This window comes from Oncorhynchus keta, chromosome 27, assembly GCF_023373465.1.
Source record: "Oncorhynchus keta strain PuntledgeMale-10-30-2019 chromosome 27, Oket_V2, whole genome shotgun sequence".
Classification (NCBI taxonomy): Eukaryota; Metazoa; Chordata; class Actinopteri; order Salmoniformes; family Salmonidae; genus Oncorhynchus; species Oncorhynchus keta.
The window spans coordinates 42,430,382-42,500,248 of NC_068447.1; the positions used below are offsets into that span (position 1 = coordinate 42,430,382).

At 41.9% G+C, this 69,867-nt stretch overlaps 3 protein-coding genes across 3 annotated transcripts; 2 read left to right on the forward strand and 1 right to left on the reverse strand.

The window, feature by feature from the left end:
• The first annotated feature begins 23,525 nt into the window (after nt 1-23,525).
• On the forward strand, nt 23,526-42,450 carry slc26a10 (solute carrier family 26 member 10). The gene is made up of 18 exons (XM_035739251.2): nt 23,526-24,154; nt 24,984-25,094; nt 31,202-31,359; nt 31,639-31,803; nt 32,163-32,315; nt 32,439-32,521; nt 32,665-32,812; nt 33,069-33,182; nt 33,352-33,429; nt 33,577-33,672; nt 33,811-33,917; nt 35,171-35,240; nt 36,160-36,339; nt 36,438-36,492; nt 38,012-38,100; nt 38,232-38,286; nt 38,645-38,751; nt 38,910-42,450. The coding sequence occupies exons 1-18, from the start codon at nt 23,791-23,793 to the stop codon at nt 38,946-38,948; spliced, it is 2,172 nt and encodes a 723-aa protein (XP_035595144.1). The 5' UTR covers nt 23,526-23,790; the 3' UTR covers nt 38,949-42,450.
• Nucleotides 42,451-48,316: 5,866 nt separating this feature from the next.
• LOC118360117 (glycoprotein-N-acetylgalactosamine 3-beta-galactosyltransferase 1-B-like) lies at nt 48,317-55,487 on the forward strand. The gene is made up of 6 exons (XM_035739252.2): nt 48,317-48,611; nt 50,486-50,647; nt 50,914-51,049; nt 51,893-52,054; nt 52,319-52,821; nt 53,939-55,487. The coding sequence occupies exons 2-6, from the start codon at nt 50,564-50,566 to the stop codon at nt 54,272-54,274; spliced, it is 1,221 nt and encodes a 406-aa protein (XP_035595145.1). The 5' UTR covers nt 48,317-48,611; nt 50,486-50,563; the 3' UTR covers nt 54,275-55,487.
• LOC118360118 (tachykinin-3) lies at nt 54,348-58,804 on the reverse strand. Its single transcript, XM_035739253.2, has 7 exons — nt 58,572-58,804; nt 57,855-58,001; nt 57,475-57,574; nt 56,944-56,976; nt 56,748-56,801; nt 56,050-56,128; nt 54,348-55,588 (listed from the first exon to the last, which is right to left on the reverse strand). The coding sequence occupies exons 2-7, from the start codon at nt 57,966-57,968 to the stop codon at nt 55,570-55,572; spliced, it is 399 nt and encodes a 132-aa protein (XP_035595146.1). The 5' UTR covers nt 57,969-58,001; nt 58,572-58,804; the 3' UTR covers nt 54,348-55,569.
• Between the last annotated feature and the right edge of the window lie 11,063 nt (nt 58,805-69,867).

Consider the following 69,867-nt stretch of genomic DNA (forward strand, 5'->3'; position numbering starts at 1 on the left):
GAATGTCAATAACAATAAACAATACAAAAACAATAAACAATACAAAACGATGTGAGGCTTAACAGGGCTATGAAGCCTCTAACAAAGTCAACTACCCACACTGAAAGGAGGGAAAAAGGGCTACCTAAGTATGATTCCCAATCAGAGACAACGTTAGACAGCTGTCCCTGATTGAGAACCATACCCGGCCAAAACGTAGAAATACAGAAACATAGAAAACAAAACATAGAATGCCCACCCCACATCACACCCTGACCTAACCAAATAGAGAAATAAAACGGCTCTCTAGGGTCAGGGCGTGACAACACAGCTGTGACGATAACTGAAGAGAATTCTCTTGGGAGATAATATTGCCAGCATTTTATTTGATTGCGTTCCTGTATATTGTTATGATTACACCATGAGTGGTTAATCATGAATCATACACCCCCGCCCTTTTTCTTCCCAGAGAGGTGTTTATCTCTTTCGGCGCGATGAATTAAGAAGCCTGGTGGCTGAACCGACTCCGACAACGTATCCCGAGAGAGCCATGTTTCCGTGAAACTGAGAATTTTACAATCTCTGATGTCTCTCTGGAAGGCAACCCTTGCTCTAATTTAGTCTACTTGAGAGCCTGGACATTGGCGAGTAGTATACTTGGAAGCTGCGGGGAGTGTGCACACCTACGGAACCTGACCAGGAGGCTGCTCCGTCTGTCTCTTCTGCGGTGACATTGTTTTGGGTCGGCTTTTGGAATAGATCCACTGTCCTAAGTGGTGGTCCGAACAAAGGATCCGCATCGGGAAAGTCTTATTCCTGGTCGTAGTGTTGGTAAGTTAACATCGCTCTTATATCCAATATTTCTTCCTGACACTTAAGATTTTCTGGGCTAACAATATAATAAATAATACATTAAAAATCAATACTGCATAGGTTCCTAAGGACTTGAAGCGAGGCGACCATCTCTGTTGGCACCATCTTGGAGGTAATTTGAAAAACTTGCATGCTCATTAATGTGCTGGTTGTCATACCGCTGCTGCCATTTCAATGGCATTTGAGAACGTGTTTGAAACTTGGAAACATTAACACACTAGCTATTTCCAATCGAACAACTGACTCGAGAAATAAGCTCATCAACTGCGCCTGCAGCAGACGTGATACCCTCTGTCACGGCATTGAAACGCCTGCTCAACAAAACTGCAGACACAGGCAGCGAACAATCGATTCGGTGGCATTCTCTCTTTACTGTGTCGCCACCATGCCACGTACAAGGACCGCTACATGCAGACAAGAAACAGGGTTTACGTGAAATGTTACAAACACAGCTGGACAAGATGGAAACGGACACAGTGACAGTGCGCACCGAGGAAGAGAAGTCACGGACAGACAGAGCTGAAACTTCACTGCTTGACATGTATGATGAAATCCTGGTTGAGAATGAAATGACTGAACAAATGAAAAATGAAACAGCACAGCAAGTAAGTGAAAGAAATAGGTTTTGATTTTGTTTTACTGGTAATGGGGACATACGTAAATGCCAACAAAATAAACATTTTAGTCAGTGTGGTGTGAGTGTGTTTGTGTGTGTAACCTTTATTTAAATAGGCAAGTCAGTTATGAACAAATTCTTATTTACAGTGACGGCCTACCCTGGCCAAACCTGGGCAACGCTGGGCCAATTGTGCGGCACCCTATAGAACTCGCAATCACGCATGTGAATACAGCCTTGATTCTAAACCAGGGACCGTAGTGACGCCTCTCGCCTCAGTGCCTTAGACTTCTGCGTCCATGTGTGTGTGTTAACTATTTAACTGTGCTAGAATGCTTAAAAGGCTGCTAAAATGTATAATATCGGTTATCGGGTTTTTGGCAAGGAAAATATTGGATATCGTTATCGGCAAAAAATGGCATATCGGTGCATCACTAGTGACTAATAAGGTGTGTTACAGAAAACATACCGTCAAAAGTCAAAAGAGCCACAGTTACAGCAAAAGCCACAGTGTCAGAATCATCAAACTCTGATACTTACGCTCCTGTTCAAAAGTTTGGTGCCACTTAGAAATGTCCTTGTTTTTTAAAGAAAAGCATTTTTTTCTGTCCATTAAAATAACATCAAATTGATCAGATATACAGTGTAGACATAGTACCCGCAAAACACCAGTCTAAACGTCAACAGTGAAAAGGCGACTCTGGGATGCTGGCCTTCTAGGCAGACTTCCTCTGTCTAGTATCTGTGTTATTTTGCCCATCTTAATATTTTATTTTTACTGGCCAGTCTGAGATATGTCTTTTTCTTTGCAACTCTGCCTAGAAGGCCAGCATCCCGGAGTCACCTATTCAATGTTGACATTGAAACTGGTGTTTTTTGCTTGTACTATTTAATGAAGCTGCCAGTTGAGGACTTGTGAGGCGTCTGTTCTCAAACTAGACACTAATGTACTTGTCCTCTTGCTCAGTTGTGCACCGGGGCCTCCCACTCCTCTTCAGTTTGAGCTGTTCTGTGAAGGGAGTAGTACACAGGGTTGTACGAGATCTTCAGCTTCTTGGCAATTTCTCGCCTTCATTTCTCAGAACAAGAATAGACTGACGAGTTTCAGAAGAAAGTTCTTCATTTCTGACCATTTTGAGCCTGTAATCGAACCCACAAATCCAGGGATTTTGTGTTAAATGCTCTACAACAAAGCTTTCTTAGTGTCCAACAAGCTTCATCAACCTTGTTCCATTAACCTTGTTCTGAACACCTCCAAAACAAAAGGTCATGTGGTTTGGTAAGAAGAATTCCCCTCTCCCCACAGGTGTGATTACTACCTCTGAGGGTTTAGAGTTTGAGGGAGTCACCTCATACAAGTACTTGGGAGTATGACTAGACGGTACACTGTCCTTCTCTCAGCACATATCAAAGCTGCAAGTTAAAGTTAAATCTAGACTTGGTTTCCTCTATCGTAATCACTCCTTTTTCACCCCAGCTGCCAAACTAACCCTGATTCAGATGACCATCCTACCCATGCTAGATTATGGAGACAATTTATAGATCAGCATTTAAGGGTGCTCTCGAGCGGCTTGATATTCTTTACCATTCGGCCATCAGATTTGCCACCAATGCTCCTTATAGGACACATCACTGCACTCTATACTTCTCTGTAAACTGGTCTCTGTATACCTGTCGCAAGACCCACTGGTTGATGCTTATTTATAAAATCCTTTTAGGCCTCACCCCCCCATCTGAGATATCTACTGCAGCACTCATCCTCCACATACAACACCTGTTCTGCCAGTCACATTCTGTTAAAGGTCCCCGAAAGCACACACATCCCTGGGTCGCTCGTCTTTTCAGTTCGCTGCAGCTAACGACCTGGAACGAACTGCAACAAAAACTGGACAGTTTTATCTCAATCTCTTCATTCCAAGACTCAAATCATGGACACTCTTACTGACAGTTGTGGCTGCTTTGGGTGATGCATTGTTGTCTCTACCTTCTTGCCCTTTGTGCTGTTGTCTGTGCCCAATAATGTTTGTACCACGTTTTGCGCTGCTACCATGTTGTGTTGCTACCATGTTTTTGTTATGTTGTGTTGCTACCATGCTGTGTTGTCATGTGTTGCTGCCTGGCTATGTTGTCGTCTTAGGTCTCACTTCATGTAGTGTTGTGTTGTCTCTCTTGTCGTGATGTGTGTTTTGTCCTATATTTATATTTCATGTTTTTAATTTTTTATCCCAGGCCCCGGCCTTTTGATAAACCATCATTGTAAATAATCATTTGTTCTTAACTGAGTTGCCTAGTTAAATAAAAGTTCAATTAAATTAAAAGTAGTGTCACGACTTCCGCCGAGGGTGGCTCCCCTCCTGTTCGGGCGGCGCTCGGCGCTCGTCGTCACCGGCCTACTAGCCGCCAACGATCCCTTTTCCCTTGTCTGTTGGTTTAGTCTTATTAGTTGCACCTGTTTCTTTTGTGTGTCTTGCTGGTCTATGTCAGCCTGTTAGGCCCGCTGGGGTTTGTGCGGGATTATTTTGTGTTCACTGTCGGATGTATTTTCTCTCCGGATCGTTTTGCCCTGTGAGCTTGGGCGGGTCAGTGTTTCTGTGCCCTGTGTTTGGCGTGACCGTTTTTGTGCCGGATAAAATAAATGGTCTATTATTGAACCCTCTGCGCCTGACTCCTGAACCCTGAACCCTCCACACCTAGTAACCCGTGACAAGTAGCCTGATTTTTCATCCATTATCCTCCTCCTACAAGGACTAGGCCCATTTTATGCAGTTTTTTTTTGTAGTTGCCCTGGAAGCAAGTAGTACTACCCAGTACCCACACAGTCAGAGAATAGATGAAGGTTTCCTACACAGTACTTCTATGTTAATTCATCTCCCCATTACAACATTCAAAATTGATGATAACGAATTTACTGAGGAAAAATAAATTGTTTATTCATTGCTGTGTAAACTAGACTAAAAATACTAATTCCCCACAATACCGGTCTATTGTCATATTCTACCACAGAATATGAATAATAGAAAAAGCAAGGGGTGAAACAAAAGGAAGGAACAATGGGACTGATCAATCAAGAAGCGGCACCAACACACACACACAAGAGGTAAAAAAATAAAAAATGAGTTCAAACACTTGCCAATGTGATTTCACAGGCATCAAGTTAATGTGGGTATTGTATTGTGCTGAAGCTTGGACCCCTGCCAGTTTATCTTACAGTGTTGTAAGAGTGACAGTGGATGACGTGAGCATGTGTTACATTGGCAATGGTGTCTGATCTTAGCTAATATACTCTTATGGGATTGACTGTTGTCTCATATTCATATTAGGCTGTCCCCAAACTGCACCTGAGCTACAGTATCCTTGCTACGACGAGTCCACAGAAATTCAGATGACGCCACAACAAATAAGATGAAATGGAGGAATACTCAAAAAGGACTCAAGACACATAAACAGGACTGCCTCTGACTTGGTTGTCTGCTTAGCCAGGGGACTCTGACGCCAGATAAAGTGAGTGCCAGCAGTGGCATGTGTCCAACCTAAACCAGTGATGCAAAAGCAAGAAGCCGAAACACAATGGCAGAGAGTCTCCGTCAACACCTGCAGCAGCGCGCTTCCCTCCCAGAGCCGTAGATGTATTTGTAAAGTTACGCCTTATACACTTCTGATGCCACTAGCTGTTAGCCCTCTCAGTCTCCGTCTACAGCTCAGCCCCTGTAATGTCGAGGGAAGTGTCACCCTGTCACCACCATACCAGGGATCAACCCGCTGTGTGTATTATGAACCTCTCTCAGTTTTGAGGAGGCAGGGGAGAAATGACAAGAGAGACTCTTTCATCTAATCCGTGTGGCGTAATTTGCACCTCAGTAAATTTAATTGATGACTACTGATCAAATACGCTCCTTTGAAAAAATAAAAAAGAAGATTTTTTTTGGGGGGGGGGGGTAAAAAGAATTCTTAATGCTACTGATGAGGTGGTGTTGATGGATCAGTTTGGGGGAGTTTTGATCTTTAAAGTCATGGAAAGAGGACAATAACAGAACCAATCTACTAAAACAAAAATCTACTATTATTTTCTTTTGTCTTTATTTTATGGGAAATTACCCAAAACCTTGAGCCAAGAATGTCAACTCCAATGAGAGTGTTATTAGACAATGTCCATTATGATAAAACCGATTATAACGGAGAAACAAATCAAACATAAAAATATTAAAATGTTCCTATATCACAATAATCAGTGTAGACAACAACTTTTGTTAGGCAATTTAAAACTGTATTATGTTCTGAAAATAAGTTATGCAACGAGGTAGAAAACAACCTACACATGGCAAATTATTCAATAGACGAACTTCTATAGATACTGTATAGACTCCGTGTTCATATTATTTCCCCATTGTGATTCTTAATAAAAGTTTCTTATAGCTCCAGTAGCTTAGTACAGTAAGCTACCCACATATTCTGTGTTGTATGATGTACTCTGTCCTCCTGAGGTCTAACCTGAGCCTCAGTGTCACTCAGAGAAAGTGCTAGTGACAGTCTCTCTTCTCACTGTCAACGTTACGCTGCTCTGTGTATCCAACTAACTAACTAACCAACCTCCGTTCCCTGGTTCTCTCATTCCCACAGCTGAACCGAACAGAAGGCATGTGCTTTGCAAAACAAACCAACAAAATAAACTGAAAAGACGAACAGATCAGATGAAAGACTAAACAACATGGCCTGGTAACAAACATGCCCCCTGGCCATGACACTTCCTCCTTCCTCCTCCTAAGTAGGTTACCCCAATTTACCTCTCCTCTCTGATCTCGGTTCTCACTTAAACAGGTTAGGAGGAACTTTGTAAAGTCCACCAACTTGGTAGGTCAAGATTGATAATATTGTAGGACATTTTCTTCGATAAAAATGAAGACCAGGGATACAATTAATACCCTCACTCAAGCGTGCTGCCGAACAAACACTTCAATCTATTGATGTTGCCTAACTAATTGTAAAGCAGGGACTCCAAAAGCAGATGTTGCATTTCAAAGCAGTTCTGAGCAAGGAGACAGGTTATGATTTATGCTAAAACATGTGGCTTCAAAGCACCGAATGAGGCTTCTAAACAAATTGAACAAGTCAAGCACTATTCACCCAGGACCGCGTGAGAGCCTGGCGCATGCAGATCAGAGGCGCGCGGCTGCCGCTTGTAATATCGCTCACCGGAGGAGCGGTCCCGCTGGGGGTAGCGGCAGCGCAGAGAGGCTAGCGCTGAGCAGCGGTAGGCAGCAGAGACGGGAATAGTGTTGAAACGTCGAACACAGCTGCAACACCTGTGCAGCAGAAAATATAAAACCCTTCTCGATTCGTCAGCTTGATAGGAGGGGTAGTGGAGGAGGAGAGGAAGAGAAGGGGTGGGCAGCACCTTGAGACTTGACACCCTTTCTGCGGCTGGCACCATTATTTGGGAGGAGATCGAAGAGGCAGTAAAGAGATACACAAGGCATGTGTCAACAATCAACATACTGATGCAATTCTAGTAAGCATATTACTGTATTAAATAAAGCTGGGTTACTTGGTGGAAGGAGGAGGAGGGGGTCTTAGTTAAATGTGTTTATCTCTGTTGTCTTCCAGATGAGTCACCTAAAGGTGTAAAATGTGTGTTATAATCATTACAGACCATCTGATCCCAAACTGGACTGTCGCAGCAGTTCGCTACTCACCTCTTATGGATCTCTGACAGAATATGACCAAACGGACACTTCTCTTTCCAGGGCTCACTTGAAAACGAGATTCCTATCTCAGTGGAATTTTCAATATTGATTAGAAAGGGCGAAACAGGCAAGAAAATAAATGATAATGCGATGGATCAATATACTACAGATGTGTAAGTCAATTCTGTATTGAAATCTAATAAGAACAAAGCTAACTCTGAGTAAAAATAAATCGTTTTTCTACAGAAGTGTGGAAGGAGCTTGTTTCATACCAGCTTCTACACTACAGAAGTATTTTCCCCATCTTGATTTGACTCCCCTACATATCAAAAGACAGGCTGTATATTCTTATTAAGGACTTCACTCTTAAGTCTGTTTTCTTTCATTTGATGCAAGCTAAATTGGGACAGAGAGAAATGAATAGCTCCATTTCTAATTAACTTCATAACATCTGCACTTGTTCTGCCTTTGAGAGAGGCAGTGCACTTTCCTTTTAACCTATTCCAACACATTTGCATACCAAGGTAAATCTTGATGCTGGCACTCTTACAGAAAGGAAAGAAGAGCGAGAGGAAACATTTTCAAAAAATGGAAATGAACCCTCACTTGTGCGTGTAGATCAAAGGAGCAGAATTATTCAACTTTTTGCCATTGCTTGATCTTTAAAAAAGAAGAAGGAAAAAGTAGGGGATGAATCTGGATCGATGCATCTGGATCGATGAATCTGGATCGATGCATCTGGATCGATGAATCTGGATCGATGCATCTGGATGGACAAATCTGTTTAAGTTCGATGGGTTCTCTGGTTGTTTCACGAGGGTCCCATTTTATTATTCTGGGGTATTTACAAAACTGATCCATGATCTATCCAGCCTAGTACCAGTCTGTTTACCTAATATTCCACTCCTTGTACTCCGTGTCATATGCCAAAGAGGTCATGGTTAGCACAACAAAGATTAGTAAAGAGTGGAATGATAGCTAAACAGACCGATACCCAGGCTATTGTTAGTTCTATGTTTGAATGTATGACTACTTGATTGTACAGGACTCATTAAAAGCATTCCAACAGGAATAGCTACGATGAATTCATTCTTGTTCAGCCCTTTCCATCTCAATTTACACTGAGTATACCAAACATTAAGAACACCTTCCTAATATTGAGTTATATTCGTCGATGCATGGACACTACAAGGTGTCGAATGCGTTCCAAAGGGATGCTGGCCCATGTCTCCAATGCTTCCCACAGTTGTGTCAAGTTGGCTGGATGTCCTTTGGGTGGTGGACCATTCAGACCACACACACAGGAAACTATTGAGTGTGAAAAACTCAGTAGCGTTGCAGTTCTTGACACAAACTGGTGCGCCTGGCACCTACACTACCAGTCAAAAGTTTTAGAACACCTACTCATTTTTCTTTATTTTTTACTATTTTCTACATTGCAGAATAATAATGAAGACATCAAAACTATGAAATAACAAATGTGGAATCATGTAGTAACCAATTCTTTTAAAATATTTTATGTTTGTGATTCTTCAAATAGTCACCCTTTGCCTTGATGACAGCTTTGCACATTCTTTGCATTCTCTTAACCAGCTTCACCTAGAATGCTCTTCCAACAGTCTTGAAGGAGTTCCCACATATGCTGAGCAAGTGTTCGCTGCTTTTCCATATACTACCCACCACTGAGACCAGTATGCGCTCGTTGGCTGGTCCTCGCAACATATTCGTCGCCAAAACCACTGGCTCCAGGTCATCTATAAGTCTTTGCTAGGTAAAGCTCCGCATTTGTCTCAACTCACTGGTCACCATAGCAACACCCACCCGTAGCACATGCTCCAGCAGGTATATTTCACTGGTCATCCCCAAAGCCAACACGTCCTTTGGCTGCCTTTCCTTCCAGTTCTCTGCTGCCAATGACTGGAACGAATTGCAAAAAAATAAATAAATATATAAAAATCACTGAAGTTGGAGACATATCTCCATCACTAACTTTAAGCATCAGCTGTCAGAGCAGCTTACTGATCGCTGCAGCTGTACACAGCCCATCTGTAAATAGCCCATCTTACCAACTACCTACCTCATCCCATATTTGTTTTTGATTTTCTGCTCTTTTGCACTCTAGTATTTCTACTTGCACATCCTCATCTGCACATTTATCACCCCAGTGTTAATTGCTAAATTGTAATTACTTCGCAACTATGGCCTATATACAGTGGGGCAAAAAAGTATTTAGTCAGCCACCAATTGTGCAAGTTCTCCCACTTAAAATGATGAGAGGCCTGTAATTTACATCATAGGTACACTTCAACTATGACAGACAAAATTATTATTTTTTTTAAAGAAAAAAATCAAGAAAATCACATTGTATGATTTTTTAATGAATTTATTTGCAAATTATGGTGGAAAATAAACTTTTGTTATTGAACAAATACTTATCGCAATACTTTGTTATATACCCTTTGTTGGCAATGACAGAGGTCAAACTTTTTCTGTAAGTCTTCACAAGGTTTTCATAATAATAATAATAATATATGCCATTTAGCAGACGCTTTTATCCAAAGCGACTTACAGTCATGTGTGCATACATTCTACGTATGGGTGGTCCCGGGGATCGACCCCACTACCCTGGCGTTACAAGCGCCATGCTCTACCAACTGAGCTACAGAAGGACCCACACACTGTTGCTGGTATTTTGGCCCATTCCTCCATGCAGATCTCCTCTAGAGCAGTGATGTTTTGGGGCTGTTGCTGGGCAACACAGACTTTCAACTCCCTCCAAAGATTTTCTATGGGGTTGAGATCTGGAGACTGGCTAGGTCACTCCAGGACCTTGAAATGCTTCTTACGAAGCCACTCCTTCGTTGCCCGGGTGGTGTGTTTAGGATCATTGTCATGCTGAAAGACCCAGCCACGTTTCATCTTAAATACCCTTGCTGATGGAAGGAGGTTTTCACTCAAAATCTCACGATACATGGCCCCATTCATTCTTTCCTTCACACGGATCAGTCGTCCTGGTCCCTTTGCAGAAAAACAGCCCCAAAGCATGAGGTTTCCACCCCCATGCTTCACAGTAGGTATGGTGTTCTTTGGATGCAACTCAGCATTCTTTGTCCTCCAAACACGACGAGTTGAGTTTTAACCAAAAAGTTATGTTTTTTTGTTTCATCTGACATTCTCCCAATCTTCTTCTGGATCATCCAAATGCTCTCTAGCAAACTTCAGACGGGCATGGACATGTACTGGCTTAAGCAGGGGGACACGTCTGGCACTGCAGGATTTGAGTCCCTGGCGGCGTGGTGTGTTACTGATGGTAGGCTTTGTTACTTTGGTCCCAGCTCTCTGCAGGTCATTCACTAGGTCCCCCCGCGTGGTTCTGGGATTTTTGCTCACCGTTATTGTGATAATTTTCACCCCACGGGTTGAGATCTTGAGTGGAGCCCCAGATCGAGGGAGATTATCAGTGGTCTTGTATGTCTTCCATTTCCTAATAATTGCTCCCACAGTTGATTTCTTCAAAACAAGCTGCTTACCTATTGCATATTCAGTCTTCCCAGCCTGGTGCAGGTCTACAATTTTGTTTCTGGTGTCCTTTGACAGCTCTTTGGTCTTGGCCATAGTCTAGTTTGGAGTGTGACTGTTTGAGGTTGTGGACAGGCGTCTTTTATACTGATAACAAGTTCAAACAGGTGCCATTAATACAGGTAACAAGTGGAGGACAGAGGAGCCCCATAAAGAAGTTACAGGTCTGTGAGAGCCAGAAATCTTGCTTGTTTGTAGGTGACCAAATACTTGTTTTCCACCATGATTTGCAAATAAATTCATTACAAATCCTACAATGTGATTTTCTGGATTTTTTTTTCTCATTTTGTCTGTCATAGTTGAAGTGTACCTATGATGAAAATGACAGGCCTCTCTCATCTTTTTAAGTGGGAGAACTTGCACAATTGGTGGCTGAATAAATACTTTTTTGCCCCACTGTATTGCCTTACCTCCTTACTTCATTTGTACACACTGTATACAGATGTTTCTATTGTGTTATGGACTGTACGTTTGTTTATCCCATGTGTAACTCTTTGTTGTTGTTTTTGTCTTACTGCTTTGCTTTTTCTTGGCCAGGTCGAAGTTGTAAATGATAACTTGTTCTCATCTGGCCTACCTGGTTAAATCAAAACATTTTTTAAAAGTTGTGTTTTTCATTGCAGCAATTCGACCATGAAAGCCAGTTGATGTTGAGATGTGTCTGTTACTTGAACTCTGTGAAGCGTTTATTTGGGCTGCAATTTCTGAGGCTGGTAACTCTGATGAACTCTGGGCCTTCCATTCCTGTGTTAGTCCTCACGAGAGCCAGTTTCATCATAGCGCTTGATGGTTTTTGCGAATGCACTTGAAGAAACATTCAAAGTTCTTGAAATGTTCTGAATTGACTGACCTTCATGTCTTAAAGTAATGATGGGGACTGTCGTTTCTCCTTGCTTATTTGAGCTGTTCTTGCCATAATATGGACTTGGTCTTTTACCAAATAGGTCTATCTTCTGTATAGTTTTGATGTCTTCACTATGATTCTAGAAAATAGAAAATAGTAAGAATAAAAGGAAAACGCTTGAATGAGTAGGTGTTCTAAAACTTTTGACCAGTAGTGTATTACCATACCCCACTCAAAGGAACTTCAATATTTTGTATTGCCCAATTTACCCTCCTCGGAATGGCACACACCGACAAGCCAAGTCTCAATTGTCTCAAGGCTTCAAAATCCTTCTTTAACCCGTCTCCTCTCCTTCATCTACACTGATTGAAGTGGATTTAACAAGTGACATCAATAAGGGATCCTAGCTTTCACCTGGATTCGCCTGGTCAGTCTGTCATGGAAAGAGCAGGTGTTCTTAATGTTTTGTACACCCAGTATGGGCTTGGGTACTGAGTAGCACATGTTACTTAGACAGGACTGAAATAGAATCATCTTGGCATCTTTTGTAACCCACTGAAACACACTGAGCAGTATTCAAAAGAGTACAGGAGGAATAAGGCACAGAAACAGACAGACACCTAATGGTAATTCAGATTGTTCAATGAAAAATGTTCCAAATCATGTAGTTGTTATTGTAGATAAAACATTGTTTTTTTTAACTACTCGTGGGAGATGTCCAGAACACATTCCTGTACCACCCCACTAGGGAGAGCTCTTGAGACAGCAGTAGGGTTAGTCGGACAGCAGTAGAGGTCTGTGAATGGTGGGCAAATAATGGACCATAGCCCAGGCCTGGTTAACACTAGTTCAACTTAACACATACTTTTATTTTACAGTACAGCTGGACAGGAAAATAAAATGTAGTGTAGTTGGTCACCCACCTCAGCCATTTCTAACTTCCCAACTAGTGCATATACGGCGGCAGCGTAGCCTAGTGGTTAGACTAGAGCGTTGGACTAGTAACCGGAAGGTTGTGAGTTCAAACCCCCGAGCTGACAAGGTATCTGTCGTTCTGCCCCTGAACAGGCAGTTAACCCACTGTTCCCAGGCCGTCATTGAAAATAAGAATATGTTCTTAACTGACTTGCCTGGTTAAATAAAGGTAAAAAAAAAAAAAAATACCTCTTACTCCATTCCAACTACTACAGCTCATTCTCCCATTGGGACACGCAGGGGGAAAAAGGCTATGTGGCGAAAATCAACCTAGGTCTCAGAAAGCCCTGTGAAATAGGAGCAGGCTTAACAACCCCCACCCAGACCCAGAGGAGGCACCTGCACAGCCAGCTTCTGACTGATGTGACTGATACTACAGCAGCACACCCAAAGCTTCCTTAACAAGTCCTCCTTTGATGCAGACCGCACAATGCTGTCTCTATACAGCACGGCGGACCCCGGGAAGAGTAGCGGCTACTTCTGCAAAAGCTAACGGGGATTCCAAATAAAACAAGTAAACTGACCGCACTGCCTGGCTGTATGTGGGGTACACTGGGGCAAGCGTCTGGGGCAGAATAAAATAAAAGACAACCCCAAAACCAAAGACTGGTGTAACTGAGACAAAGGTATTGAGAGGAGGACTTGGAGAGTGTTTGATGTCTGGCTGAGGTTCCTCGTCTTCTCCACAAGGGGGCCCTCTCTGAGAACATTTTCAAAGCTGTGAGTCCAAGCAGAAAGAAGTCTCTTTTAACTGAGGATTGAACCCGGGTCTCCTGCATGTCCCAAGACTGTGTTCGCCTGCTGAGATAAAGTCAATGCCTTTGTTTGTGGAGCCAACCTAATTCTGTAGGTCTCGAGCAAGGTTCAAGCCAGCGTGGTTATGAATCCAAACCACCTCCTTCACACAAGCACGTACGTCAACATCAGCATCACTGTCATAATCACTACGTTCACTGTCTATCTATGAAACATCAGTCAGTCAACAGGGCCTCCAATAATGTATTTAATACATATATATCAGGTTCCTCCCTCTAAGTCAGTGTGGTCTGCTATAACTACCATGTAAATGATCAGAAAAGAAGCCTACCCCTTTATGCATCTATCATAACTCCTTCAGCAAGGCCATTGGCATCTAACGAAAAAGGAGGGAGAGGTAGAAAGAGCGAGAGAGACTTAACCCGGTCAGCCCAGTAGCCAGGCAGGGAGGTGGGGCGGGGGAGGAGGAGGAGGTTGGAGACCCCTGGCCCTTGGCTTTGTCTGCCTGCTGAGCGCGGCCATCAGATAACGTGCAAGACAATAGCGCTCCATTCTGAGCTGAGGTCGGCTCTGAAATTAGCCAGGAAGTGGCTGACCGGTGGTGAGCGTTGAGCGAGCAGGGTCAGGATCCCCTGGGTTTGCTCAGCCCTGACCTGACGGAGCACGCCGCCTGGCTGCTGAATGGCTGGAGACGAGAGCACTGCCAGGGAGAAAGAGGAAATGAGAAAAACCTGTGCCTGACCACCCAGTTGGAGCCACGGAACAGACGCCCTTTGATGATGTTGCAGAAATGGCTAATGCCCAGGGTTCTGGAGGTTAAAGCTGAAAGCAGAGGAAAGGTGACGGAAGAGGAGAGATGAGAGGAGAGAGAGAGAGAGAGACAAGGATAGAGGCCAGATAGAGAAGTCAAGCAACATGTCCAATACCCTTTTACCAATATCAATTAACACTATTGTACTTCTATTTAAAGCTTTCCAGTCTGGCTTTGAGTCTGTGGTGCTAGGGAGCCAGTAGGGACCCGCTGAGTTCACTTCTCCCTGCCCTCTGGCCTGGTCCTGCTGACATCAGCCTGTCTACACCCTGGAGAAGGCCTCTGCAGCCTTCAGCAGCTCCTTGTAGGGCTGGGAACTGCCAGGGACCTCACAATATGATATTACCACGATACTTAGGTGCCACTCACAAGACTCACAATTCTATATAAATTGCGATTAGATACTGTGATTTTATTGCGAATTGATGTTCCAAACATTGCTCACTATATATGAATTCTGCAGAGAGACAAGAGAGAGCATTTTATTTCACCTTTATTTAACCAGGTAGGCTAGTTGAGAAGAAGTTGTCATTTACGACTGCGACCTGGCCAAGATAAAGCAAAGCAGTTCGACACATACAACAACACAGAGTTACACATGGAATAAACAAACATACAGACAATAATACAGTAGAAAAAAAGTATATGTACAGTGTGTCATGAGCATAAGAACATTTGTTTTGATCAATCATGAAAATAAAATGGCTGAAAACATCTTGGCTCACTATTTAAAAATAAGATATAGGAGCTATAGATATAGGAGCTATAGGCGCAGGTATATAATATATATATATTTTTACAGTACTAGTCAAAGGTTTGGACACACCTACTCATTCAAGGGTTTTTATTTATTTTTTACAATGTTCTACATTGTAGAATAGTAGTGAAGACATCCACACTCTGAAATAACACATGGAATCATGTAGTAACAGCAAAGCAGCCAAAAAATGCTCAGCATATGTGGGAACTCCTTCAAGAAGCTAGTTGAGAGAATGCCAAGACTGAGCAAAGCTGTCAACAAGGCAAAGGGTGGGTACTTTGAAGAATCAAATATAAAATAGATTTAGATTTTAAACACTTTTTGGGTTACTGATTACTCCATATGTGTTATTTCATAGTTTTGATGTCTTCACTATTATTCTACAATGTAGAACAATAAAGAAAAATCCTGGAATGAGTAGGTGTGTCCAAACTTTTGACTTGTACTGTATATTTTAATAAAATGAATATATTTGACAAAGTATTGATATAATATCATCCAAAACAATATTGCGATATGAAACTGTATCGTTTAACCAGAATATAGATTGTGGGCTGGGCTATATACAGCTGAAGTCGGAAGTTACAATACACTTAGGTTGGAGTCATTAAAACTTGTTTTTCAACCACTCCACAAACTTCTTGTGAACAAACTATGGTTTTGGCAAATCGGTTAGGACTACTATCTACTTTGTGCATGACACAAGTAATATTTCCAACAATTGTTTACAGACAGAGTATTTCACTGTATCACAATTCCAGTGGGTCAGACGTTCACATACACTAAATGGACTGTGCCTTCCAGAAAATTATGTCATGGCTTTAGAAGCTTCTGATAGGCTAATTGACATCATTTGAGTCAATTGGAGGTGTACCTGTGGATATATTTCAAGGCCTACCTTCAAACTCAGTGCCTCTTTGCTTGACATCATGGGAAAATCAAAAGAAATCAGCCAAAACCTCAGAAAAAACATTGTAGACCTCCACAATTCTGGTTCATTCTTGGGGGCAATTTCCAAATGCCTGAAGGAACCACGTTCATCTCTACAAACAATAGCACTCAAGTATAATAATCATGGGACCACGCAGCCTTCATACCGCTCAGGAAGGAGACGCGTTCTGTTTCCTAAATCAATCCCAGAACAACAGCAAAGGACCTTATTAAGATGCTGGAGGAAACAGATACAAATGTATCTATATCCACAGTAAAACGAGTCCTTTCGACATAACCTGAAAGGCCACTCAGCAAGGAAGAAGTCACTGCTCCAAAACCGCCATAAAAAAATCCAGACTACGGTTTGCAACTGCACATGCAGACAAAGATGCTTCCCCAAAAATTTGGCCCAAGTTAAACAATTTAAAAGGCAATGCTACCAAATACTAATTGAGCGTATGTAAACTTCTGACCCACTGGGAATGTGATGAAATAAATAAAAGCTGAAATAGATCGTTCTCTCTACTATTATTATGACATTTCACATTCTTATAATAAAAGTGGTGATCCTAACTGACCTAAGACAGGGCATTTTTACTAGGATTAAATGTCAGGAATTGTGAAAAACTGAGTTTAAATGTGTTTGGCTAAGGTGTATGTAAACCTCCGACTTCAACTGTATATAGTTGGCTTGAACGGACTTCCCAGGACAGAAACAACTTTAACCGAAGTTGCTGCAGCTAGTGAGCTCATATTTCCTGACCTGCCTTGAACTTTAGGTGAGGTGAGCCTGTTGGCTGCACTGATGCATCTCAAGGGCCTACTCCACAAAAGCCTCACGCACAAGACAGCAGAAAGTACTGAAGTGGTTCAACGCCAACACATGTCCTACCCTACCAGCTCTGTAGAATCTACACCCTCCACACCTTATTTCACATCAAGAATATTGTTTGGGAAGAATGTCAGTTTGGACAATAACTATAGTATAATAAAATACAAAATACAATTGGTGTCACTTCATCCACTAGCCAAGAGCCATTCAACTTTAGTGCAGAGTAGCTGGTTCCTGTGGTACAGTTTAAACACCAAAGGCTGTAGGAGACCTCACTCTACTGTATATGTAGTCTCTGGATTTTTCTAATATATTAATACTGTACTTCCCTCTTTTGAATTATTTGGTTTTATCTGGAAAGTAACTCTGTGTGTGTATTTGTGTGTGTTGTGGGCTAGGAGTGGAGGCACGGTAGGGTAGCAAAGAATACAATGGCAGCAGCAGCCCTCACAATGAGACTCAAGGCTGTGTCGCCGCTGAGCACTTGAGCTGCACAATGCTCCGGCACGGGCCAGGATGTCAAACACGTGCGCGTGCACACACACACACACACACACACACACACACACACACACACACACACACACACACACACACACACACACACACACACACACACACACACACACACACACACACACACACACACAAATAATATTAAACACACAACCAGCAAGAAAACAGAAAAAGCCTGGCAATGTTGCAGATGATCCATCTATTCCATTGGATCCATTGCGCTAGGCAAGCTCAGTTACCTTTGCTCAATCAAGCACAGCTAAAGTATTTGAAAGAAAACAAATACTATTTGAATCCTGGTCTGACCTTTCTACAGTGTATTCAGAAACGTATTTCATACCCCATGACTTATTCCACACTTTGTGTTACAGCCTGAATTCACAATGGATTTTTTTTAAAGTATCACCCATCTACACACAATACCCCATACTGACAGAGTGAAAACATGTTTTTAGACATTTTTGCAAATGTATTCAAAATTAAATACAGAAATATTTAATTTACATAAGGATTTACACCCCTGAGTCACTCAGGAACATTCACTGTCTTCTTGGTAAGCAACTCCAGTGTAGATTTGGCCTTGTGTTTTAGGTTATTGTCCTGCTGAAAGGTGAATTAATCTCCCAGTGTCTGGTGGAAAGTAGATTGAAACAGGTTTTCCTCTAGGATTTTACCATGTGCTAAGCTCCATTCCATCCCTTTTTTATTCTGAAAAACTCCCCAGTCCTTAACAATTACAAGAATACCCATAACATGATGCCGCCACCACTATGCTTGAAAATATGGAGACTGGTACTTGGTAATGTGTTGTATTGGATTCGCCCCAAACACAACACTTTATAGTCAAGACAAAAAGTGAATTGCTTTGCCACGTTTTTTGCAGTATTACTTTAGTGCCTTGTTGTAAACAGAATACATGTTTTGGAATATTTTTTATTGTGTACAGGCTTCATTATTTTCACTCTGTCAATCAGGTTAGTGTTTTGGAGTAACTACAATATTGTTGATCCATCCTCAGTTTTTTATCACAGCCAATAAACTCTGTAACCGTTTTAAAGTCACCATTGGCCTCATGGTGAAATCCCTGAGCGGTTTCCTTCCTCTCCAGCAACTTAGTTAAGAAGGATGCCTGTATCTTTGTAGTGACTGGGTGTATTGAAACACTATCCAAATTGTAATTAATCACTCCACCATGCCCAAAATTGTACCCCTCTACCAATAGGTGCCCTTCTTTGCGAGGAATTGGAAAACATCCCTGGTTTTTGTGGTTGAATCATTTTAACAAACATAATTTCAATTTTATATTATATTATGGGGTATTGTGCATAGGCCAGTGACCAAAATATCTATATTTAATACATTTTAAATTCAGGCAGTAACACAACAAAATGTGGAAAAAGTCAAGGGATGTGACTACTTTATGAAGGCACTGCAAGTGCCATGACAGACAGGCAGAAAAAGCACACTGATGAGACTAAACACAAGGCAGACGACAAGGGTTTTGTTTTCTATCCGAGGCCCCATATTGTAACAGTGGCGCCCAGTGGTCAGGGTTGAGGAGACAGTAACAGTGACTGGAGGGTCAGCATCATCAAGGAGAGGAAAGGAAGGCCAGAGGAGGAACCAGTGTTGACCTTTTGTTCTCCTCGCAGAGAGGATAAACCACATGGGTGCTTATACAACATAGACACAACAATCAAGAGGTCACTGTTTTATCCTCGTTAGACAACCCCTTGACATCTCAGCAGTCACCGATTTGGTACAATCCCCAACACGGAGGAGCAAAGAACCTCACCCATCGTCAGCGCTTGAGGGTGCAGTGACACGTCATCAGAGCACACTTCCTTCTTCCTCTTCAGCCACAGCAGACACAACTATTTACATCATTCGTAATTTACACAACCAGGTTGAATGCCCGTAACAGAAAAGGTTGATTACTCAAGCATCTGTTTCCCCATTTGGCCTGACATGGACGACTGGAACAAGGATCTAAAATAGCCAACCTACACCCACACCTACAGTACACATTCCCATCCTGCGGGAGCCAAGAGGACGTCAGCCAGAGACAGGGAAATGGTCCCATTACAGTTATTGGGAAAGGGAATGATGGATGAGGGGAAGGGTAACAGGGTGCTACCCATTCGCCCCGGAGATGGATCCCACAGATGTCTGATGAGTGGACAGCGTTGGCCTAATGTACATAGTCATTCTTCCTAGTATCGTATTCACGCCTCAAGGTTCGTGAAGGTGAAACACAGGTCTCGCAGGTCTACAATTGACTCTCAGGTCATGAACATAAAATTATTCATATCCTGTAAATGAATCATCAATTTATTATTTTTACGCCTGGGAACAAAATGCAACAATTCATTGGCCATGCTGTGGAAGTGGTGTAACGTTCTAACCATAAAAAGGATGTCTACCAGAAGTCTATGCAAAAGAGAGCACTGAAAACATCAATGTCTTACTTGTAACTCATAACTTGAAGGGAAGAACATTTCCAATGAAATCCGACAAGCAGTAATTAGATCATAGGAGTAATCTGGGGAAATAAAGACAAGCTTAATTAACCACACACACGCACACACACACACACACACACACACACACACAAACACACACTTGGAATGGCAAGACTTATTCTAATACTCATTGATATTTGTTGGAGATGCAACAAAGAATATCTACCTCATTACACACGCTCTATGAAATGTTTCTAATGTTGAAATGATTCATTGTATGTGGTCCAATATTTTACACAACATGCCTTGGCAAAGTACTGGGAACAGAATTCACGCAGAACCTGGTTATTTGTAGCTATTTGGGATTTAGATAAACATCAGGAGATATTTTTGCTTTGGACTGGCTCTTCCCCACAGCATCTTAAGATGGTGTCCTGGTGTGGAAGTTACATAAGAGTTATGACAGAGAGCAAAGAACCTTCAATCTCAACTGTCTAAGCACAATCAGCAGATACATGACAGGACAAGGACGGATAAAGGAGTAGATAAATCCAAAACAAAGAGGTGTGCTGGGCCCAAATGGGATGGAGAGGAGAGGCGCATGGGGAGTAAGTGAGAGGAAAGGGATGGGAGAGGTACAGCAAGGAGACGAGACCTGGACGAGACAGTGACATGAGGCCTAGGCAGGAGAGGTGGGCCGCCATCCCCGCCTCCCGCCATCCTCATAGACAAGGTCAGATCCAAAGGACAGAGCCACTGCGGGGAGGGGGAGGGGGGGGTCACCATAAAGGAGATAAGCAACAATAGGAGGAACTATAGCACACAAAATCACTGGAGAGTCACGACCCCTCCCAGGCAGAGAAGAATGGAAAAACCCTGCGCATAACAGTCCTTCTTAACCCAGGGGGAGCAAGACAGAGGACACACATGCAGGCAAACAGACACACACACTCACTAAGGAGGAGATGGAGGAGACAGCACGGGTGGATGAGATCTTTTTTAAATTTTTTATAATGTAATTCATGTTTACGCAACAAGGAAAGTGGGATCATAGGAAGACTCCGCCAAGCATAACGCTTGCCAAGCCATCTAAGACTATTTTCGTACAACCCTCAGAACTCCCCACACCAGTCTTTTCTGTTCCAAGACTTTGTTTCATACAAATAATGATTACGCATCTTCAAAATAAAAAAAAATCCCCCTCTATTGAAATAATGGGGTCCCACTTTAAACAAACCACAACTTATAAAAGCTTTATAGAGCATTCGGAACATTTTCATAAACACTGTTTCCCCTGATAAATCGTTGCCGCCACTCCCTAAAATAAAGAACAAATATATATTTTGCAAACTAAGCCCATTTTCTTCTTACCTAGAGGCTAATGAAATCATGGATACAATGTTTATGTCTCCGCATGCAGTTTGAAGGAAGGTGCTAACCAGGGTTAGCGCAATTGCTAACTAGCGTTAGCCTGCTAGCATGCTAGCTGTTCCTGTAGACTTCCAGTCATAGTTAGCAATGGCTCACGAAACTACCTTCAACTTCTTTCCAACTGCACACAGAGACATACAAATGTTGCACAATTCCTTTAAGATCAGAGTGACAAGTTGCAACACATATTTGTAGCAAACAGAGCAAGCAGTGGTGCGAATGAGAGCCACGAGCACACAGACACCTGTTACTCCTCATCATTTCCCTACAGCCCCCCACCCCCTTAGCCACTGCTGCTGAAAAAAATACTAGGGGAAACACTGAACACTACCATAGGCTAGATGCTTCACAAATGCTTTTTAAGTAATACAACATAAAATGCCATTTTTCATTGCTTGACAGTTGTGACTTAGTAACGGAATGTACTGTAAACTCATTTGGATGTCCATCTTGATTCAAATATAAACATGAGCTCGCCCTTATGGATCAGTCTGTCACTCTGGTATTTACATTGTCATTGTTTTAAGCTTTATTGTGACCCGTCTACAAGTCTATGTCTTTGGAAAGCAGTCTAGCTTTGGGGGTTAACCAGACCCTGCTTCATATCCTCTTCCATTCAACACATTGTTCCTTTTCACTGCTGATTAATATCTTGTTTAAACAGCCACAAGACAACACCACGCCGTCAGTGTGTTCAGAAATTCTCTAGAGCTGATCAACACAATGGACACATTCCTCACACACACACACACACACACAAATTATAGTAATGTAGGATTTTCAGAAGAAAAACATCCCTCCATGGGCACCACTTTGCTGTTTATTTTGTTAATTTAAAGTGGAGACACAATTTGGAATGTATCCAGTCTACACTATTTATGCATCATATTGTATGATCCCATGTCTGGCCCCAAACCCTCCTTGGCTCCAAAGCTTCACTCAGCTTATTGAGCAATTTGCTTTCACCCATGAAATAACAATGTGGTAAAAAAGGGATTTCATAACATGATCTTTTGCTCACTTTATGTAACATCAATGTTAATAACATCATTTGCAAGAAAATATGGACATTTATGGGGGCCACCAAATTTGTCCTTTTAGAGATTCTCTCAAATAGCTCTTTGAAATTAGTTAGGGTGAGGGTGCCCAGAAATCTCATTAGCATATGCCGTTAGTCTCAGGTCAAACTTATTTTTAAAAAAAAAAGTATAATGTGAGGTCACATCGCTGAACATTTGTCCAGGTTCAAGCCCAAACTTTTCGCCACTAGCGTCATTACTGTGTGTTGGCCTGGTATGCGTGCACGTACGACAGTGAAAAGACGTGGCCTGTGCCTGGTGCCCTGGATGTGTGTGCCTCTGCACGGACTTGGAGCCCAGCACCACTTTCCACTTTGGCAGGGTGGAGCTCATTCATTCGTCGGGCACAAACACTGGGCTTTAACCAAAAATAAATCCTCCCTCTGTTTTACATTGTATCATTGTTTCTTTTTTCACTAGGCACTTTTTGAACAAAACGCTTATTAGATTGCAATCTTCCACTCCCTCATTGAATACACTAGCCTATAATGCAGTGGGATTTGGTGGTGTTGGCCAAGCTTAGTGACCTACACCACGTTCACTCACTCTGCTGCTCAACAGACACGTTCACTCTCCTGACTCAATGGACAGGGGAAACTGCCACCCATTTCTGATGACGGAGGATATTTTGAATACGACTGCTTCAATCTGGACATGCTAGAAAAACGCATCCATGAATTATCTGCGTCACAACTTCAAACAACTTTTTTTTACCCACAACTGCTAAAAACGTTTTTTTTTATTACCGAATTGCAATAGCAAAGCTCACTACACTACTTCCAAACTGGAGATAATAATAATCATTTTGGTAAATGTCTGAAAAGTGTCAAATCTGACAAAGAAAGATATACGTTTGACTCCTCTCTCATCTCTCTCTGAAAATCAGAGGAGAACTTCATCGCACACAAAAACTCTCACTCATCATTCGAGTCAAGGTGTGTTTTGATCAATGGACCGCAAGCAGCTCAACATGTCTGATTACATTTCACAGAACAGGGTTCTCTTGTCTCTCTTTTCCGTTCCAGACTCATTATGTATGGGCAGTGACAAACACAGGGTTTCCCCAGGCCTATTCCCTATGGGCTATGGTGATTTAGACACCCCCAGAGACAAGGGTTATTATACAGAAATCAACCCTTCTCGGAAATGACCACCACTTATAATTGCAAATAGATATGGTTAGAGGTTACACTATACCTCCACTTTAGCAACAATACCACTTTGATCTCAGTGGAGTTTTACACAGAGCTGTACATTGTATGACTTTTAAGGGGAAGCCAGGCTCTCTGAATAGTTAAGTATACTGTGGGTGTGTGTCTGGTGAAGTCAATCGGTGGGGGTGGTTTGTGTCATAGCAGGAAAGGAGGAATAGAGTATGGGTCACATTTTTTTCTTCCATTTTTCTGAAGCATAAAGTTGGTAGCAGTAGGACCCTGCAGATTGTTATGGACCAGGCATCCATCAACACAAACGTTGGACACAAGCACACCTTTACGGGGTCTCTGCCAGGGACAAGGATGTAGGCTAAGAAAGAAACCCCAAAGAAAGTTCAACACAATAACAAAAAGTTTCGGCATTGAGCCATGTCATTGGCTGCCTAACACTAGACAGGAAAATTCGATGGTTTCTGATGTCAAACTAGAGACAGATTCCTACTATATGTATGACAAGCAGTAGCGACCGCATATTTTCTGCCTCATCTTCTCACATTACAACTAGTTTCAACAAAGGCAACGTAAACACTCACCTGGAGGACAAGATGAGCGCTTCAGTGGCTGTGTACCGAAATATTTACACCGAGGACCGGTTCAGACAGTCGTACGGTACCGAAGACAAGCCCCGTGGAGGTGGTCAACGTTTTCGGGAGAAGATCGCGGAACGGTGCAGGTGTTCCCGTGCAGCATGCCTTCACCTGTTGAGGGAACGAATTCCCATTTTTAACTGGCTGCCGAAGTACAGGCTGAAAAAATGGATGCTAGGTGATACAATAGCGGGACTAACAGTCGGTATACTTCACATTCCACAAGGTGAGTACATATTTAAGTGAATATTGTGAGCAAAGGTTTACTGTAGTAAATTGATGTCGATTTACCATCTTTACAAACTATTTTGTTACAACTTTTCCCCAATTCTGTGATGACGTTTTATTTCCCACGTGTCACTGTTTTGGCAGTAATTTCTAACCAATCGTGTGTTTGATTGATTTTAACAAGATTTTGTCAAATTGCTCATGTAAACGAAATAAACACCTTCAAATATGGACTTTTTGTTAACTCCAGATAATTGGTCAATGCTATCCGGTTCCTTGGGGACGTCCCAACACTAAACCCCAACCTTAACCCATACTCTTACCCTAACCATAAACCTAACCCTTACCTAAAACCTAATCCTTACATTAACCATTTCAAATGTCAACTTCAATGGAGTAAGGACCTCCTACGGATCCCAGATAGCACAGAGCCCAGATTATTTATACATTTGAATGTATATTTTTACAATATGCCATTCACACACACACACACAATGTACAAAATAATCTTGTTACAAAATATAAAATGTATTTTAAAAATGTATTATCATCTGAGCTTGACAGGAAAAATGGAACCTCAAAAATGTAATCTCAATGGATGTTACGCCCCCGTGGTTTATTCAGATAAAGGAGTCAAGAAAATACCAGCGTTGAAAGTAGTTATACAGTAATAGCAGGTGTTATTTCATAGCATTTATTGCCAACATTATTTACCATGAGATCAAATCCTTTTTATCTAAAGATGACACCAATTACTCATGTAGCCACGGGTGTATGTGATGGCAACCGATTGTAGCCTAATATCTTGTTTCTCTTCCTGAAAACAGGTATGGCCTTTGCCTTACTGACGTCAGTGGCGCCCATCTATGGCCTCTACACCTCCTTCTTCCCTGTGGTTCTCTACATGCTGTTTGGCACAGGACGGCATGTATCCACTGGTATACACACGCTGATATTATACATTTAGGACTGGAGCCTGACAAATGGATATGGATAGGACGCACAATGTGCCTGAGATAAATGCCTCTGCCATGGGTATCTGTGTGACAGCTACTGGGTTTGAACCAGGGTCTCCACTGCCCCATAAGACTGTGTTAGTTCCCTGAGCTAAAGTCAAAGTTAATCATCATAGTTTTTTTAAGTTTTAGTTAGAGTTATTCACACACAAAAGACAAGTGAAAGACGAAGTACAGATAAAAACAAGGTATATAGGTGTGCAGGTAAGGTTGCAAGAGGGCTTAAATGACCCCCCCCCCGCCACCACACACACACACACACACACAAAAAGAGCAGTATAAACAGTGCCTAGTGAAAGCCTATACAACCCTTGAACAGTCTTCACGTTTTGCTGCCATAAAATGAATCTAAACATGACAAAATTTGTGTCAGCTTCATGTTAAGGGTATGCTTGCCACCGCCAGGGACTGGGGAGTTTGTCAGGAGAAAAATAAATACGAAAGGAGCAAAGCCCATGTAGAAAATGAGAGGAAATCCAGATATCAGTCTTTTGAAAACCTTGGGATAGAGTTTTATTTTTCAGCGGGACAATTACACACATGTTAATGCCAAAGACACACTAGAATGGCTTTCCAAGAAGTGTGGAGTGTTCCTGAGTGGTCCCGTCTCTTGGAATTAAGAATATATAAATATATGGATGAGCAATGTCAGAGCGGCATAGACTAAGATACAGTAGATAGTATGTAATACTGTATATATACATATGATATAAGTAATGCAAGATATGTAAACGTCATTAAAGTGACATTATTAAAGTGACTAGTGTTCTATATATTAAAGTGGCCAATGATTTCAAATCTGTGTATGTAGGCATGAATTAACTCTGGGGTGTGAAGAATTACGCAATCAAGAAAGCTTAGTTGTTTTTTAAATTCAATGTGGAGTAGATTGTGTATATCGGTTGCAAAAAATATATAATTTATTCCCTTTATACTATGGACTGTATTCAGAGCATTCGGAAGGTATTCAGACCCCTTGACTTTTTCCAAAAAAAATTAAGTTACAGCCATATCCTAGAATTGATTAAATCTATTTTTTTTTCATCATCAATCTACATACAATACCCCATTATGAAAAAGCATTTACATAAGTATTGAGACCCTTTACTCAGTACTTTGTTGAAGCACATTTGACAGTGATTACACCCTTAAGTCTTCTTGGGTGTGAGGCTACAAGCTTGGCACATCTGGATTTGGGGAGTTTCTCCCATTCTTATCTACAGATCCTCTCTAGCTCTGTCAGTTTGGATGGGGAGTGTCGCTGCACAGCTATTTTCAGGTCTCTCCAGAGATGTTTGATCCGGTTAAAATCCGGGCTCTGGCTGGGCCACTCAAGGACATTCAGAAACGTGTCTTAAAGCCACTCCTGCTTTGTCTTTCTTGGCTGTATGCTTAGGGTTGTTGTCCTGTTGGAAGGTGAACCTTCGCCTCAGTCTGAGGTCCTGAGTGCTCTGGAGCAGTTTTTGATCAAGGATCTTTCTGTACATTGCTCCGTTCATCTTTCCCTCGATCCCTCGACTAGTCTCCCATTTCCTGCGCAGAAAAACATCCCCACAGCATGATGTTGCCACCACTATGCTTCATCGTAGGGATGGAGTTTCCTCCAGACGTGACTCTTGGCATTGGTTTCATCAGACCAAAGAATCTTGTTTCTCATGGTCTCAGAGTCTTTAGGTGCCTTTTGGAAAACTCCAAGCGGGCTGTCAAGTTCCTTTTGTTACGAACCCGGCTCGTAGCCGGTAACAAAGAGGGAGACAACACAGAGTTAAAGAAATAAGAAACATATTTATTAAATAAAGTGAACAATATCCAAGTAACAATGGTGTGTGTAGTCAGTAGTGTAAGTGAGTGGAAGCGTGCATAGATGGTGATAATGATGGGTGTTGAGAGGTGCCAAAATAAACAAAGAAGCCCTAAAATGCCACAACCAAAACCAACAGTGTGTCTCCTGGATATATGGGGGAAAGGTGTACAGTCGTGGCCAAAAGTTTTGAGAATGACACAAATATTAATTTTCACAAAGTCTGCTGCCTCAGTTTGTATGATAGCAATTTGCATATACTCCAGAATGTTATGAAGAGTGATCAGATGAATTGCAATGAATTACAAAGTCCCTCTTTGCCATGCAAATGAAATGAATCCCCCCAAAAACATTTCCACTGCATTTCAGCCTTGCCACAAAAGGACCAGCTGACATCATGTCAGTGATTCCCTCGTTAACACAGGTGTGAGTGTTGACGAGGACAAGGCTGGAGATCACTCTGTCATGCTGATTGAGTTCGAATAACAGACTGAAAGCTTCAAAAGGAGGGTGGTGCTTGGAATCATTGTTCTTCCTCTGTCAACCATGGTTACTTGCAAGGAAACACGTGCCGTCATCATTGCTTTGCACAAAAAGGGCTTCATAGGCAGGGATATTACTGCCAGTAAGATTGCACCTAACTCAACCATTTATCGGAACATCAAGAACTTCAAGGAGAGCGGTTCAATTCTTGTGAAGAAGGCTTCAGGGAGCCCAAGAAAGTCCAGCAAGTGCCAGGACCATCTCCTAAAGTTGATTCAGCTGCGGGATCGGGGCACCACCAGTACAAAGCTTGCTCAGGAATGGCAGCAGGCAGGTGTGAGTGTATCTGCACGCAGAGTGAGGCAAAGACTTTTGGAGGGTGGCCTGGTGTCAAGAAGGGCAGCAAAGAAGCCACTTCTCTCCAGTAAAAACATCAGGGACAGACTGATATTCTGCAAAAGGTACAGGGATTGGACTGCTGAGGACGGGGGTAAAGTCATTTTCTCTGATGAATCCCCTTTCCGATTGTTTGGGGCTTCTGGAAAAAAGCTTGTCCGGAGAAGACAAGGTGAGCGCTACCATCAGTCCTGTGTCATGCCAACAGTAAAGCATCCTGAGACCATTCATGTGTGGGGTTGCTTCTCAGCCAAGGGAGTGGGCTCACTCACAATTTTGCCTAAGAACACAGCCTTGAATAAAGAATGGTACCAACACATCTTCTGAGAGCAACTTCTCCCAACCATCCAGGAACAGTTTGGTGACGAACAATGCCTTTTCCAGCATGATGGAGCACCTTGCCATAATGCAAAAGTGGCTCAGGAAACAGAATATTGATCTTTTGAGTCCATGGCCAAGAAACTCTCCAACACTTAATCCCATTGAGAACCCACAAATTCTGACAAACTCCAAGCATTGATTATGCAAGAATGTGCTGCCATCAGTCAGGATATGGCCCAGAAGTTAATTGACAGCATGCCAGGGCGGATTGCAGAGGTCTTGAAAAAGAAGGGTCAACACTGCAAATATTGACTCTTTGCATCAACTTCATGTAATTGTCAATAAAAGCCTTTGACACTTATAAAATGTTTGTAATTATACTTCAGTATTCCAAAAATATCTAAAGACACTGAAGCAGCAAACCTTGTGGAATGTAATATTTGTGTCATTCTCAAAACTTTCAGCCACGACTGTATTAATCCCCGGGACACACCTGAGCCCATGTGTGTCCCATTTCGCAGACGACCCTCCCAGTTCCGCCCACCAACATCCTATTAAGGAAAACAAGAGCAAAGAGAAAGAATTAGGCAGACAGAGTGGGAGGGTCGTCACACTCCTATCCATAAAACCAGGGACCACCAAGGACCCGGGAACACCACAGCAACCAAGTATACATAAAACGCAAACAAAATACTGTCCTAGTAAACGCTACCCCACTGCCCCAGCAAACTACATCTGACCCGACATACACCTCGAAGTGTTGTAGCACCCATATGAGTGCTAGCGCTTCTTTTTCCACCACGGAGTAGTTCAACTGATAATGGTTAAACTTCTTGGAAAATCAACTAACAGGCCTCTCAACATCAGACACATCTGCTTGCAGCAGGACTGCACATGCCCCAATGTGACTCCCATCCACCTGCACGTGACTCGCATCCACACGCAAGGAGCAGCCAGCACCGAAGTTGAGGTTGACAGAGAGGGGACCAGACGTAAACCGTCTTAGCTTTCAGCAAATCTGTCAGGGGAGCGACCAAGGTAGAGAAGTTCCTACAGAAACTATGGTAATAACCAATCATTCCCAAGAAACGCATCAGTTCCTTTTTAGTGGTTGGCGGTAGAAAAGCATCAATAGCTACCACTTAAGCCCGGAAAGGATGCACCTCACCCTGCCCAACCACCTTCCCAAGGTACGTAACGGTCGCCTGAGCAAACTCACACTTAGCTAATTTGATAGGGAGGTGACCCGCAGCCAGGCAGTCAAACAAAGCTTGATTACGGGCCAGATGCTCCTCCCAAGTATCTGCATAAACCACTACATCGTCCAGATAAACGGTACACCCAACAAGACCGGAGACAACCCTGTTCATAAGGCGCTGAAAAGTGGCAGGTGCATTACGCAGGCCGAAACCCATAACCAAATACGAGTACAGACCTGAAGGTGTAATAAAGGCAGAGATTTCATGTTCCCTACACATCAGTGACTCCTGCCAATAGCCCTTTAACAGGTCAAAGTTGCTCACAAACTTCGCTGCTCCGACCTGATTAACACAGTCCTCTATCCGGGGAAGAGGAAATTAATCTGGCTTAGTGACACTGTTTACCTTACGGTAGTCCATACAAAATGTGTTTGTCCCATCCGGTTTACTGACAAAGATACAGGGAGAAGCCCAGCTGGAGAAAGAAGGCTCTGCAATATCACCCTCCTCCAGCATGTACCTGCTCCCAGCATCCAGACAACGCCGTTTCTCTGAATAAACTCTATAGAACCGCTGACGGATGGGGCCAGCATCCTTAGCGCCAATATCATGTTCCATCAAGTTTGTACGTGTTGGCGTATCAGAAAACAAAACTACAAAACTCAGAGTCAGACCAACTGACTCATCTCGCCTATCAGCAGCGAGAAGGCTATCCGAAACATCCAGTGAATTTTTCAATCTACCCTGCAGTGCTCAATCGTCGGGACCAGGGACATCCTCCTCACCATGCGCGGACATAGCATGACAAAGGAGAAGAACCCAGCGGTGTAACCGTACTGGCCAAAAGAACAGGTTTTTACCGTCCTCTGTGGACTCCCACTCCTTGGCGCCAGAGGAACGGAGGAACGTGCGAAATAGGGTGCAGATGTACATAGCACAGTTGGTGCTTTTTCCTCCGTTCAGGAGTGGCAACTAGATCGTTTTGCTCAGTGCACTGGCGCACAACCATATATGAACCTTGAACTTTACTGAGGAGTGTCTTCCGTCTGGTGCTACAGAGATGATTGTCCTTCTGGAAGGTTCTCCCATCTCCACAGGGGAACTCTGGAGCGCTGTCAGAGGGACCATCGGCCCTCCCTGACCAAGGCCCTTCTCCCCCGATTGCTCAGTTTGGCCGGGCATCCAGGTCTAGGAAGAGTCTTGGCGGTTTCAAATTTCTTCCATTAAAGAATGATGGAGGTCACTGTGTTCTTGGGGACCTTCAATGCTGCAGAAATGTTTTGGTACCCTTCTCCAGATCTGTGCCTCCACACAATCCTGTCTCAGTGCTCTAAGGACAATTCCTTTGACCTCATGGCTTGGTTTTTGCTCTGACATGCACAGTCAACTGTGGGACTTTATATAGACAAGGGTGTGCATTTCCAAATCATGTCCGATCAATTGAATTGACCACAGGTGGACTCCAATCAAGTTGTAGAAACATCTCAAGGATGATCAATGGAAACAGGATGCACCTGAGCTCATAGCCTCATAGCAAAGGGTCTGAATACTTATGTGCTAACATTTCAAAAACCCTGCTTTGCTTTGTCATTGTGGGGTATTGTGTGCAGATTGATGAGGAAAACATTTTCAAAATCCATTTCAGAATAAGGCTGTAACGTAACAAAATGTGGAAAACTGAAGGGGTCTGATTACATTCCAAATGCATTGCATTGTTTGCTCACACTGATGCTGAGTTGCTTCATTGCTGTGTTGTTGAGCCGCCTCGTGGCTGTTTTGGTAGTGGTGCTGAGCGGTTGAATCACAGACTAGCTGTGTCTGTTTCCCAGGTACCTTTGCAGTGGTGAGCCTGATGACAGGCTCAGTGGTGGAACAGCTGGTGCCCACCCCTCTACAGCTCAACTCCTCCAGTCAAGAGGCTGCAGACTTTGAGGCCCAGAGGATTGGGGTTGCCTCCGCTGTAGCCCTACTCTCAGGGATCATGATGGTGAGTGATACATAGAGTTCTCTCTGGTTGAATCTCAAAAGTATTTCTTTCCCTCGATTCCCTGCATCCTCTCCTCATCTCTGTCTCAAAACTTCAGAGGGAAGCGAGGAGAGCATTGGAGGCCAAGATCAGAAGAGCTGCTCTCCTCACCTCCCTATGATGTTTTAAGCAGGAAGCAAGGTAAAGGACAAGTTTAAGATGGCATGGCCCTGTAGATGGAATGGTATTTCTATCGTGTTTAGATGTTGTAGTCCTGACTAAATGTTGTTTGTTTCACAGCTCTGTATGTTTGGGCTACAGCTGGGTTTCCTCTCTACATACCTGTCAGAGCCCATCGTCAAGGCATTCACCAGCGCTGCAGCCTTCCACGTCACCATCTCACAGCTGCAAAGCATGCTGGGACTGCGGCTCCCCCGCCACACCGGCCCCTTCTCACTCTTCAAGGTCAGCAGTCGGAGAAGTGACAATGATCAGGATGATACAGTGTTCAGTTTACAGTGGTTTAGAGCTCCAGTATGTTGTGGAATTGTAATAAAAACGGTTTACTATCATAACCCAGGTTCTCTGAAGGAGAGAAGAAGTCTCAAATAAAAGAGACCTGAGGGAGCTCTCAAAACCTCACTAGGTTAAATTTAACCTTGTAAGAGACACTTGACAATCATAAACACCGGGTTGTGGGAAGAGACCATTGGAAGAGTTGCTCCTCTCTTCACTATAACCCGCCCCACACCAACATGGCCCGATGAAATCCATCACCCCCCCGTGTGTGTGTTAACTCCTTCCCCCCTGTCTGTGTCCTCCAGACCCTTGCGTCTGTCATAGAGAACCTTCCCCAAACCAACATGGCTGAGCTACTGACCTCCCTGGTGTGTCTGGCCATCCTGGTACCGGTCAAAGAAGTCAACATGAGATTCCGACAGTACCTACGCACACCCATCCCCGTAGAGATCCTCACGGTCAGTCACAAAGAGAACAGCTATTATAATACTGGTCATGTTCAATGTAGCTCTGTGTAGCTGTAACGTTTGTGACGTGCTTATTGGTGTGTTATATGTCAATTTGATGTCTCTCTTTCTCAGGTGATAATAGCTACAGGAGTGGCCTATGCTTCCTCTCTGGACTCAAACTATGACGTTCAGATAGTGGGACACATTCCTGCAGGGTATGGTATCCACTAACTGAGCATCTCCATCTAGTGACATCATCATCATCATCATCATCATCATCATCATTTAACTTCTTTTAAAAGAGACCGTTATAAACAGAGAGTGAGTGTCAAGTTTTGACCATGTTTTGACTGTGTAGCTTCCCTAGTCCACGGATGCCTGCCTTGCACAAGTTGCCTGAGATCGCTGGAGACACGGTCGCCATTACGTTTGTGGGTTACGCTGTGTCCGTCTCACTGGCAATGATCTACGCAGACAAGCACGGCTACTCCATCCAACCCAACCAGGTAGGCTACAGTGGTCCTCGACTAATATGATTCAGTTGTGCTGGAAAATCAATACTCACTCAAATCTGGTCTCCGTGTACAAGGCATTGCACGTTCAATGTGACTTCTGTGTGTGTGTAATCTGTGAGCTGTGACAAGAAGTCCATCTTTAAGGACAAGCGTTATCATTACTGTCGTCATCATCATCGTCGTTGTCATCACCGTCATCGTCGTCATCATCAGCATCATCGTCATCATGTTCGCCTTGTTTCTCCAGGAGCTCCTGGCCCATGGTATCTCCAACACAGTGTCGTCTCTCTTCACCTGTTTCCCCAGCTCAGCCACTCTGGCCACCACCAACATCCTGGAGAGTTCTGGGGGATTCACACAGGTACACACTACTTTATATCAAGCCTACTTTCCAGGATTTGTCTTTACTTGAATCTGTATGGATGACTTTCTCGATGCCCTATTTGTCTGCCCCGCCATGTGCTTCTGGCATGATGATACATTCATTCCTTTAACGTCATTTAATGTTCTCTGTCTCTCTGTCCGTTCAGCTCTCTGGCTTGTTCACCAGTCTGGTGGTTCTGATAGTTCTACTGCTGATTGGACCTCTCTTCTACTTCCTGCCCAAGGTGAGTCAGTGTGTGTCTACTAAAAGGCGGAGGCATACAGACTTTAGCTAGTTTGTGCAAACAAAAGGACATAAAACGAAACGCACTCGTCTTCCGAGTCATTTACTCGTAATGTCCTGATCCACCCTGCGTTAATTCTCTCCCTAGGCAGTGCTGGCCTGTATCAATGTCACCAGCCTCAGGCAGATGTTTCTACAGTTCCAGGACCTGCCAGACCTCTGGCGAGTCAGCAAGATTGACTTCGTAAGTCTCTCAGTGTTACCATTGCTTTGTATAAATATACCATTTTTGGGCAAGTGGTTTAGTGATCAACCCCTGTGAGAACCAATGTGGCCTGCACATCTGTGACCTTATATGGACGGTACTGTATGTGTTTTGCAGGTAGTGTGGCTGGTGACTTGGCTGTCTGTTGTGGTCCTGAATGTCGATATGGGTCTGGCTATTGGAGTGGTCTTCTCGATGATGACAGTCATCTGTCGCACACAGAGGTACGCTATGCCTTCGCCCCTCTCAACACTTGACAACACAGACACAGTGTGTCAATGTTTCCGTCAGAGCTACAGCCGTTGGAACTGTACAGGTTACTACATTGCTAAATGTAACCAATGTCTAGCCAAGCGTAACTGCCTGTGTACATCTACTGTATATGCGTACAATTTGTTATGACATCTGTACTAATTCGATTTCTGCATTCATCAGCAACAATAATCATTAGCGAAACTATAACTGTGCCTTCTAATAATGTGATGCAATTCTCCAGAGACCGCTGTGTGCCGGAATTGAAGTCTCTAGAGTAGAGCACTGTGGATTACTGTCTCTCATAGGGACAAATTAATATCCAGTCAAATTCCACGTGAGCGTTTAGTCAGAGCTTGTCTTCCTCAAGCTCTGATGCTGCTGATGGTCATTATTAGCCTACCAAACTTGCTAACTGCCTGCTACTCAGCACTCTATTGTCCCTCTAATCACTCTGGCATCAATTCAAATGTATTCAAAAATCTAATCAAACACTTCATGAAAGCCCATGAGCTCATGTTGCGCAACATTTCTATAGGCTATGTAATTGCGTGAGAAAACAGTGTGATGGCCTCTATTAAAAAGAGGAGGATAAGCTTTCTATAGGTGTAAGCTATACCATTGCCCCTTTTTCGATACAGGTGCATGATAATGATCCATTCTAAATCCCCCCCAAAAATTCACACATACAGTGGGGCAAAAAAGTATTTACTCAGCCACCAATTGTGCAAGTTCTCCCACTTAACAATATGAGAGAGGCCTGTAATTTTCATCATAGGTACACTTCAACTATGCCAGACAAAATGAGGAAAAAAATCCCGAAAATCACATTGTAGGATTTTTTAATTAATTTATTTGCAAATCATGGTGGAAATTAAGTATTTCTATAAGTACTTATTTAGACCTGTCTAAAATAGATAATGGATTTATTGTGAAGGTGTAGGCTATATTACATGGATTTATTAGACTTAAAATGTAGATGTTCCAAAGATCAGCATCAGTGGCTTGTAGTCTGTGTTGAAGCCAGGAGATTCTAAATGTGTTTATGTTAATTAACGGTCAATTACCGTGAGACCGACAGTTATTTCCTCGACAATCACCAGCTGACGAAATTTTTCTGACCGCCACAGCCCTAGGTGCAAGTAAATATTAGGAGGTTGTACCTAACGTTTGGTATCCTCAGTGTATGCATACACTCCCATAATAATAACACCGTTTTCCTCAGGGCTGGGTGTTCCGTGCTGGGCAGAGCGAGCAACACAGAGATCTACAGACCTTTAGAGAACCACAACAAGGTGAGAGGAATTCTCCTGTACACACTGTAGAGATATTTTTCTGTCTGTAAAGATATCATATTAATCACAATACAAATACTTCCAGTGATTCTTGATGTAGTTTGTGAAGTAAAAACTGCTAATGTGATGCAATCGTGAGAAACCCTCATTAGTGTCATAGTTTCAGACAGTGATCAATGTAGAGCGCTGCACGGGCATGAATTTTAAAACCGAGTCCTACCCATGCCTGTGATGTTCAGGTCCTACCCTACTGACGTCCGATTGCTTCTGCCCGAAACCCGAAATCAGGAATAACTTCCTCCATTAATAAATCCATGAACTGCTCCCCTCTGTCACTCGCGAGTCAATGAAGAGACATGAGAGAGCAGTTAGCTACTTTTTGTCCCTTTAAACTCAGACAAAACTCAAGGAGCATTATTATTTTCTGTGACATAATCTCTCTCCTGTCGTATATTTGACGAGGTTGAAGCACTTCTGACACTTTCTTAGGGTGTCAGTCAGGTATGACTCTACTGCCCAGCAGAGCACGCACAAATGGCTCAGCTTCAGAATGTTAGTGATCAACTTTAGTGATCCTCGAGCCCTGCCTGTACCCTAGTTATGGATGTATTTTTTTTGTCCCTAACCCAATATATAATGTCAGGGCCTGTCGAGCACATGTCAGGTAGCAGAGCTCTATATCCATGTCTGTAGGTGTGTCACCTTGTCCCTTTGAAAACACACCTTATAACTTACTTTAGTTATTGCAAACCGCACTGGATTACAGCATCTTCTAATGACTCAACTGTTTAAAAAAAGAGGAGGGTGGGAAGCAAGAAAAGCAAATTCTGTCTGCACTCTTTAAAAAAACCACCTCACAACAAGTGATGTTTGGGATGAGTGCTCTGTTAACCTGCCTCTCTCCGTCCCCTCTCCTTAGTGCTATGAAGTTCCAGGTGTAAAGATCCTGACATACAACGGGCCCATCTACTATGGCAACCGCAGCTTCTTCAGAGAGGACATGAGTCGTCTGCTGGGCCTCACCCCAGAGAGGATCCGCAGTAGAGAGAAGGCCAGGAAGGCCCTGGAGAAGAGGGAAAGAGAGGCTGTCAGCACTGTGGTAAGACTGCACATTATATCTGGGCTAGATCACATCTTGTACATTAGAAAATATCAAAACATATGTTCTATAACTTACTGGCAATGTCTTTTTTTCAGGAGAGAGGTGTCGCAAACACATCATTTTCATCTGAGAATGAGTTCTTTAAATCTGGTGAGTGATAATACATAAAAGTACTGTATATAGTTTGCAGTAATGTAATCTGGGTACAGGACTACTTACGGTGCATTCGGAAAGTATTCAGGTGCCTTTTTGGAAAACTTCAAGCGGGCTGTCATGTGACTTTTACTGAGGAGTGGCTTCCTCTTGCCACTCTACCATAAACACCTGATTTGTGGAGCGCTGCAAAGATGATTGTCTTTCTGGAAGGTTCTCCCATCTCCACAGAGTGACCATCGGGTTCATGGTCACCTCCCTGACCAAGGCCCTTCTCCCCCGATTGCTCAGTTTGGCCTGTGGCAAGCTTTCGGAAGAGTCGTGGTAGTTCCAAACTTCTTCCATTTAAGAATGATGGAGGCCACTGTGTTCTTGGGGACCTTAAATGCTGCAGAAATCTGTTGGTACCCTTCCCCAGATCTGTGCCTCTACACAATCCTGTCTCGGAGCTCTATGGATAATTCCTTCGACCTCATGGCTTGGTTTTTGCTCTGACATGCACTGTTAACTGTGGGACCTTATATAGACAGGTTGTGCCTTTCCAAAACATGTCCAATCAATTGAATTTACCACAGGTGGACTCTAATCAAGTTGTAGAAACCTCTCAAGTTTGATCAGTGGAAACACTAGGCACCTGAGCTGAATTTCAACTCACATAGCAAAGGGTCTGAATACTTATGTAAGTAAGGTATATTTGTTTTTTATTTTTAATACTTTTGCAAAAAAATGTAAAACCCTGTTTTTGCTTCGTCATTATGGGGTATTGTGTATAGATTGATAATTAATCCATTTTAGAATAAGGCTGTAACGTAACAAAATGTCGAAAAAGTCAAGGGGTCTGAATACTTTCCAAATGCACTGTAAGTAAGGGCCCAGTTTTTCTTGTGTATTGTATCATATTGAATAATAGCCGATGAAACGAACAAAGTGTTCAAAAAATCTGATCAGCGTGATCTAGACAGGACCTTCTAATCAGCCTGTTTCAAAGGCCGGGAGTTTCAGCTTTCTATGGTGACATCACCATTGGTTAATAGACCAATAAGAAACAGAGTTCCAAAACTCTACCAATAACAGTTTTAAGTTTCTCCCCTCCCCACTCAGACTGCTCCCAAGGTATTTTTGTCAATTTGTATAGAAAACTATTACAGTAAGGTATTTAATTGTTACCCAGTAATAACTTGATATTGATATAAAAATGGCTGCACTGGGCCTTTAACTCTCTATCAGTAATACACTGAACTAGTGGTTAGAGTATTGGGCCAGTAACCGAAAGGTTGCTGGATCAAATCCCGAGATGACAAGGTAAGCATCTGTTGTTCTACCCCTGAGCAAGGCAGTTAACCCACTGTTCCCTGGGTGCCAAAGACGCGGATGTCGATGAAGGCAGCCCCCCCCCAGCACCTCTCTGATTCAGAGGGGTTGGGATCAAATGCGGAAGACACATTTCAGTTGAATGCATTCAGTTGTACAACTGACTAGGTATCCCCCTTTCCCTTCCCTAATGTTGTCTCTGCAGAAACAGCTGAAAGTGAAGTCCAGGCAGTACTAATAGATTGCAGCAGTGTGATTTTTGTCGATGTTGCTGGAGCCAGACTCTTCATACAGGTGAGAAAAGTAAACAATATAGTATTTTGCTGTGCAGTACCTTCTGCGAGACGAACATGCAGTACCTTGTTCTACAGTATGTTATCTTTCCTTCTAGTATCGGTGGAATTAATTGATTCCTCTTTTTCCAGATGTGTATTGAATGCCAGAAAGTTGGGGTTTGCATATATTTGGCCAATTGCAATGGTAAGTTCAACAAATGAATGTATAGCGATCATTTCAATAGCAATAAGTTCAATCATCCAAACGTATGTTTACCAGGAGTCTGACGTGTGATGTAATGTTGAACGGGGAATGTTCCGACTCTAGATCTACAGCACTGACGGAAGTTCTAACATGTAAAACCCTACGAGGTCTTGACTACTGCTGGTTCTCTGTTCTACCTGATCATTTAATGAACCCAATTAGTGTCCAAGGTCTAAATCAGTCCCTGGTTAGAAGGGAATCATTTTTTTTTTTTTTAAAGCAGTGGAACTGGTTTCGAGGTCCAGATTTTGAATTTGAGGGATCTAGAACATTGATAGAAGGTACTCTTCCCCGACAGAGAGTGTTCTGAGGATCCTAACCTCCAGTGGACTGATGAACTACATGAACCCACAACACATCTTTGTTACGGTCCACGATGCTGTGATGTACATTCAACAACAGAAGGTACAACACACAAGCAGTGACACAACGTTGAAGGCTTGATGAAGAATGTGTTTACAGTAGTGCTGTAATGGAGTAATTATACAGGAACACCGTTTCAATTATCTACGGCAATATAGTAACCAAAACCTGTGAACGTGCTTGGTTTTTGTTCATGACAGGAGCAAACTCCAGAAAACACGACTACCGTTTGGGTGTGAGATGGTTGGTCGGCCATTTTACACGTCAAGATGAACTGATAGGCAGTAACATGCACGATACAGACCAGGGGGGAAAACATCTCTCCCTCTACAATCGCTGTACATCAAGGTTTGTTCCTGGTCTAAGACAGGTGCAGTGCTGTGTTAAATGTGTATACTAGTATGCCATGGTTGGGCTTCAAGAAGGGAGCAGCGTATTGTAGCATTTCCGTATGAAATGAAGGGTCAATCCCAGTATTTTAAATAAGTATTTTGAAGGAACAATACTGAAGAGACTTGCACAAGTGACCACAATGTTGGCAGAGCACGTATGACGCATAAAGTACTCCTGCTACTCACTGGAATCCAGGAGAAGAGGCCAATGAGAGATGTTTATCTACTACAATAACCCTAGTAAACACAAATATATACATTATTTGATTATTATCTGTTAAAACATTGCTTATTATATCTGAATGCTGGAGAAATAGTGGCCAACCATTACTGGTATTTGTTTTGTAATTCTGTCATACAAAAGTGAATATTATTCCGTTGGATAAAATGCACTGAATGCTTTCTTAAAAGGGAAACATGTATATTCACGTGAAATAATGCCTTGTGTGTTGTAAATGTATATTTCTGTGTACTGTACATTGTGTTTATAATGAAATGCACTGCAGAAAAGGAGTGAAATTACGTACAGATACCTGTATTGTCTGCAACTGTAATGTCCTCCGGCAGTTTTTGTAATACTTTTATTGAGTTCTTTTACCATAAACATGCTCGAAATGTACAGCTTACCTGGTCACTTTTACATTTGTGGGATTTAGCAATACTGATTATGGTGCATTCTCTAGACAAGTTAAATTCCTGAAATACATATTCTAAGTACAAACTACCAGATTTTGACAAAATATATCTATATTTTTTATCTAATACAGTACGCACAAACAGACTAGTTTACATTTCTAATTCTTTCCCTGAAGACCCAATTTAACCCAGAGAGACTGAAGGTGGAATGTCAGGCATGCCTGTCTGATTGACAGATTGGGAAGAAGACAAAAGAGTCTTTGGTTTTGTTCAGTCGGTCAGTGTGTCAGACAGTGAAGAATGGGGAATAGGGGTGCAGCCATACAGTGGATGGGCCTTGGAGGGCATAGGCCCACCCACTTGGCAGCCAGGCCCATCTACTGGGGAGCCAAGGCCCAGTCAATCAGAATGGGTTTTTCTCCACAAGAAGGCTTTACTACAGACAGAAATACTCCTCATCAGGTGTATTAACGGAATGCTTTTATGAGCATGAAAATGATGTAAACCGTATGCCGTGGCCGTCTCAGTCACCAGATCTCATCCCAATTGAACACTTATGGGAGATTCTGGAGCGGCGCCTGAGACTGTGTTTTCTACCACCATAAACAAAACACCAAGTGATGGAATTTCTTGTGGAAGAGTGGTGTCGCTTGCATCCCTCCAATAGAGTTCCAGACACTTGTAGAATCTATGCCATTGCAATTTTACATACCATTTTACAAAAGCAACCTGAAATCCATATAAAATATATTCTATATTAGAAAAACCAATAACAATTTGATGGCTATTTAACTACAAGTAGAATAGTCCTGGCTGTGTGTTGTTGTTGAATCATAATTATCCAAATAAATCAGTGGTAAAGTGTTAATACAGTACATATTTTGAAATCATTTATATTTTTCACACAATGACATACTGTAGCTGATATGCGATTAGGCCTGAGTAGAACTGCGTAGCATACATACTGCCCTATGCTGTCATAGGCCTTTCTAGGGCCTTCCAGCGTTGAGCCGAGCCCTTCTTAGTGCTTCATCATAATCACATTACCTTGACCTGATAAAACTGTATGTGGTACGAGTTCAAAAACAGGGCCCAAAAAAATCCAAACTAACTAATTATTTGCTTCCTTGATGTCGGATGCCCATGGATGGAAGTTATTCATTTTTATCCCGTGCATATTTCAAAGAACCCTCTAGACAGTTGCACCCTTCGGGTTTTCTCCCTTTAAAGCTCAAGGAGTGTTTTACTAATTGGCAGGCAGGAAGGAAGTAGCCCACTTCAATTAAAGCGTCCATGGTGGTACACAACACAAGACTCACTCTGGCCAAGTGTTTACAAAGGCTGCTATACCTCTAGCAGACCTCAATTCCCTTCCGCTCATGCCGACACTAACTGAAACATCAAACTAATCTAAAGGTTTTGGACACACGCCACGAGCACATGTATGCACACACATGCATGCACACACGCACACACACATACATTGTACAGGTGTTTGACCATCTACAAATACAAAACCCTTCATAGAGGGTCTTCTTTAATCTCATCTTCTCTAATGTAAAACATGTCAAGTGTGGTATCCCGCAAGGCAGCTTTCTTGGCCCTTTACTGTTATATTTTTACTAATGATCTACTACTAGATTTAAACAAAGCCTGTATATGCTGATGATTCAACATTATAAACATTCGCAACCACAGCTAGTGAAATCACTGCAACCCTAAACAAAGAGCTGCAGTCAATTTGGCATGGGTGGCTAGTAATAAACTAGTCCTGAACATATCTAAAACTAAAAGCATTGTATTTAGTACAAATCATTCCTTAAATTCTAGACCTCAGCTGCATCTGGTAATGAATTATGTGGCTGTTGAGCATGTTGAGAAGACTAAACTTCTTGGTGTCACCTAAGACAACTTGTCATGGCAGATTGATTCAATTGATTCAAGATGGGGAGAGGTCTGTCTGAGATATGTCATTTTTAACACCAGAGTCGACCCAACAAGTCCTGCAGGCTCCAGTTTGATCTTATCTTGACTATTGCCCAGTGATATGGTCAAGTGCTGCAAAGAAGGAGCTAGAGAATTTGCAGCTGGCCCAGAACTATGCAACACGTATAGCCCTTCAATGTACACAGAGGGCTAATCTCAACCGTATGCATGTCAGACTCTCTTGGCTCAAAGTAGATGAAAGATTGACTGCATCAAACCTTGTTTTTGTGAGAAATATCAATGTGTTGGAAATTCCAAATTGTCTGTATAATCAACTTACATATAGCTCTGACAGACATACTTACCCCACAAGACACTTCGCAGTCCCCAGGTTCAGAAATTCAAGAAAATGTACAGTATTATGTAAATGACTGCATGGAACTCCCCTCCATCTCCTTTGGCGCTAGTAAACAGCAAACCTGGTTTTTAAAAAACAAGAAAGCAACACCTCACGGCACAATTCCTCTCCCTCATGTGACCAAATGTATGTGTGTATGTACTGACACTGTATGTGTAAATGACAGATGCACACACACACACACACACACACACACACACACACACACACACACACACACACACACACACACACACACACACACACACACACACACACACACACATTATTCATCTTTAGTTGTGTTGTTTCTTTTTTGTTGTTGTACATTTTTGCCTTTAGTTGTAGTTTTTTTTTATTACATTTTTACATATAAATGTATGTGAAGTATTTTTTTCTGTAGTGTCTTTTTTTCGTTATGTGTCGGACCCCGGGAAGACCTGCTGTCGCCATTGGGGCGATTCTTATAAAATCATAAACCGTACAATGTAAACAAGACAGGAACTCAAATAACAGAACAGTAGCCCTATTGCAACAGTATCATATTCAATAGTTAGGCCCCTGTGTTTTGGTTCATCATGTCACCTGACCTGGATTATAACCTTTATTTTAAGCCTTTTCCAGAAACGACAATTAGACCAAAAATGAAAGTGATTGTCTGAGGATGGTGCTGGACCATCTGACAGAAAAAGAAAAGGGGACATTTTGATGAAAAGTCTTGAAACAAAGGTTCAACTACAGGTCATGTGCCATGATTAACCAAAACAGGGCCCTAATCGACAGTACAAGGAGCATCTATTTGGCAACTAACCACATGAGATATTGCTAGATTATGCCAATGGTAGAAGTACAGACTTGAGACGTGATATACAATAACCAACCACAACAACTACAATGGACTCAATTAAATCAATCTTGTATTGCAGCATTTACTCACGAGCTTCTCCTGGTCAAAATAACCCAACTACGGGTAATACTACTCCACTCAGAGGTAGATGCTTCCGGTAATTAGCTAGAATATGGAGTGTGATCAATGGACTGCCAGAGGGACGGTTTTGGTTTTCTAACAGTGAATAGAAACAACCCACCTCTGGTTATTACTCTACTCAGTCAATTAGAAATTCATACAGTTAGCAGCCTACTGTAAAACAGGGAAAACGGCAAACATAGTTCCTCAAAATCCATAATCTTAACCATTCTTTGTATACTGTATTGCAAAAATACAATTTCATCATTAAAATGTCGAAAACTGAATTTGACATTATATTAGGGATAAAACAGTATAAGATTGCTGTAGTCTGTATGATTGTTCAGGTCTTTGGTTCCACCTTGTGGTCAAATAGTATAATGGCAGCATCTAACGGGATGCCAAACAGTCTCAAACAGTCTCATGAAGGATAATACAAAAACAGTATAAATCTGCTTGAATTCATTATAAAGAGAAAACAATTACTAAATTGTCATGACATCATGCTCTGGGAGGTGTAGTTGAGTATTTAATAGAAACAGATCATTAGTCAGTTCCTTGTATTAAAAAGTGACAGCAAGTTAATGCATTTTTTAAAATGGAATTTTATTTGGGCAAAAGACATGTACAACAATATGTACAATATTGTATGTATAAATATATACAATATGTTCTCAGAGCATAGCACGTCAAAATATAAATTTTCGAGTGGTCCTCGATGGTAAAAACATATAGAACATCTACTGATTAAAAGACACAATTACTACAAACAAACACATTACATTCCCTCGATTATTGCACATCACCCTAACTTTAAAGATACAAATTCATTGTACACCATTCCTAACTGTAAAAAAAAAAAAAACATGACCAGCAGTCGCAGTAACAAAAGGAGGCACAAGGTGGCAGTGTTAGACAGACAACCTGATCCAGATTAAAACCTTTGCCTGCTTGTTATAGTCTTTCTATGATTTGTTGGCTTGATCTCCAAGAGGAGGCATAGATAAAGGCCTGTAATAGAAAAATGTGTTCATCGCAGTACTGTTTACTCTTGGGAGGGACATTCAGCATGTACCTGATAACATTATTTTGCATGACCTGCAGTCTCTTCCTGAGCTTTTTTGATAGCCCACTATACGAGGGGGAGCAGACATAGTCAAAGTGACATTGAATCAAGGGTGAGGCAACACGTTTCTTCACTTTAATGTTGAAGGATCTAGTGTTGTGATATAGAAATGTCAGTTTGTTTGCTGTTTTAGAAAGGATTTTAGCAGCTATGTAATCTCCAGATAGAGATTGATTCAGGGATGGACCAAGATAAGTGACACTCATCTTTGATTAAATGTCCTTGCCTGCACAGTTCACCTGTATCTTGTCAGCCAATCTATGCTTTGCTCCAAACTAACTCTATTCAGTTTTGACCAAATGTAGTGACAATTCATTGACTTAGATAAGGAATAAGAATGGCCCTAAGATTGATCCCTGCAGTACTCCACAGGATATTTCTTTGGCCTCTGACCAAACATCACCAACATTACATACTTGTGTTCTGTTGGTGAGGTTAGCCCAAAACCAATTTACGGCCTCATCACTTAGACCCACGCATTTCCGTTTCATCAGAAGGATGTCATATTCCACAGTGTCAAACGCTTTCTGCAAGTCCAACATGACCGTATAGTTCCCCTTGTCAAATTCTTGCTTGATATGATCAAAAAGGTCAATAATGCAAGTATCAGTTGAATGAGCTGTTCTAAAACCAGATTGAAGTCCCTAAAGTAGTTTGTGCTCGAGAAGGTAAACCTCAAGTTGATTGAGAACTAATCTCCCGACAACTTTAGATAAGGTGCTGAGGATCGACACAGGCCTGTAGTGACCCACATCTGTTTTGCTACTCTTCTCGAGCGGAACCACCCGGGCTGTCTTTGAGATGATTGGGGAATTCACCACTACTAATAGAAAGGTTTACAATGTGCGTTATTATTTTAGCAGTGACACAGGCACTATCCTCAATGAATCTTGCAGGAAGGTTATCAAAACCAGTTACTTTGTTAGTGCTTATTGAGCATAGTAGATTGGAAACTTTGTCTTACGTTAACATACAAACTCAAACAACTAATTTCTGATATTTTTTGCTATGGTAAACGTTTTCAACAAAGGACTGGCCTTAGATTCCAGAGCAGGTCAGTAACTGTATAATCAGGAATGAGGCTACAGTTAGTGGTAAATAATGTTTTAAAATTATTGCAATCTTTGCTTCATCATAGAATAAAAAGTCATCAATATCCAGGACAATACCACAGTATTTTACATTATGAGCAGTTTTTGAGCCAATATCCTTTAAAGTTTTCCACACAGAGCTGATGTAAGTTGTCATTTACAGTGTCTATGTAATACTGGGATTTGCCCTTATCCATCTTGCATCTTGCCTAGATTATACATTTAATATATAACCATAATAATCTTGTTGTAGATTTGTCCTTCTGAATTCAGACAGGTGCGATCCATTATCCTAATTTGGTCTAATATTTCCCTGACCTCTGTTTGATTCAAATTTGTTTCATTGGGGCCAGAGAGTCAATGTCAGAACGCAACATCTCTTTACAAAGATACCAAGCTTTGATCAACATCGTCACAATTTAATACATCAGACCAATCAAAATGACCAAGGACTTCTAAAAAACGTTCCTTTGAGTATTGTTTCATAAACCGTACCTTCACATACAGTAGGTATTACCTGGTGTTTTTTTAAATATTGTTCTTACGAATACAGTAGGTTACCATATGATCACTAGAAAAAAAACTGACATATTTTTTTCTTGGTCTTATACAATAATCAAAAATCAAAGTTGATTTACTGTCAATACACACTGTGATTGGCTTAGCAAACAGTTGTTTCAGGCCAAATAACTGATTAAAGGCATTTTCCTGGGTGGTAACTGCACAGTTGAATTGAAATCGCCATTGAACTTTGACCTGATTTACCAAGCGCTACTCTTGGTTTGTATAACCAGTTCAAAACGCCAAGATATCCAGATGATTTCCATTTCAAAGGTGCAGTGACTGTCTCTATTAGTTGAGAGCGAACCCTCTTTCTATGTCACAGTGGAAAACAAAACCACAACTGGCAAGTTGTCAAAAACAGACAAAACACAAGTCACTTAAGTTGGAACAAAACCCAAGTCACCAAGTATTCCTTCAAATGACAAAAGAGATGTGATTGTGTCTCAATGTAATCAAGGTATGAAATTATTGTTATTTTAAAATATATTCAACAAAAATCGTCTCGCAGTTGAATCTAGTTGCCTGCTACAGGCCAAAGTGTTTTTTTTAATGCTTCAGCCAATTTCCTTCAACAAGCACAAATAATATAGGCTCTATTTGGCAACCACCCTGGGCAGGGGGAGAGGTTGAGACAGATTCAGTAGGTTTAAAAACTCTCTTCTCTACTTTCTCCTTTCATCTCAACTATTTCTCTAGGTCATGTGTCAAACTATTTCCACAGAGGGCAGACTGTGAAAGGAAAAACCAAAACCCACAGACACTAGGCCCTCCACTGAATGAGATTGACACCTACGTGATCAATAATGGCGCCTGATGGGATGGCTGCCGTTTTACGGGCTCCTAACCAACTGGGCTATTTTGTTTATTTTTTCGCATTGTTTGTATCTTATTATGTACTTAAAGTTGCTGCTACCGTCTCTTATGACCAAAAAGAGCGATTACTCACCTCGAACTGGACAAAGATGTTTTCTTTAATGAGTCCGACACAAAGGATATACTGCTTTCCGGAGGACAGGTCCAAAACCCTGTTATTTGCTTGAAGAAAAGCTAGAGATACCGCGGGAAAAGGTTGGGATATCTTGTTAGGATTCATAGGCAAGTGAGTAAATTGCCATTGCCATCGGTATTATTGGCTAAGGTGCAATAACTGGAAAACAAACACGATGATCTACGGTCGAGACTATCCTACCAACGGTACATAAAAAAATGTAATATCTTATGTTTCACCAAGTCGTGGTTTAACGACAACATGGATAATATAGATCTGGCTGGTTTTTCTGTGTATCTGCCAGGACAGTGTAGTGACGTCTGGTAAGACGAGGGGTGGGGGTTGTGGGTCTATTTGTCAATAAATGCTGGTGTGCGATGTCTAATGTTAAAGAAGTCTCGAGGTATTGCTCGCCTGAGGTAGAGTACCTCATGATAAGCTGTAGACCACACTATCTACAACGAGGGTTCTCGTCTATATTATTCGTAGCCGTCTATATACGCAGTTTCATCAGCTGTCCAGGTGGCTGGTCTAAGACCATCCCGCTGGTGAAGAAGCCGGATGTGGAGGTCCTGGGCTGGCGTGGTTACACGTGATCTGCGGTTGTGAAGCTGGTTGGAAGAACTGCCAAATTCTTTAAAACAACGTTGGAGGCAGTTTATGGTAGAGAAATGAACATTAAATTATCTGGCATCAACTCTGGTGGACACTCCTGCAGTCAGCATGCCAGTTGCATGCTCCCTCAAAACTGGAGGCATCTGTGGCATTGTGTTGTGTGACAAAACTGCACATTTTAGAGTGACCGTTTATTTTCCCCAGCACAAGGTGCACCTGTGTCAGGATCATGCTGTTTAATCCACTTCTTGATATACACCTGTCAAGTGAATGGATTACCTTGGCAAACGAGAAATGATCACTAACAGGAATGTAAACAAATCTGTGCACAACATTTGAGAGAAATAAGGTTTTTGTCTGTAATGATCATTTCTGGGACCAACACTTTACATGTTGCATTTATATTTTTGTTCCTTGAATTTTCTTTTGCAGGTGCATGTTCATTTTAGGATAGACAGTTGTGGTTTAGCTGCATCAATCAAAGCAGTGAAGTGTGTAGTTAAGCAAGACTACAGTGGTCAAACAATTCATCTTGGGGTGATGGAGGGAGCAGCGTTGCCAAACGCAAACATATCACATAATTATACCATTTATAAATGGTATAATTTCGTGGTTTAATTGCTGCATATATATTTTTAATACAGACTAGCTCCAAAATAAGTGAACATTGAGAAATGATCCAAAGGATTATGTAAATGTTCTGAGTATTGGTTTGAACAAGGTGATGCGCAGATTCACTGACCTACAAATAATCTGGAATTGCGAAATAACCAACACGTTTTTTTTTCAACTGATCTTTACCCAGGCTTCAAACATCCTTTTAATTCTGTGTAGCGTCTCGCACAGGCTGATCCTCTCAACCGCAAGGAGGCCGGCCACAAGCAGTACAATTTCAACAAATCAAATGCTGCGGTCTCAGAGATTAACCCGTGATGCTGAAGAATGTGGATTTTACAGTAGGGTTCCTCCTCATGTTGTCTTTTATTTCCCGAGCGATTAAATACACGGGGGGCCTTTACACATTTAAATATAGGTCTGACCCACTCTTTCTGTTGATGGTGTGATGTTCTATGCCGTCGGTTAGTCTCGAAATGTATGAAAAACAATAGGCTTTTGGAATTCATTGTAGTCTAGGATGCACTCAATGTAGAGGTTTTCCTTCGCACGTTGGTTACAAGCGACTCTGATCAACAAACGCAGGTAATGATGATATTTCGGGACACGATAACTGGTGATAAACAGATGCAATGTCTTTGTCTGATGGAAAGCTATTGCTTTATCCAAATTATTTTGACGGTGATAAAATCATAGCGGTAATTAGCGTCACGGTGATGTTGTCTTGACGGGTCTCTGTAACGTTGACTCAGTGAATCTCCATTCAAGACCGGCTACTGTTGTAAAAAATTGCATATGACAATGTTGTGAATATAATTGTGTTTCATTTCTGAAGAATATCAATTCAGAAGAATTAGGAATCCTGCAATGAATCTAAACTCTGCTTATAACTCTCACACCTCACCAATAATAGATAGAAGATAGTGGTTGAATGACGATAGCTCTAAACTGTATACGATGTAGCTTCTGTGTTATTATTGTGTTGTCACTGTGTTGTACGTGTTTTTCAGTCCTTTTAAGGCAGACAGGCAGCAGAGTCTGGGATATGCGTGGCCTACTTAGTGTACATTATTAACTTCCTCGTCCACGATTAGCGGTCTCTCACCTCAATATAACCTCAATGCTACTAGAGGGAAACAGCAAACGGGAGTGGCCAATTTGCTAGAATGTCGTCCATTGAGCTACAGCAGAATGTCAAAAGTGACATTCAGAAAGACGTTTCAGAGACGTTAGCCACTGCTGTTTGCTGTTCCATTGTAGTAGTTTCAATCTCATCTAAAATATATTTATACAACAAGAGGATAGATTTATCTCACTAGGACAGAGATTGGCAATTTAGATGGGGGGTGGGTGCCACAAAAAAAATCTGAACTCATCATGGGAGGCTGCATTGGCTCAAGGGTCTGCATACACACATCCATACCCACACATGTAGTCCGAGCTGGCTCTACCATTTTGGGGGCCCGAAACTACATTTTGTTTCCCACACCTTGCGAGCAAAACATTTTCTACACATTTTGCCATGTGGCATATAGAAAACTTTTCAGTTTTTAAAGCACTTGGCTGCAAATCTACATATTTTGCAATGGGGTAGAGAGTTGATTTTGCTATTTTATAACTCATATCATGTAATTCCACTCCATGTGGCGGAGAAAATAATTTTTAGTTTTACAGCTAATTTTCTGCAATTCTACACATGTTGTCATAGGGTGAAGAGAAATGTTTGCCGTTTTTAATATGAAGCGTCACTAATAAAAGTAATGGGTTCCCCCCAGTCGGTAATTCGACCATGATTACTACAAATTTAGATAGCCTTCCACTAGACTCATTTACCAATCTCAAAAAGGTTAGCTGATGCACAACCAAAGTATTGAAATTGCACCTTGTGCATTCTACTATTCTAACTCTCAACAATAAGTTGAAACTCTTGAGTTCCCCCAAAATATTGATCCGTAGAAAAAAAGAAGCCCCATGCCAGTGATTGGGGACATTGCCCTGTGACAGTTGCCTTTCGGATGGGACATTAAATGGGTGTCCTGATTCTCTGTGGTCACTAAAGATCCCATGGCACTTATCGTAAGAGTAGGGGTGTTAACCCCGGTGTCCTGGTTAAATTCCCAATCTGGCCCTCAAACCATCATGGCCACCTTTCAATTGTCTCATTCATTCATCCCTCCTCCTCTCCCCTGTAACGATTCCCCTGGCTGTTGCTGTAAATGAGAATGTGTTCTCAGTCAACTTACCTGGGAAAATAAAACAAAACAGAACAAGGCCCCTGACTTGGCCTTCAGTGTGTATATAATACAGACAGTTGGACAGAACTATCATGTTCCATGCAAGATAAGTAGAGATAAGTATCAGCTATATTCTGAATATTTTGTGCCTGACGAAAACAATAGGTGAAGTAAATGGTCGACATATGTTTCTGCCTTTTCAATGCCGTTGTGTTCCAATCTCAGAAGAGATGCTGTAATTGGAGTGGACCAGGAAGTACCAGAGAGGAGGAGGAGGAGAGGAGGGAGGAGGAGGATACCACCATGAAAGGTCTGAGTGCCTCCAGGTTCTGCTTCTACTTGGGTTTCGTAGTGGGGACCCTCAGCCTGTACCTCTTCCTGCGCCAGGTGTGTTACACATCTATAATCTAGTGGCCTTAAACACCTATATCAACTATTCAGGTAGCCATATAATATTACAATAATATACTTCTGTAATTATTATTCAGATAGCCGTATACACCTGTAATTACGGTACTCTCTCCCTGCATTAGTGCATCTACGTAGTACATCTGTCGTTACTGTTGACTGTGTTGATGTTTGATGCTTGGTGTTATCAGTCTGTAAACTTGTTTGTACTTGTACCACACCATATTTATAATGTGAACATACAGCTATGGTTTGAGAGGAGCATGGAGCTCCCTGTGCTGGGAGGGGTCCAGGGCAGCTCAGTAGCAGCGGTGGCAGAGGAGAGGCAGGCCAGTGTGGAGAGAGCAGCCCTCATCAATCTCAACGTCCCGCACCACACAGGTAGACAGGCCCAATAAGGCCAGGGCCCATCCCAGTGAAAGGAAATGGAGTGTCTCTGAAGATCTCGTAAATCTGTGTGGAAGTTTGAAAGAAGTGCGTTGTGAACGTTTTGTACTTTAATATCGAAAAATGAACCTCTTGGCTGCCAAAATGATTAAGACACTAAATTATGAAGAAAAAAAAGACTCTTTCCAAAACATACATCTATCCATGTAAATATGACTAATATACAGTGTTACTCTATTCCTGTATAAGGGGACACTGCAGCACTGTTCGTCCCCAGTGCCTTTGTTATTGTTTTGTTGGTGAAACCAACTTGTGGAGCCTCTGACAGCTTGGTAAAAACGAATTGCAGTACATATTCTGCTCTTCTATTGCTCGTGATGTCAGTTGGGGGGAAAAACGGTGTTTGTTGTAACATCATGGAGGTTCTACCAATTAGATGGGCAAGCAGCAGTTGCTACATTCATTGTTGGACTTAGAAATGACATGATGTGTACCCATTGATTCTTGTAGAATATATCTTGTAAATGCCTTATGAGCTTAGTTTAACTGTCGTAACCCATCAGAACACGAAACATAAGCTTGTTTTACACCAATGTTTGTATACAAAGTAAATGTAAAAAACATTATATATAAGCCTCAAAACATGGTTAAAACGATCATTTTTATATCATGGATCTTCCTCGGCATCCATAGCTCTGTCTAATGAATTAGCTAAGCTTTACCCTTAGTTTTTTTTTTACCGAAACAGGGGTGGGGGACAACACTTTGTTATGGTTTCTACTGCTGATTGCCGATTTAAGGATTTCAGCTTAAAAGTAGTGTGGCTATGATTTTCAGGTGAGGACAGTCGCGTGGCAGATGAGTTGTACCGGAAGGTGCGCATCCTGTGCTGGGTGATGACAGGCCCCAGTAACCTGCAGACCAAGGCCCGCCATGTCAAGGCCACCTGGAGCCGCCACTGCAACGTGGTGGTCTTCATGAGCTCTGTCGACGACCCAGGTGGGTACCCAGCCAGGTAGCCTAGAAGGGTATTGAGGCGGGCCGGTTTGAATCCCATGACCAACGGGAAACATCTGGTCAAAAGGATCCTATATAGATGCTATCTCGTGCCTTGTTTCCCTTGAGTAAGGCCCGTGACCCTAACTGCTGTGATGCACAATGGCTGACTCTGTGCTTTGTGCCTGACTGACTCTGGGGGAGGTTGCATGAGAAAGCAAAAAACAGTAGGAAAATGGACAATAAAGCATTCTTCTTCTTCGCCAGACTTCCCCACCGTAGGGCTGGGGACAGGGGAGGGCCGCGACCAGCTCTACTGGAAGACCATCCGGGCCTTCCACTATGCCCTGGAGCATCATGGGAACGAAGCCGACTGGTTCCTCAAGGCGGACGACGACACCTTCGTAGTGGTGGACAACCTCCGCTGGGTCCTGTCCAATCACACGCCCAAGGAGCCCCTCTACTTCGGCAAGCGCTTCAAGCCCTACGCCAAGCAGGGGTACATGAGTGGCGGAGCGGGGTATGTGTTGAGTAAGGAGGCCCTCAGGAGGTTCGTGGAGGGGTTCAAGACCAAGGTGTGTACCCATACCACCTCTGTGGAGGACTTGGCTCTGGGACAGTGTCTGGAGAAGATGGGGGTTCTGGCCATGGACTCCAGGGATACATGGCAGCGGGAGACGTTTCATCCATTCGTGCCAGAACACCACCTGACTGGGAAGTTCTCCAAGAGCTTCTGGTACTGGAACTACTGCTACTACCCCATCGTAGAGGTCAGTCACCACTGAGCTCTCTCTCTCTTTCTCCTTCTCTAGTTGTCGTTACTTTTGTTGGCTTTCAGTTCCACTGATCTCTCTCTCTCTCTCTCTCTCTCTCTCTCTCTCTCTCTCTCTCTCTCTCTCTCTTTCTTCCTTTCCAGTCTCTCTCTGTCTCTCTGTAGAACCTATCTTATTCATGTAAGACTGTTTAAGATGAACCCAGATAATGGATTACCATTGAATTGAGGGTCAAACTGGGTCAGGAAGACAGTTTTCCAAGAGCTCGAACTTGTTTCCTCTTATAATCCCTTAATTCAATTAATGGCCATCTGTACACTATTGTGCACCAATTGGATATTTGCGGCTCAAGGTTTTCTTTGCCTATTAAAGTGTAGGTAGGGCATTTTTTGACCAGGGCATCACTGTCTTACACAATCCCTCTCTGAAACTAGGTACAATATATGGAATATAGACATTTATTTATTTATTTTATGAGCAGCCTGAATATAGGCTACATGTTATGCGAAGGATATATCACTGTGAAAATGACAACGTTAGATGTCTGTCCTTCTACAGCCTTCATAGAAAGAAAGAAATGACATTAAAGTGGATGATTGCTAAAGTGGATGATTGCAGTGGAGACAATGCACTGTCCACAGTAGGAACATTTCCCAATTTCTTTCATATATTTGTGCTAATTCATTGTGCTTTGCAATGCAAATGAGAAACGTTTATTATGAGTCTATCAGACAGGGACCACCAAGGCACATGACAATACACCTGGGGGTAAATAAGCCATTCAGGTGTCTTTGTGGAGGAAACATAGCCAGTGTCTCCTCTGTTTAACAATGACTGTCAGAAATGTGTTATTAGGTTTTCCCCCAGGCAATTATACTTGCAGGAATGTGAAATAGACAGTGAACACTCCAATAGTCCGTTTTAAACATCTGTTTAAGCGATCTGATGTATGCTACAGAGGAGTAAGCGTGTGTGTTCCGAGCTGTATTGCTGTGTGTGTGTACGCATGTGCATATGTCACAGGTGTGTGTTTTAAGGGTGGGATTCTGTCAAAAGATGCAGTGGAAGGCCATAGAGCAAGTTTTATAGTGCTCGGTTTGCTATTTTCCTCCAGGGTCCTCAGTGCTGCTCAGACCTGGCAGTATCCTTCCACTATGTGGACGCAGAGCTGATGTACACGTTGGAGTACTGGACCTACCACCTCCGTGCCTACGGCTACAGATACCGCTACAGACCTCCACTACCCCAGGGCCTGGTGGAGCAGCTAGCCCAGCCGGAAAGGGCCACTGTGGGGGCAGCTGGTAGAGGGACAATACCAGCTGGTATTATTGTTGTTGGTGGTGGAGACCAGTCCAAAATGGAGGCAGTGTCATATAAAGGGGCTGCGAGGGAAAGTAAAATCCCCATGGACAATAACAGGACTGCAGTCACACAGGAGAGACAGCAGTGATTCTCTTTGGGTCGACGCCTAACTTCCACTTAAGTGGGATGTGAACGTGGTCCTGCATTGGTGTCATTTGGGACGGTTTGAGTTGAAGCGTTTGAATGTGTTTTTTTTAAGGTGATAACGGGAGTGTGTTGTTGTGTGTGATTGCAAACAGGACTTGTGAAATGGTCATGCCAGGAACTGGTTCGATATTTCCAACGTTGTGCACCAGTTCCACCACAGTTCAGGTTTAATTGGTTGTGGGGGATTTTATTCATCCATATACTGTACAACTTTTTACTTGAATGAAATCAATATCTGTTGTTTTGTCTGATATTCTGTTTGGATTTCAATAGTATGCCGTTAGTGACCATGCATCTGTATAAACTTCTAGAGCATTTACTTCATGAGGCCCACGCTGCATAAAAACATTCTGCATTCTGACCTGGACATTTCCTGTAGCATGATATCAAGCATTTCTGTGTCTTAGATGTTGATTTGGAAAATCATCATTTCCACAACTAACAGTGATCCTGTATTCCATTCCCTAATTGACTGTCCATAACTATTCAATTCGATATTGGTATTGCACTTTTAGAGAAATATGAAGGGACCTTTATATGCGTGCACTGAACAATGGTCGTTTCTTAACGTTGTCGAGGTTTTCGTCAGAATCTGAGGTTTTCGGCGTCAGGTCAAGCTGATAGAGCACATTTTTGAATGGTATTACATTGCTCTGTGGTGTATCTAAGTGTGAGTGTATTTCATGTCAAATGTAATGGCCATGTTTTTCCTATTTATTCTAGATTATCTGCTAAGCAGTTGAATGGCCTTAAAGTGGGGTAGATTATACTTACTATAACTACAGTACTAAAGTATTTTTTGTACAGTACTACTTAATGTTCATTTTTGGTTACATATTCCGGCACTTTGAATTCTCGTTGCTATGATGGTGGATTTAAAATGTTGTAACCAAATATTTTTCAATTAATTGTCAGTATTGTTGCCACATTTGATTATTTCTTTAATTTGAATCACAAACATATGGTAAAGAAATAGTTCTTATCAGATGGGACTGTTACTGATTTCTTTCAGGTAATACATTATAGCTATTAGTTACTATGACAACTCATCGGGCACATGTTACAATAGCAGGTTGAATTTGGTCAGTTTAAATTCCATAGATGTTTTCGCAAATACTTTGTTTTGTAAAATAAATAGTTGTTTCTTTTCTGTATTGTATAATAATAACTCCAATCTTCTGAAAAGGGGTTTTGCCTTGGCTGGATGTTAGGGATGGGTCTGGATGAATGTCTTGTCTACAGCCCACGCCGAAACCTGGATCAAAAAAGTAACAGTGGATTTTTAGTTAGACATTTATAATCAGTAAAGTTTCTAGTATTGTTTAATGCAACGCAGAAAGTGAGAAAATATAAAGCACTTGATATAACTTATTGTTATTCTACACTCTGAGAAAAAAAAGGGTTCTTCTGCTCTCCCCATAGGAGAACCCTTTTGGGTTCCATGTAGAACCTTCTGTAGAAAGGGTTCTATGTTGAACCCAAAAGGGTTCTACCTGGAACCCAAAACAGTTCTTCAAATGGTTCTCCTATGGGGACAGCCCGAAGAACCCTTTAAAGTTGGAGACACCACCTTTTATCTCAGAGCGTACTACGTAGAGAGATGAGCTAATGCTGACACACGTACTGTATTTAAGGCATACGTGGAAACCTGCGTAGCATAAAATGCATGGAGTCTACTAAATAATATGGGAGAGCAAATGCCTCACACGCACACACCTCAGTCTGCACTTATTAAAGAATAAGCCTCCTCTTCTTGTCTCAGGGTATGCCTCCTTTCTCAAAGGACGCATGTTGCCTGTTAGAGAGAACACACACTGGGTCACTGAGCTGGGGGGGGGAGCATTATCTCCACTGCACATTGGATTATTATGGAGGTATAGATGAATTAACCCTTTAGTGCAGTGGACTAAATCAGGGTCACACTGAGTTTTTTTGTTGTTGCTAGTCTTAAAACACATCTACTTTGACACAAAATTACACACCTCACACACAGAAGACACCTGTACCATGTCAGACATAGAGTTGAAATGTATTACATTGTGACATTGCATCGCAATATTACTCTTCATATACATCACAGAAGACTGAATTATAACAAAACCGCTTGACATAGAAACACCGGATTTTCAGCGTACAAATAAAAGTGTACTAATGATGAAATGATGAAAAATATGAATAACATTCTACCCATGAGGCCACTGGAGGGCGTTTTGGTCATTTGACTGCAGGTAATGTATTCCACTTAGCAGATGCTTTTATCCAAAGCAACTTTAAAATACGATCCCTGTATGAATGAGCCCATGACCTTGGTGTTTATTGCTAGTACCACACTCTTATCAACTGAGCCACACAAACTGAGCTGCAGAGGAACATTAGATTAGATTAGATTAGATTCTCACGCCCACAACACTCACCTTGTTCCAAGTTTCTTCTGCCCATAAGCCCAACAAAGACATCATCCATCTCTCCTGTGACAAACATGGTTAAATCATTATCAAATGCCGCTGTTCGCAGTATATGAAGTTACATTTGTCATGATTGTTCTGTTAAAAGCTAATAACATTCCTATTGATATGTAAAACAAACAGTAAATCAATGGTTACTCCTTACTTTTATGTGGAGAGGGAGGTACTTCATAAATATCTGTGAAAAAGCAAGTCAATCGTAAAAAATGCGTAAAACCCAATAAAAATGTTTATTCAATAAAAAGTAAATTAGTGGTGTGAATACTGTCATTTCCCTGCAGTGAATTCCTGCTTCAACATTGAACATGTTTGAATAAATAAAGACTAGGACACATTGTTAATTTAGTCAAAACAGAGAAGTCTCAGTGACACAGTATCAGTATAACCCCCTCTATACATCATCAAAGATTACTCAGTGCATGAATTGGGCAGGAGCTCACCGGAGCTGAGTACCTGCACCTCCAATTATCTACTGCTTGATCTCCTGTTCCTCTTACAGAATATTAGCTCAAAAGTATAGTGGCGCTCCTGCACTTAAATATAAACAGTACCGGCACCCAAAATGAGTACAGGAACCTATAACAGTCCAGGTCAAGCACCGAGACAACTGTTGTCTGCTGAGGATCTTAACTTTGATTGATTGATGGTAAGATGCAGAGACAGAGCTGAAGCTTACCAGCGCCCCTTCTACCCATCAGCCCAACAAAGCTGTCATAATCTAGGTCGTTATATCTCTTCAGAATGGTCCGCTTGAGGTTTTCAAGACCTGGAGTATCCTGTAAAGACAACGATGATATGCCATTAATAAGCATCGTTTTCTCTCATTCGTAGACATGAAATCAGTCCCCCCCCCAAAAAGAATAATCGGAATGACACATGAACAAGGTTACCTTTCCGCAGATGAGGCTTTAATTTGATCTGACCCCTACAGTCATTTGGTTTGAATTGACAGTTATGTTTTAAACCATTATATACCTAGATAAATAAAATCTAAAATATTTTTTACGTTACCATATGAGGGTTAAATAGATACGGTTGGATGAGAAACTTCCTTACCTCTGAGTCAGCAGTTGATCTGAGCGCCCCAGCAGCAGGCTCCTCGCAGCTGGACTGGCTTGAGCGGAGTTTCATGACGAGGAACAGAGCCACCAGCAACAATCCGTTTTTCATCTTCTTATTAACACCACCTGTAGCCTAGACAAGCTGTGATGTTGGGTTGACAACAATATCAACATTTAGAGATACATTTGTTTGACGCATCAGAATAAATAACTTCCAAGCTGCAAAATGCTTCATTAGAGCTCAGCTGAAACCAGCAAACGCGCACCAAGTATGAAACGGACTTGACATTGAAAATCCACAATGAATAATAGACTAGAAGACTGCAACAGCAGGCCTAAACATTCGTTTCTCTTCTAAAATGTAGTGATAACTGGTTTTAAATTGTGCGTAATGCGCACGGAATGTTTTCCATTTATTGTGAAATGAAAGGCTATATCACTAAACCTTGACAGTCATTTGATTTGTAGATATGTTTTCCGAATAGGCTACAACAATTACGCTATCATGTAGGCTATAGGCCTATAGAAAAAGTCCGAAATGTTTTTGTTGTTCAGCTTGCAGACAAAGTTGATTCGTTGCGTCCCCAAATGTCCCTGCAAAACTCCCGCCATCCAATTGATGGACAAATACATTCGGAATAACTTGAAATAGGCTCTATAACAAACCAAATACGGTACACATCTATCAAAAAAGAGATATATATATATATACCTGTTTTCCGGCGTGGTAATATTCGAATATGAATATTATGTTAGAGACAGTTGGAGAAGACCGTGCGCGCGCCCGGGTGCGGATGCTTGGTGGTGAGAGCGAAACGATGATACGGATAGCTCCTGCAGTGCAGCTACGAGATCCGCGAGGACAGAGTGATGTGTCCACTATTCTGTTTATTAAATCATAGCTGTGTATCTGCGCGAGTCCAATCAGCTTCAGAAACGTAGGTGGGGTCTCGACGTCTTATATTCTCGTGTATCCCCATAGTCATACCACTGATGATGATGATGATGATGATGATGATCAGGATGTTAAAATGGAGCCAATGGCGCCTAGCTGTCATCCGAAAAAAGAACACCATGATCAATTCAGTGTCCCCAAACGTTCCATGGTCCTATTCTTTGATAGGCGACTTTACACACATCTGATTGGTAGGCTTGTGAAGTTCAACGGATGCTGGTTTTATGATTTCAGCTGGGTTTCTTATTTTCAAATAGTTGTGGTAAGGACTGTAGGACTATCCATCGGTTGGAGATGATTCATATTTAGGCTCAACGGTTTCATTTTTCAACAGGTTGGGACCAACATACGAGTTTCAAAGACAGTACCACGTGGAACTGTATTGCTCACTATCTCTCTCTTTGGCTGACTTGAATACTGTTTGCTCTGCCCTCGTTCACTGCAAAATAGTTCGTCTCCTCATGGTGCCCTGTCCTCTTGTTTGCTTAATTGTAATGGTCATTGACGAGAGCCCAATGCCTCTAGGAAGTCATTAGACGATAGAGATAGGAGCTGCCACAGCGCCATGAGACTACGCGGATGGATGTCTTGGAGAGAGCAAATTGAGCTGCTGCCTACGTGCAGAGTTGATTAGGGAAAGAGAGAGCGGGAGAAAGGAGTCATCGGTGGCCTATGCTCTCTGATGAGTGATGGATGGATCTAAGAAAATAAGTATGAATATGAATAAACTATATTATTCAGATGAACATACCTGCACTTTTTTTATACTCAAATAATACATAAGGAAATTGAAATTCTCTCCCCCCTTTCAAAAACCAAAACATCAAATGAATGCTAAATTTGAATGTAAATGCATGTCCAGCATAGTTGCTCTGAGGCCAATTTTGGAACATTTGTTTACTGTGTGAGGGAATTGAAAGTAAATTTCTGATTTATATGCAGGTTTGACCTAATTGAACCCAGCAAAGTAATGTGAATGAGTCTGTTGTGACTCACGAGTTGATTGCTGCAGCCATAAAATAAGTCCATGACTCAAATAAGTGTATGTGTGTCCGTGTCCATTTGTGGAGGCCATGTTCTCCAGTCGCCTAGCGAGAGAGAAGAAGAAATTTGGGATTGTTTCATCACAATTCAATCCGCTAAAGATGCCAAAGTGATTGGCAGTCAGTCTCCCTGTGTGTGTGTGTATGGGTGTGAGTGTGTTTGTGGGTCTGTGTTCCCAAACGTCTTTTTAAATTGCTTTCTCTGCTGCTAAATCTTTACTTAAACGCTTCTGACAGCCATTGCCAGCAATTGTCAATTCTGCAACTTTCCTCAAGCATGACATTAGACCCAAAGGATATGATTCTTTTCCTCACAAGGAAGAAGAATATTGATTGAAGTGTGTGAAGCATAGTATCAGTCATTTGTTGAAGCGTTTTTGTTTTCTGGGAAATGTCAAAAGCACAATGATTTTTGATAGTTTGGTGTTTCCGTCATATGCAAATGTGTATTATTATACCAAATTAAAACATTTTTATCACTCCGTTTTTCAAAAATTAAAACGTAATCTCTTACCAACACTTGAACTCAACTCAATGCAGTGTTTAACAGCAGTAGCCAAATAAATCAGCAACTATTTTGCCTCACAATTAAAGCATACTCTGGCAATCAGATTCAACTACAATGGATGTTTTATGAATCACAGCATACCGCATCTGTACAAGCCATTCATTTTTAATTTATATAAACTTTAAAGATCGTAGCGCCTGGGGACGATGGCAGTGGGGAATATAACAGATGAGAACAACACACACACACATATGCACACACCATTGGGGAGATAACAGATATGAATGACTTTAGTCTCTAGGGACTGTGATTAGAAAGAGGAGGGACTAAATACATGGAACAACAAAGGACAGGCATGGAAGCAAATGTTCCAATGGTTTCATATTACAAAAAGTTAACAGTGTAGTGTTTTAATAATGAACTCCAGGCCATATTTGGTTGTTCCTGTATTTTCTAGATACACAAGTAGACCAAAGAGTGGGTGTTGGTGTATGTGGTGGCCAAGCTGGTGTGCGGAGGTGTCAGGTCGGGGGTCGGGGGTCGGTGGTGGAGAGATCTGACAGAAGTGGGGGCGAGGAAGTCGTTAATCTGTTACATAATTGATGATTTTTTATTGATGATTTTACCCTTCCTTCTAATCAAAGGACCTCACTCTGAATACTAACAGTGGGCTATAAGTGAGACCTGGGGCTGGGTGCCAGAGGGGATGTTTACCTGCTGCTACTGGTCCCTAGCTGGGTATGGGGAACCCTCTCTATCTCTGTATGTCTCTCTCTCTCTCTCTCTCTCTCTCTCTCTCTCTCTCTCTCTCTCTCTCTCTCTCTCTCTCTCTCTCTCTCTCTCTCTCTCTCTCTCTCTCTTTCTCTCTCTCTCTCTCTCTCAATTCAATTCAAGGGCTTTATTGCCATGGGAAACCTATGTTAACATTGCCAAAGAAAGTGAAGTATGTAATAAACAAAAGTGAAATAAACAATACAAATGACAGTTTTTCTCAATTGCTAAAACACTAAAACCCATTGCCTGAACAAAGTTCTCAGTTGCCTGGACTCATTTAGCTAATTATGAAGTCTGTTGTCAATACCTTAAACCATTTCACATGGTAAAACACAATTTGCAGATCTGACTTAGACTTTTCAGCAAAACTCAAAACTCTTTGAGAACTCTCATTCTCAAAACACATTCTCCACTCTAACGCACGTGTCATCCATACTGGTAAACACAAGTGGCAACAATCAAATACAAATAGAGATCAAATGTCATTGATTGAACACAACCACTCAAAATTGATTTAACCTGTTTCAAATGATGCGACACAACCAATATAAGCCCGTTCAGAGAGCAAACAGGTTGTTGAAGGTGGGGAGGAGAAAGTCCGAGAATGGATACTGTAGTACAGTGCATTGAAGGCTGTATACTGTACAATGGACAAATTGTATGGCCCTGAACATTGTGCTTTCCATTTATTACAGTTTTTTTGGATTGCTTACACACTAAAATTAAAAGTAGTACACTATTAGCAAAACCTTACACTCAAGAAGCAAAACATCAACCCATATTTGCACAACTATAAGCACATTTTCAACCTCACATTTGTTGCAAAACTCTACACACAGTGATTTGCAAAACAGTAAACACACTTAACATACATTACACACAAAAATCTATCACAAAGTCACGTCCTTGCAATACCAAAGCACTGACTGTCAAATTACCACACCGTCCAACCAATTGGTTCAACACAGTCATCAGGTGTGCAAACACTCGTTTGCTTAATTGTAGACACACCAATCAGGTGTATAAGCACTATAAAAAGCAGCAGGTGGGTTCATCGGTCTTCAAGCACAATGGAAAGAGTCAGAGAAAGAGTAAGACGAGGAGGAGGAGGAGGAGGACGAGGAGAACGAGGAAGACGAGGAGAATGAGGAGGATGAGGAGAACGAGGAGGACGAGGAGAATGAGGAGGACGAGGAGGAGGACGAGGAGAACGAGGAGGACGAGGAGGACGAGAAGGACGAGGAGAAGGAGGAGAAGGAGGAGGACGAGGAGGAAGAGGAAGACAAGAAGTTGCTCAAAGAGGACCGAATCTGACAAATGAGATCCGCGCAACACTGGTTGACCATGTTGTCAACCACGGCCTGACGCCGAGGGAGGCTGGACTGCGAGTACAGTCAAATATAAGCCGATATACAGTGGCAAGTGTGATGAGAACATTTAGACTGGAAAATAGGTGTAAAAATATCATCATATCAAAAACATCTGCATGGTTTCAGTAACTGCTTACAGTACTGTATTCTATGCACTATCAGCACTATTCTGTTACCTTTTCCTGTGAAATTACTGTACTATTGTATACTGTTTTTTTCTACATAGGATTGAGGGTCAGGGACGACAAGGGGGAAGGCCTCCTATGTTCACAGAACAGCAAGAGAGGGAGATAGTAAACATGGTTTTGGCCAACAATGCTATAACACTCAAGCAGCTCCAAGCTAATGTAACAGTATAACTTTAGACCGTCCCCTCGCCCATACCCGGGCGCGAACCAGGGATCCTCTGCACACATCAACAACAGTCACCCACGAAGCATCGTTACCCATCGCTCCACAAAAGCCGCGGCCCTTGCAGAGCAAGGGGAACTACTACTTCAAGGTCTCAGAGCAAGTGACGTCACCGATTGAAACGCTATTTAGCGCGCACCGCTAACTAAGCTAGCCGTTTCACATCCGTTACACTAACATTGTCAATAACCACACCATTTTCAACGATATCCATCAGGTCTCAACATAAACACTGGCACGCATCCTAAAAAAAAACATATTCAATTGAAGCAATTCTATCGAGTGCCTTTCGAGCGCAATTCCGAAAGGGTGAAACGACTGCGGCATGATTATGCAGAGGTATGTATTCACTTTAGCAGTGTGATCTTGCATACTGTCTCATAATCTTTTACTGTACTGTAATATGTATACTAGATCTACACTGAACTACACAATTTTGCCTGACACTGTTTTTCAGAGAGTTTTACGAATGGATGGAGAGGAGATCCAGCATGAGTTCATTTACGTAGATGAGGCTGGGTTCAACCTGACGAGAACGTGAAGGAGGGGAACAAACATCATTGGCCACAGGGCTATAGTCAATGTCCCAGGGGGGGTAATATAACACTCTGTGCAGCCATTACACAGAAAGGGGTCCTCCACCGCCATGCCCATATGGGCCCTTACAACACAGCACTCATACTTACATTCTTGGACCAATTGCACAACATAACAGCAGCAAATCAAATCGATCATATGCAATGTTGTCTGGGACAATGTGTCTTTCCACCGCTCTGCTCTGGTTCAGAACTGGTTTCAGCAACATCCACATTTCACCGTCCTATATCTTCCACCATACTCTCCATTCCTCAACCCTATAGAAGAGTTTTTCTTGACATGGCGGTGGAAGGTATATGATCTCCGTCTCCAGGCTGAGGTACCCCTCATCCAAGCCATGGAGGAGGCCTGTGACCAGATGGAGGTAGCAGCAATGCAAGGATGGATTCGTCATTCAAGACGTTTCTTTCCAAGGTGTCTTGCTAATGACAACATTGCCTGCGATGTTGATGAAATTCTCTGGCCAGATCCAGCTAGGCGAAGAGACGATGTCTAGTTATTTAAAAACTTAGAATACGTAAAGTGACGTTTGGTTACAGTATTATGAATCTCCATGTCAACATTTTGGGCTCATAAATGAGTTTATTCAGTCTGCAACATTGGTCTTGTGTAGTGTTTGGTCAATTTACATTATATTTGTACTTTGTTGATAGTAACCTACTCTAATCATAGGGAAGTAGAAGTTCTAAAAGTGTTTTAGGTTTATCACAGCAGAGTGTAACTCGTGCAAACAGAGTAATGTGAAACGTGTGTTTCATATGGTAACAAAGTGTGGTTTTTAAAAAGAAGTGTATAGTTTTTACAAGAGTGTTTAATTTTGCAAAGGATCTGTAGTGTTTTAGTAATTGGGTGTGTGATTGTGCTAATTCTGTGTAGTGTTTTGAAAACACGGGCCCTGTTTTGAAAATCGTGCTCAAGCAATCAAAAAAAACTGTAACAGCACTGACTGCTCAATAGATTTTGACTGGTTGCAGGTTCATATCAACAAAGAACACGAATTACAGTATCACAGAGACAAAGGACAAGTTTGTGAGATGCAGGGCACAGTACTGTAAAAATAGGGGTACAAGGAGGAGGCAGAACAAAAAACAAAATTGCAAAGAGCAAAGCAGAGTAGTAATTTATGAACAATTTTGAGCTACTTTGATAGAACATGTTTTCATTCATCAAAAGAAAATGACGGAAAAATATGAATATTTTTTTACATTAAAAATGTACTTCTCCCTGAGAATTGTCTGTTTTGAACAATGTGTTTTCTATTTTTCGGTGTATTATTTACTGACTGCTTGAGAGTGTATATCATTTTGATCACTTTGTTTATGATTTGAGAGCAGTGTTTGATTTTGAACACAGGTAAAACTGTTTTGAGGTGAATGTTTCATTCTGCAAGAGGAGTCAGAGGTTTTGTAAATAGTGCTTGAAGATGAGGTTTTGTGTTTAATGTTTTCAGGAAATGGATCAAGGTTTCAGAAATTGTGTTTTAGCAATTGAGAAAAAGTCTAACACTAAACATTACACTCACAGAAGTTCCAAAAGAATAAAGACATTGCAAATGTCATAGTATGTCTGTCTACAGTGTTGTAACGATGTGCAAATAGTAAAGTACAAAAGGGAAAATAAATTAACATAAACATGGGTTGTATTTACAATGGGGTTTGTTCTTCACTGGTTGTGGTAACAGGTCACACATCTTACTGCTGTGATGTCACGCTGTGGTATTTCACCCAGTAGATATGGAATTGATCAAAATTGGGTTTCTTTTCAAATTCTTTGTGGATCTGTGTAATCTGAGGGAAACATGTGTCTCTAATATGGTCATACATTTGGCAGCGTGTTAGGAAGTGCAGCTCAGTTTTCACCTCATTTTGTGGGCAGTGTGCACATAGCCTGTCTTCTCATGAGAGCCAAGTCTGCCTATGGCGGCCTTTCACTGAGTCTGTACAAACAATAGTCAAAGTTTTCCTTAAGTTTGGGTCAGTCACAGTGGTCAGGTATTCTGCCACTATGTACTCTCTGTTTAGGGTCAAATAGCATTCTAGTTTGCTTAGTTTTTGATAATTCTTTCCAATGTGTCAAGAAATTATATTTTTGTTTTCTCCTGATTTGATTGGATCTAATTTAGTTGCTGTCCTGGGGATCTGTGGGGTCTGTTTGTGTTCATGAACAGAGCCCCAGGACCAGCTTGCTTAGGGGACACTTCTCCAGGTTCATCTCTCTGTAGGTGATGGCTTTGTTATGGAAGGTTTGGGAATCACTTCCTTTTAGGTGGTTGTAGAATTTAACGTCTCTTTTTCTAGATTTGGATAATTAGCTGGTATTGGTCTAATTATGCTCTGCATTATTTGGTGTTTTACGTTGTACACTGAGGATGTTTTTGCTGAATTTTGCATGCAGTCTCAATTTGGTGTTTGTCCCATTTTGTGAATTCTTGGTTGGTGAGCAAATCCCAGACCTCACAACCACAAAGGGCAATTGGTTCTATAACTGATTCAACTATTTTTATCCAGATCCTAATTGGTATGTCTAGTGTTATGTTCCTTTTGATGGCATAGAAGGCCCTTCTTGCCTTGACTATAAGCTAGTTCACAGCTTTGTGGAAGTTACCTGTGGCGTTGATGTTTAAGCCGAGATATGTATAGTTTTTTGTGTGCTCTAGGGCAACGGTGTCTAGATAGAATTTATATTTGTGGACCTGGCGACTGGACCTTTTTTGGAACAACACTATTTTCTGTCTTACTGAGATTTACTGTCAGGGCCCAGGTCTGACAGAATCTGTGCAGAAGATCTAGGTGCTTCTGTAGGCCCTCCTTGGTTGGTGACAGAAGCACCAGATCATCAGCAAACAGTAGACATTTGACATTCTAGTAGGGTGAGGCCGGGTGCTGCAGACTGTTCTAGTGCCTTCGCCAATTCGTTGATATATATGTTAAAGAGAGTGGGGCTTAAGCTGCATCCCTGTCTCACCCCACGGCCCTGTGGAAAGAAATGTGTGTGTTTTTTGAGAATGTTTGTGTACATGGATTTTATATTGTCGTATGTTTTCCTCCCAACCCCACTTTCCATCAGTTTTTATAGCAGACCCTCATGCCAAATTGAGTCAAAGACTTTTTTGAAATCAACAAAACATGAGAAGATTTTGCCTTTGTTTTTTTGTATGCATGTCAATTAGGGTGTGCAGGGTGAACACATGGTCTGTTGTACAGTAATTTGGTAAAAAGCCAATTTGACATTTGCTCAGTACATTGTTTTCACTGAGGAAATGTAAGAGTCTGCTGTTAATGATAATGCAGAGGATTTTCCCAAGGTTGCTGTTGACGCATATCCCACAGTAGTTATTGGGGACAAATTTGTCTCCACTTTTGTGGATTGGGGCGATCAGGCCTTTGTTACAAATACGGGGGAAGATGCCAGACCTAAGGATGATGTTAAAGAGTTTAAGTATAGCCAATTGGAATTTTTGTCTGTATATTTCATCATTTCATTGACGATAGCATCAACACCACAGGCCTTTTTGGGTTGGAGGGTTTGTATTTTGTCCTGTAGTTCATTCAATGTAATTGGAGGATTCCAGTGGGTTCTGGTAGTCTAAGATTTGTTTTTGATCATGTATATGTTTTTGCTGTTTGCTCTTTGTTATAGGGCCTAAAAGATTGGAGAAGTGGTTTACCCATACATCTCCATTTTGGATAGATAACTCTTTGTGTTGTTGTTGGTTTAGTGTTTTCCAATTTTCCCAGAAGTGGTTAGAGTGTATGGATTCTTCAATTACATTGAGCTGATTTCTGATGTGCTGTTCCATATTTTTCCGTAGTGTATTTCTGTATTGTTTTAGTGATTCACCATAGTGAAGGCGTAGACTCAGGTTTTCTGGGTCTCTATGTTTTTGGTTGGATAGGTTTCTCAATTTCTTTCTTAGGTTTTGACAATCTTCATCAAACCATTGTCTTGGTGTTACTTTTCTTCTTTCTGATTGACATTTTTAGATTTGATAGTGAAGCTGAGAGGTCAAATATACTGTTTAGGTTTTCTACTGCCAAGTTTACACAATCACTATTACAGTGGAAGGTTTTATCCAAGAAGTTGTCTAAAAGGGATTGAATTTGTTGTTGCCTAATTGTTTTTTGGTAGGTTTCCACATTCCTTCCATCTTTAGCATTTCTTAATATTAATTCAGTTCCTTTGGCTTTGATACCTCATGATTGAGAATTGCTCTGCTCTAGTAGACTGTGATTTTGCTGTGATCTGATAGGGGTGTTAGTGGGCTTACTGTGAATGCTCTGAGAGATTCTCAGTTGAGGTCAGTAATAAAGTAGTCGACAGTGCTACTGCCAAAAGATGAGCTAGAGGTGTACCTACCATAGGAGTCTCCTCGAAGCCTACCAATGACTATGTACATACCCTGCTTGCGACAGAGCTGCAGGAGTTGGGACCCTTTTTTGTTGGTTAAGTTGTTGTAGTTGTGCCTAGTGGGGCATATGGAGGAGGGAAAGCTGTCACCTCCAGGCAGGTGTTTGTCCCGCTGTGTACTGAGGGTGTCAGGTTCTTGTCCAGTTCTGGCATTTAGGCCACCACAGACCAGTACATGTCCCTGGGCCTGGAAATTATATGATTTCCCCATCCAGGATGGAGAAGCTGTCTTCATTAAAATATGAGGATTCTAGTGGGGGGATATACACTTGAAGTCGGAAGTTTACATACACCTTAGCTGAATACATTTAAACTCAGTTTTTCATAATTCATGACATTTATTCCTAGTAAAAATTCCCTGTCTTAGGTCAGTTAGGATCACCACAAGAATGTGAAATGTCAGAATAATAGTGAAGAGAATGATTTATTTCAGCTTTTATTTATTTCATCACATTCCCAGTGGGTCAGGAGTTTATATAGACTCAATTAGTATTTGGTAGCATTGCCTTTACATTGTTTAACGTGGGTCTAACGTTTCGGGTAACCTTCCACAAGCTTCCCACAATAAGTTGGGTGCATTTTTGGCCCTCCTGACAGAGCTGGTGTAACTGAGTCAGATTTTTAGGCCTCCTTTTTCGCACACGCTTTTTCAGTTCTGCCCACAAATGTTCTATAGGATTGAGGTCAAGGCACCCAACTTATTGAGGTCAAGGCTTTGTTATGGCCATTCCAATACCTTGACTTTGTTGTCCTTAAGCCATTTTGCCACAACTTTGGAAGTATGCTTGGGGTCATTGTCCATTTGGAAAACACATTTGCGAACAAGCTTTAACTTGACTGATGTCTTGAGATGTTGCTTCCATCATCATGATGCCATCTATTTTGTGAAGTGCACCAGTCCCTCCTGCAGCAAAGCACCCACACAACATGATGCTACCACCCCCATGCTTCACTGCTGGGATGGTGTTCTTCGGCTTGCAAGCATCCCCCTTTTTCCTCCAAACATAACGATGGTTATTATGGCCAAGCAGTTCTATTTTTATTTCATCAGACCAGAGGACATTTCTCCAAAAAGTACGATCTTTGTCCCCGTGTGCAGTTGCAAACCGTAGTCTGTCTTTTTTATGGCGGTTTTGGAGCAGTGGCTTCTTCCTTGCTGAGCAGCCTTTAAGGTTATGTCGATAAGGGACTCGTTTTACTGGGTATACAGATACTGCTGTACCTGTTTCCTCCAGCATCTTCACAAGGTCCTTTGCTGTTGTTCTGGGATTGATTTGCACTTTTCACACCAAATTACATTCATCTCTAGGAGACAGAACGCATCTCGGTCCTGAGCGGTATGACGGCTGCGTGGTCCCATGGTGTTTATACTTGCGTACTATTGTTTGTACATATGAATGTGGTATCTTCAGGCATTTGGAAATTTCTCTAAAGGATGAACCAGACTTTGCTGATTTCTTTTGATTTTCCCATGATGTCAAGCAAAGGCACTGAGTTTGAAGGTGGGCCTTGAAATACATACACAGGTACACCTCCAATTGACTCAAATGATTTCAATTAGCCTATCAGAAGCTTCTAAAACCATGACATAATTTTCTGGAATTTCCCAAGCAGTTTGAAGGCACAGTCAACTTCGTGTTGTTACGGGCTTCTTCCTGGGAAGGAGAGGCGGACCAAAACGCAGCGTAGTTATTTATAAACATCTTTAATAAAGATGATAACTTGAACAATGTATAATACAAAATAAGAAAATGTGGAAAACCTAAACAGCCCTATCTGGTGCAACAAACACAAAGACAGGAACAATCACCCACAAAACCCAACAACAAACAGGCTACCTAAATATGGTTCCCAATCAGAGACAATGACTAACACCTGCCTCTGATTGAGAACCATATCAAGCCAAACACAGAAATAGACAAACTAGACACACAACATAGAAT

Coding starts and splice junctions, on each gene's coding strand:
- slc26a10 (XM_035739251.2), top strand. CDS start 23,791: ATGACAAGCAGTAGCGACCGCATATTTTCTGCCTCATCTTCTCACATT. Junction 24,155..24,983: donor TATACTTCACATTCCACAAG/GTGAGTACATAT, acceptor TCCTGAAAACAG/GTATGGCCTTTGCCTTACTG. Junction 36,493..38,011: donor GAATGAGTTCTTTAAATCTG/GTGAGTGATAAT, acceptor TTGTCTCTGCAG/AAACAGCTGAAAGTGAAGTC.
- LOC118360117 (XM_035739252.2), top strand. CDS start 50,564: ATGAAAGGTCTGAGTGCCTCCAGGTTCTGCTTCTACTTGGGTTTCGTA. Junction 50,648..50,913: donor TGTACCTCTTCCTGCGCCAG/GTGTGTTACACA, acceptor GTGAACATACAG/CTATGGTTTGAGAGGAGCAT. Junction 52,055..52,318: donor GAGCTCTGTCGACGACCCAG/GTGGGTACCCAG, acceptor CTTCTTCGCCAG/ACTTCCCCACCGTAGGGCTG.
- LOC118360118 (XM_035739253.2), bottom strand. CDS start 57,968: ATGAAAAACGGATTGTTGCTGGTGGCTCTGTTCCTCGTCATGAAACTC. Junction 56,977..57,474: donor GATGGGTAGAAGGGGCGCTG/GTAAGCTTCAGC, acceptor GCTTTTTCACAG/ATATTTATGAAGTACCTCCC. Junction 56,129..56,747: donor CAGAAGAAACTTGGAACAAG/GTGAGTGTTGTG, acceptor TCTCTCTAACAG/GCAACATGCGTCCTTTGAGA.